General features: G+C 46.4%; 4 protein-coding genes across 4 annotated transcripts; all 4 read left to right on the top strand.

The window, feature by feature from the left end:
- Window positions 1-6,931: 6,931 nt before the first annotated feature.
- On the top strand, window positions 6,932-10,206 carry LOC143961876 (E3 ubiquitin-protein ligase TRIM39-like). The gene has a single exon (XM_077471212.1). It carries the CDS (start codon window positions 7,002-7,004, stop codon window positions 8,574-8,576), a length of 1,575 nt encoding a protein of 524 aa, XP_077327338.1. The 5' UTR covers window positions 6,932-7,001; the 3' UTR covers window positions 8,577-10,206.
- Window positions 10,207-23,623: 13,417 nt separating this feature from the next.
- Window positions 23,624-27,101, top strand: LOC143961875 (E3 ubiquitin-protein ligase TRIM39-like). The gene has a single exon (XM_077471211.1). It carries the CDS (start codon window positions 23,829-23,831, stop codon window positions 25,476-25,478), a length of 1,650 nt encoding a protein of 549 aa, XP_077327337.1. The 5' UTR covers window positions 23,624-23,828; the 3' UTR covers window positions 25,479-27,101.
- Window positions 27,102-41,289: 14,188 nt separating this feature from the next.
- On the top strand, window positions 41,290-44,222 carry LOC143961874 (E3 ubiquitin-protein ligase TRIM39-like). The gene has a single exon (XM_077471210.1). The coding sequence runs from the start codon at window positions 41,305-41,307 to the stop codon at window positions 42,976-42,978; it is 1,674 nt and encodes a 557-aa protein (XP_077327336.1). The 5' UTR covers window positions 41,290-41,304; the 3' UTR covers window positions 42,979-44,222.
- Window positions 44,223-60,474: 16,252 nt separating this feature from the next.
- On the top strand, window positions 60,475-67,623 carry LOC143961873 (E3 ubiquitin-protein ligase TRIM39-like). The gene is made up of 2 exons (XM_077471209.1): window positions 60,475-66,733; window positions 66,806-67,623. Exon 1 carries the CDS (start codon window positions 60,484-60,486, stop codon window positions 62,134-62,136), a length of 1,653 nt encoding a protein of 550 aa, XP_077327335.1. The 5' UTR covers window positions 60,475-60,483; the 3' UTR covers window positions 62,137-66,733; window positions 66,806-67,623.
- The last annotated feature ends 4,466 nt before the right edge of the window (window positions 67,624-72,089 follow it).

Below are 72,089 nucleotides of genomic sequence, written 5' to 3'. Positions count from 1 at the left end.
CACAGTTCCCCCAGCACAGTCCTCTCTTTCGTTTTCCATGTCTCCTGTAGTAGCTGCTACAAGAACTCCTCAGCTGGTTTCTGGGTTTTCTCTTTCACCCCAGCAGAGTGCTTGCTGGGGACTGTAGTCTGCTCCCTGCTAAGACCAATGGTGCCATGTATCTCTGGGACTACATTTCCCATGATGCCCCTCTAGTTGCTTCTGATTGGCCCTCTGTTTTGTCCAATGGGGAGGGAAAACGAACAGACAGGAAAGCCTCCTCTTCCCCTGCTGCCGACATGAGAAGGGGAGGGGGAGCGAGGGGGGAATATTGTGACAGCAGCCTGCAGCTCTCCCCACCGTGCAGACGCCCATGGCTGGAGGAGGAGAGCGGGACTGTCATCGCGGCTCTGAGGCTGAGCTGTGTGTGAGAGAGACACACAGCTCAGCCCATGCAGCCGCCAGTTCCGTATGACACCGGCACGGCCGCATGGCGGTAGGTGAGCGGCGGCCGTGGCCTGTGTTACCCATGATCAGGCCGCAGTCGCCGCTTACCTCCCGCTGTGAGGCCTGATCATCAACAGGCCATGGAGCGAGTGGCCCCCGGCCCACCGGGCAAATGCCTGGTCTGCCCTATGGCCAGTCCGGGCCTGAATGACAGTATATGGAGTTTCAAACAAACCAAGTTAAGAACAAAAATATATAAATAAGTGCAGCGCTTCTAGGCACCTAAGTGAATAAGTGTAAGTATAATGGAAGTGAAAATAATCAAATAACAATGACCAAGAGTCCACTAAAGTCCAAATGAGGTGAAGACAATCGTCATGAGCTTCAAAGTGATGTGTTTAGGACTTCTGGAGAAATCAGATGACATTCCTGGAAAAATGACTCTCAACCTTCTCAGACCTCAAAAACTTCTTGAGAACGGATTATAGGACAAAACAAAAAATTGGATACACTTACCAGATAAGTTGGACACATCCACCATATAGTAGTGTGTCGTAAGGGCTTGTAGGGGGCTCCAATGCCACCCAAGATGCAACACGCCAAATGGTGATTCCCCTTGGAATTCCTCGTAGTCTCCAATCGGAGGAAGGGGATGAGCCTTTCCGAGCCGTGGATAGCAGTAGTATAGGTAACATCCCGGTCCATGCCTGCTGGACCATGAGTCGGCGGTAATATGCACCTTACCACTGACTGCCCTGTCCAGCGAGGCAAGGACATTGCCTTCCACAAGCTGGTAGAGAGCCGGAATCGCCTTCCGTGAAAAAAAGTAGCGTTTGGGAAGCTGCCACTGATGTACCGCACATTCCACAAATTCACGGAAGGGAGCAGAGTCTACCAGCTGAAAAGGCAGCAGTTGGAGTGCTAGCAATTTTGCCAAGCTAGCATTCAGCCGCTGGGCATGTGGATGGCTGGGACCAAATTTCTTTTGCCAATTTAGCAACTGGGGTAGGGAAATTTGCCGGACGTTGGTGTAGCGATAGCAGATTGCCCGCAAGTACTTGGCAAACCTAATTCTACACCTTCATTACTCTCAGTGCAGGTTTTTGAGAGAACTGAAGGTATAGTGGAGTTGGAGATCCCAGCTGATGAGGAGCAAGGAGAGGTCCATTCTTTGGTTTGGGTCTTTTAACCACTACAATACCGGGCACTTTCACCCCTTTCCTTCCCAGACCAATTTTCAGCTTTCAGCACTGTCACACTTTCAATAAAAATTGCACAGTCATGCTACGCTGTACCCAAATTAAATTTTTATAATTTTGTTCACACAAATAGAGCTTTATTTTGGTGGTATTTATTCACGACTCAGTTTTTTTATTTTTTGCGATTTAAGCAAAAAAAGAGTGTAAATTTTGAAAAAATCCCCAATATTTTCTTCTTTCTATTTTAAAAGAAATCCAATAAAATTGAATTTTGTCATATATTTAAGCCAAAATGTATTCTACTACATGTTTTTGGGGAAAAAAATTCTGTTAAGTGTATAATAATTGGTTTGTTTGATCACGGACATATGTACGCAAATGATCATGTGCAGATGTGTGCAGGTGATCACGGACATATGTGTGCAGATAATCACTGGGACATGTGATTTTAGTGGGACATATGTGGGGTACATGTGTTTTTATTATTTGGGGACATGTGTTTTTATTATTTGTGGACATTTGTGTTATGGGGACATTGTGTGAGGACATGTGTGTTTTTCACTAGATTGGTGATCAGTGAGTAAAAAGCTGTAAAAAAACAGCTCATACTCACTGATCACCAGCTGGCGTTAGCGATCCGCTCTCCTCTCCTCAGCGACAACTTCCGTGTGAGGAGAGGAGAGCCGATTGCCTAGCAACCGGCTGATTGTTTACATCACATGACGGCTGTGACTGGAATGGCCTTCATGTGATCAGGAGGGCCAATCACAGAACCCTCCTTCCGATCAGTGTCCGGGTGACACCAGCGCATCGGGATCATGCTGCTGTGCAGGCACGCGCGATCCCTCTCCTTCTGAAGGACGTTCCTGAACGTCCAGTCAGAAGGAGAGAGCTCCCACTCAGCCGTATATATACATTAGCAGGGTGGGAAGTAGTTAAGTACGCTTGCCAACAGACTGCATGGGAGTTCGACATATGTCTGGTCAAGCTTGTGGTGCCCAAGCGGCTGCTGTTTTGGCCACGCTTGATACGCTTTAGACATATGTTGCAAACAGCAACAGTGCGATCTGCTGCACACGTCTCAAAAAAAGGCACACACCAAAGAACTTTTGGAAAACGCATTGGAGTCAGCAGCGCCCTGCACATGCAGAGCTCTGCAGTGTGTTGCAGTTGGTTGGCTACCCTTAAGCTGGCCCCTGGAGGGCATCCTGTCTCGTTGGAGATGTGCCTCCTCCTCCTCCTCTCTCCTATCAGGCACCCACGTAGAGTCAGTGACCTCATCATCCCCTCCCTCCTCGTCACTGGAGAAAACCTGGCAGTATGCTGCAGCTGGAGGAACATGACTGCCAGTTTGTTGTCCTTCTTGGGCACCCCATCTCTCTGCGCTCACGTTACTGCTTTGCTTAAGCTGGATACCATCATTGGAGCCTTCAAAACACTGTGCATCCGACTGCAGGTTGTACCCAACACTGTGGTCTGGGGGACTCCTCCGTGCATGATGGTGGGGCTAGGGAAGGAGTAACTGATGACCTGGAGCCAATGGAATAGGCCGATTTGGCAGCTGCATTGGCAGCCAAAGTACTCTGAGCCTGGTGACACAGGATGAGGAGGATGAGGACGGCTTGGTCATCCACTGAACTAACTCTTCTGCATGTTGTGGTTCAACACGGCCAGCTGCCAAAAAAAAGGACAAGCGGGCCCCACGGCCACGTGCTGAGGATGCACCGTGTCCTTTACTAGCAATGTTGGCTGTAGACACAGAGCCTGCTTGCCCTCTTTTAGTGGCCTGTGAGCGTCTGCCTCTCCTTGTTGGCCTTCCAGACATACTGTGTTTGATGTATTTGTAATGTATTTGAATAGGTGCACCAGGAATGGCCTGTAGTGAGATGTAGCGGCACAAAGCTGGGATGTATATATATATATATATATATATATATATATATATATATATATATATATATATTGTGTATATATATATATACTGAATATACTACAGCTAACTGAATCAACTGCATGCCTGTAGTATATCCCTTTCATGACTAAGCCTATTTTTGGAATTTGGTGTTTACAAGTTAAAATCCATATTTTTTGCTAGAAAATTACTTGGAACCCCCAAACATTATATATATTTTTTTAGCAGATGCTCTAGAGAATAAAACGGCGATTGTTGCAATATTTTATGTCACACGGTATTTGCGCAGTGGTGTTTTAAACGCAACTTTTTGGGAAAAGGGACACTTTCATGAATAAAAAAAAAACAAAATAGCCCAATTTTTTTGCGTAATGTGAAAGATAATGTTACGCCGAGTAAATAGATACCAAACATGTCACACTTTATAATTGCGCGCACTTGTAGATTGACGACAAAGTACGGTACCTAAAAATCTCAATAGGCGACGCTTTAAATTTTTTTTACGGTTACCAGGTTAGCGTTACAGAGGAGGTCTACTGCTAGAATTATTGCTCTCGCTCTGACGATCGCGGCGATACCTCACATGTGTGTTTTGAACACCGTTTACATACGCGGGCGCGACTTCTGTATGCGTTTTCTTTGCTTCGCGAGCTCGCGGGGACGGCAGGCGCTTTGAAAATTTTTTTTTTATTTTTTTATTTATTTTATTTATTTTAAAACGACTAAATTGTTTTAAAAAAATAAATAAAAATTTGATCACTTTTATTGCTGTCACAAGGAATGTAAACATCCCTTGTGACAGTAATAGGCGGTGACAGGTACTCTTTATGGAGGGATCGGGGGTCTAAAAGACCCCCCACCCCTCCTTTACACTTCAATGTATTCAGATCGCCGAAAACGGCAATTCTGAATACCGGATTTTTTTTAAAACCGGCGCCATTGGCAGCCGAGTAAACGGGAAGTGACGTCATGACGTCGCTTCCGTGTTTACGATGAGGAGACTGGAACGAAGCCGATTACGGCTTCGTTCCAGTTCCTCCGCAGCAGCCGGAGGCGTCGGACAGGGAATCGGTGCTCCCGATCGAGCGGGAGCACCGGTAACAGCGGCGAGAGGTGGCGGGAGGGGGGGACGTCCCCTCCCGCTCCTCCGGCATAACAGCCGAGCGGCTTTTAGCCGCATCGGTTGTTATGGCTGGAAAGCCAATCGCCCGCTGTAAAAAACGGTACCGGGATGATGCCTGCAGGTGCGGGCATCATCCCGGTATACCCCCCGGAAGCCGAGTACGCAGATCTGCGTACGCTCGGCGGGAAGGGGATATTAGGAACAGAACAACAGGAACGGTCTGCAGTGAGATCTAGCTAAACTGAATACAGTATACTGAATATACTGCAGATATCTGAATCATCTGCCAGCCTGTAGTAAATTAGGAACAGAATAACAGGAACAGTCTGCAGTGAGATCTAGCTGCAAAGGATACAGTACTGAATATACTGCAGCTAACTGAATCAACTGCCTGCCTGTAGTATATTAGGAAGAGAGCAACAAGAACGGTCTGCAATGAGATCTAGCTAAACTGGATACGGTATACTGAATATACTGCAGCTAACTGAGGTAAACCGCTTGCCTGTAGTATATTAGAAACTAGCTAAACTGTATACAGTATATATATATATATATATATATATATATATATATATATATATATATATATATATATATATATTGAATGTGTGTGTGTATATTAGGAACAGAACAACAGGAACGGTTGGATACTGGTCGGCGCAATTAGCACTGTTTTATAAGTACAGAGAAAAAAAAAAGGGTTTTAAAAGTTTTAAAGTTTAGAGGAGAGGGATCCATTGAGATTGGATGAAACAATGCCTTCTAATAGCCTTTGTACAGTGTATTGTTTGCATGTGTTCTTCTCTTTCAGGATTCACCAATGAGCATCTATCAAGCTGCCAGAGAATGGGTGGTTTAGATAGATAGGTTTGGGTGGTAATCTTTGCTGTATGATAATTCTGTTTTTAACAATGTCTTCACACATACTGGAAAGTTTATTATTTTCCTTCCTTTCTCCCTTTCCTACCCCCAACGTTCAGCTATGCGTTTTTCAAAGTTAAGGTCATACCTAAACTGCAATTTGGTTTGGATACAATTGTCTAAATTGGACTTCAGCATCAGTCTGATTAGACTGTGAGATGTTCAGTCTGGCCACAGGGGTCATTGTCTCTTCTGGCAGGCATGGAACTATGGTCTGGTTAGGTGCTTAAGTTACTCTCTCTCGGAGCCCGCCCAGTGGGAGTGGCGCTCTTGCTGTGCTTTCTGGGAGAAGGTATTTAAGATGCCGACATCACGTGGTTCGGGGTTCCGATCCAGAATGATGTACTGACTTCATGGTCCTGGTCCTCCTGACCAGCCCCCAGGAAGGCTATGGCCTGCGGTGCGGATCCATCCAATCTTGATGTCTCAAGGCTGGCTAGCCCGAGGCAAGGAAACTAAAGGAGGATTCTGAGGTGGTTGGGTGCCGTCTCCGGTTTGGGAGAGACCCAGTGACTTCAAGCATTTCAGTGGAGGACTCTTCAGGGGAGGACTCTTCAGAAGAAGACCACGTACGGGTTGGTTTCTTAGTAAGAGCCTGGGAGGGCTGAAGTACCCAAGAGAATCCAGTCTCGTAGATATCGCCAAGCTGGCTGAAAGATCCAGGTATCCTACGAGTGTTCTTCGAATTTAGTTTCCCTACGTGTTCTACAAAAACATCTGTGGCAGAGACATTATCTTGTATGTTCTACAACAACGTCTGTGGCAGAGACTTGTTCCTGAGTAAGCACCTTGTTGGCTGCTAGACCTTGTGAGAGAGGGACTGTCCAACCTGAGTGATCATCCAGTTGCGAATGGCTATTCTCTGGATGCAGTCAAAGTAAGCAAGTTCTTCAACATTGACTTTGACACTAAGAGAACCTGGACTTCCTTTCCAACCCTCTGATCCCAATTTAACAGACTGTTCATTGTCTATGTTTTGCAAATAAAATCCAGTCAAGTGGATCTGTTGTCAGTCTCTCGAGTTACTGGGCCATTTACCACGGGACACCCCTAGACGTGAAGCGATTGGAACAGAAGGTAACGGTAATCCAAGATCTAACCAGCGGCTCCTTCGGGGGTAGTGCTACATAACCAATTTCCTTTTCATCATGATGTAGTCATCTCCACTTTTCATGTCATTGCACTTAGTGCTCCGCATGTCTTCTCCACATCCGTCTTTCCCTCTTTCTCTCTTCTATTGTTGGGAGGTATAATTCTCATTACTACTGCAAAACGAATCTCCTCCCTTCTGTACTCTGATCTCCGTGACCTATAATATTCATCCAGCCTCACCCTGTGTAGGAGGACGTCACCCCTCCCCCATCCACATTCCTCTCCGGTGTCAGAGACTTTCAGTCTTGTTTCACTTCCCCTGTCAGCGATGGCGTCTGGTGATCTGAGAGCCGAGCTGAAATGTTCCGTCTGTCTGAACATTTATACCGATCCTGTAATGCTGGGATGTGGTCACAACTTCTGCCGGGTCTGTATTGATCGTGTGCTGGATACACAGGAGGGGTCTGGAGATTTCTTCTGTCCTGTATGCAGAAAAAGGTTCAGGAGTCGTCCTACACTGCAGAGGAACATAACACTACGTAACATAGCAGAGACTTTCCTGTCTGCTCATCAAGATCAAGAGGAGTCCGGGGTCTTCTGTACTCACTGTGTGGACTTTCCTGTACCTGCTGTTAGATCCTGTCTGCTCTGTGAGGTTTCTCTGTGTGATAAACACCTGAGAGTCCACAAAAAGTCCCCAGAACACGTCTTATGTAACCCCACCTTGTCCATGGAGAGCAGGAAATGCTCCGTCCATAAGGAGGTTTTGAAGTATTTCTGCACTGAGGATGAGACCTGTATCTGTATTTCTTGTTGTATGATTGGAGAACATAAAGGACATAATATGGAGTCACTGGATGAGGCTTCTGAGAAGAAGAAGGAGCCACTGAGGAATGTTCTGCAGAAACTTCTGACAAAGAGAGAGAAGACGGAGGAAAGAGTCCAGAGTCTGCAGGAACACCGGAGGAAAGTAGAAGAAGAAGCCGCTGGTGACACCGAGAGAGTCACTGCCCTGTTTAGAGATCTCAGGAGACGTCTGGAAGACCTGGAGAAGAGAGTCCTGAGGGAAATCTCCAGGAGGGCAAATCGGATCTCCATCTCCATCCGGGATCTGGAAATAAAGAAGGAGGAGCTGTCCAGGAAGTTGCGTCACATTGAGGAGCTGTGTAACGTGACGGATCCACTGACTGTCTTACAGGAATCAGACACAGGTGACTTGTGTGATACTGAGGATGGAGATAATGAGGACAGAGAGAGACATGAGGAGCTCCTCCATGATGGAGGGGGTCTGGATATGGCGGGGGTCTTACAGAAAGGTTTATCTGATATAATAACAGAGGTAAATGTATACTATATACAGGGGGCTGCAGACATATTACTGGATGGAAACACAGCTCATAATTATCTACAGCTATCAGATGACAGGAAAACTGTATCCAGGTCAGATATAAAGCAGAATTACCCAGAAACACCAGAGAGATTCCAGGATTTTTCTTCTCAGGTGTTGAGCAGTCGGAGTTTCTCCTCAGGGAGACATTACTGGGAAGTGGATGTCGGGGGGTCAGATGACTGGAGAGTCGGGATGTGTTACCCCAGTATAGAGAGGAGAGGGAAGGAGTCAGAGATTGGATGTAATAAGTCCTGGGCATTGGACAAGGATGATAATGATGAGGAGTATAAGGTGATACATGACAGTAAATGGACCTTCTTACCCCCCAATCCCTCCAGTAACAGAGTCAGGATATATCTGGATTATGAGGCCGGGCGGATCTCCTTTTATGATCTGTGTGACCCGATCCGACACCTCCACACCTTAACCACCACCTTCACTGAACCCCTCCATGCTTTGATAGGTGTATGGGGAGGTTGTATAAAGATATGTGGGGGGAGGCGGGAGATGTGAGAACTCCGCCCACAGTTTGGTGATGTCAAACGAAGGAGGGGAATTCATTTATCTATCTATCTATCTATCTATCTATCTATCTATCTATCTATCTATCTATCTATCTATCTATCTATCTATCTATCTATCTATCTATCTCTCCCATAACAATCTGACATAATAATTTCTGTGTTTTGTCACAGTATGTGACATCAGCCATCTCCTCCCCCTGCCCCTCCCCCACATGTGGTCCCTCTGTGGGGCGTGGGGCAGCCATGATCAGACATAGAGGGGGTGGGGTCACTGTGATGGGATAGGAAATAAATGGAACAATCTTAGAGGAAATCTATGAAGACGTCATCTAGAGATTTATTACTGAAAGAAAAAATGTGATCAGAGAGCCCAGGCTGTTTTTAGACAGAGTGGGTCAGGATTAGGTCCCCTGTCAGGTTTTTTCTTCTGTCCGGGGCTCCATTACAGAGATTTCCCCTCACTTCCTGTCCCGGTGACAACATTTATCTAGACAGGAAATGAGAGGAACTCTCCAACAGGAACACAGACTGAAATAAGAATGATATGTTTAGTATAATAAGGAAGGGGAAGGATTAGAGCCCCTGTCAGACTTTTATATGTCTGTGTCCCTGTACAGATTTCTCTCGCTCCTTGTATTGGTGTCACCAGGACAGGAAGTGAGAGGAAATCTCTCTAAGGCTGGGATCACATTGCTGTGCAGATCACATGTCATGTCTGTGTGCTGTGAATTCAGCCGTACAAACTGTGTGACTGAAATCACATTCACACCAGAATGGTGCCGGACCCTTTTTTTGGTCCTCACTGGAATCGGATCACATTGGGTGTCACATCTATACAATCCGATTCCTGTACCATTTCAGCGTTTGCACTGCGATCTGCGAAGCGATCTGGGGGTGTCATTAACTTTCCATTGACCCCCCCCCCCCCCCGCAGCGGTTCTCAGATGTCAGTGTGACCGTCCGGTGATTGAGGTGTGATGAGGGAACCCGCACAGGAATCGCACTGGTTCCCGCATCCCACAAGTCTCATCCCAGCCTAAGGCTCCTTTCACACCTATGCAGGGTGCTTTTCAGCCTTTCTTATGTGCTTTCCGCAGGTTTTAGTGCGATTTGCCGTTTGGAGGTTTTTATTGTATTTTTTGTTTCAGATAATTTGCTGTTTGGGCAAATTAAAAAATGCAAATTGCGGCAAAATCGCTGTAATAACGCACTACATGCTTTTCTGCACCTCCTCCATTGAAGTCTATTGAACCATAAAAAGCAAAAACCTTTTATGCGTTTAAGACTCCATTCACGCCAATGCGTTTTTTTTTTTTTTCGTTTTTTTAAACTATGGAACACGTTCACATCAATGCATTTACTAATGAAAGAAATAATGGGATTTATCACTAATATAATGATATCACTATAATAATGTATGATTACTAGAACTGGAATGTGTCCCCAATATAATGTGTCCCCATAGAATGGATCACCAATAGAATTCTATGGGATCTCTTTTATAATGGATCCTAATATAATGTATCATGTGATGGTGTATTATAATCACTAGATGTGTCCTGGTGATGGAGGAGGAATTTGGAAAGATGTTAATGTGAATAAAGTTTTTCTCGGTTGTAGATGTGAAGTGTTGGTGTTATGCTTACCTGCTCTGTGTAATGGTTTTGCACAGAGCATCCCTGATCCTCCTCTTCTTGGGTCCCTATTCTGTGCTCCTGGCCCCTCCCTCCTGTTGAGTGCCCCCACATTAAGCAGCTTGCTATGGGGGCACACGAGCCCAGTTACAGCATCTTGTGTCTATTCAGATACGGATGCCGAAGCCCATCCCTTTCTCTCCTTATTGGCTAATTTTAATTCACAGTAGCAGGAGCCAATGGCACCGCGCTGCTGTCTCAGCCAATGAGGAGGGGAGTTCCGGATGGGCAAGACACTCCTGCAACATTGCTGGATCTAGAGGGACCTCAGGTAAGTATTAGCGGAGCTGAGGCTGCACATGGAAGGTTCTTTATCGTAATGCGTAGAATGCAATTACATTTCTAAATAAAATAATGATAAATACTTTGCAACAATTTCCAAAGAGTGGCAAAGCATGTTTCATAGCATAACATGTGATCTTCATTTAATGCCTAACCACACTGTATTGTCTGCAGATCTTAATCAAATGTCATTACAGAGTGAACAAAGCACTTCAATAGATAGTCACACGTTCCATAGATGGAGCAATTGTTATGAAGAAATAAAAATGACACATCTGTATTTCAGAGACAGTAGTCAGACAAATAGCACAGTGGCTGGAGAGTATGTAAGCAGCTTGATTGGCAGCAATGTAAGATGGAGAGACAAGGCAGGTTTTTTAAAAATAAAAATGACAGTGATTATACCGAAATATTGTGGAGACATGCTGCAAATCATGTAGGCTTTTATGTGGGTCTAATTGGAAGAGAGAGAGAATCAAGGAGGTTTTATTTTTAGCAAGAAATAAATATTACACTGATTATGTTAAAGACACAAATAAGAAGTATTACAGGGACATGATGAACATCCTGTAAGCCTTGGTGGCAGGCCTCTTTTAAAGAAGGAGAAATTACAATTTTTTTTTATCCAGAAATAGAAAATGCATTGGATTAAACCAGAGACAAGAGGCAGAGACCCTACAGAGACACACTGCACACCATATAAGCTCTTCTAGTAGGCTGCATTTGAATATCGAGAGATCCTCAGAACAGAGGCAGGAAGAGGAGGACTTCCTTACCTTTGAAGGCCCCCTTTATCCAGACAGTGTTCCTGCGTGCCTGCCGATCACACAGGAAGAGGAGGAGGAGGATTGTGTCAGCATGGAGTTGGAGCCTATCACTCAGCATCACCAGCAGTCTTCAAGGGATCATTTAGAGTCCGAAGAAATGCATGGACTTGTACGTGGCTGGGAGGAGGTGGCTGTGGATCAGGTCGTCCTTAGTGACCCAGAGGACTCCAGACTGCATGCCTCAGCAAACCTACGCTGCATGGCCTCACTGATCCTGCAAAGCCCATGGAAGGATCCTTGTATTCGTGGTATCAAGTAGAGGGATCATTACTGGCTGGCAACCCTCCTTGATCCACGTTACAAGGCTAAGGTTGCGGACCTTATCTTGCCATCACAGAGGGAGCAGAGGATGAAACATCTTCGGGAGGCCTTGCAGAAAGGTTTGTGCAATGCGTTTCCAGAGCCTGGGAGGTTACAATTTCCTGGTCCTCCTGGACAACGTGTTGCTGAGGCTTCGGTCAGTCACAGAAGGAGCGGTGGAGAAGGTGGCCGTCTGACCGATGCGTTCAGACAATTTTTTAGTCCGCAGCCCCAAGGTATGATCGGTTCCAGCAACCATCACCAGCGTCTGATTTACATGGTGCAGGAATACCTAGGGGCAAGGTCAGACTTGGACACCTTTCGCACTGAAAATCCTCTGGGTTACTGGGTCTTGAGGATGGATCACTGGCCAGAGATTGCATCTGCAATTGAGCTACTGGCCTGTCCTGCATCCAGCGTTCTTTCGGAATGCACATTCAGTGCTGCTGGAGGCTTTGTAACCGATCACAGGGTGCGCTTGTCCACCGGATTGGTCAAATTGGTCGATTGGATGGCCTTCATAAAAATGAATCAGTCTTGGAACACCAGCTACCAAGCACCTGATGCTGATGTAACCAAATAATTTGTTTTTTGAATGTGAGATCCCTTCAATACTGCCTATGCTGAGTGACTATCCTCTTCCTCCTCAATGTTCATGCTGATAGCTTGGAAGAACATTTTTGGTTCTGGGAACCACCACCAGTGGCTAAGGCCCAATTTTTCTGTCCCTGTTTAAAAGAGGCGTGTAATTACAATTTTTGATGCAATACTTTGCAGCAGAGCTCATTCCTGCGCTCCAACTAGAGTATTTGTGAGAGGTTGCAGTGTTGTGGCACCAGTGCCTAAGGCCCAATTTTTTAGCCCCTGTTTAACAGGGGCATGTAATTACAATTCTTGATCTAATATTTCACAGCAGGGCCCATTCCAGTGCCCACCCAGAGTAACTGTGAGGACTTATAGTGTTCTGGTACCACCAACACCTAAGACCCAATTTTCTGCAGAGTATATAGGGCAGGCCCCTACTTTCAAACATCCAACTTACAAAGGACTCCTACTCACAAATGGAAGGAGACAACAGGAAGTGAGATGAAATCTACCCATAGGAAGGGAAATTCTCTCCTGTAAGAGTCAGTATGGTAAAGGGTGTCTCCTTCACTGATACTTTATCACCAATCCTTGTTTCCCTAAAAACCCCACATTTTCAAAATCCAATTTTTATTGGGACAGAAAGTGAGGTGAACTCTTCTAAAGAGGTGCACAGACAGCAAAACAAATGTTACAGGGGTGATAACCCTTCCCTATGTTTTCCAAAAAGCTTTAAAATAGTTTTTGTGACTGGAGATACACTTACAGAATGTACTTGTTCCAAATTACAAACAGATTCTACATAAGGACAAACCTACACAGTCCCTGTCTTGTTTACACTGCCTGTATACTGCTGTTCTGAGTAAATAGGGCCTGGGGGCCCCATGCCTTACCTTTTTTTAAATTTGGGTGCGGGGTTCCCCTTAATATCCATACAAGACCCAAAGGGGCTGGTAATGGACTGGGGGGGCTACCCATGCCATTTGTCTCAGTGATTTTCATCCATATTGCCGGAACCAGACATTACATTAAAGCCGCAAGCAGTTTTAAATGACTTTTATTCCTTTAAAAATGTAATACCGGCCACTTATACACCTTCCTGCCCAGATGAATTTTGAGCTTTCAGCTCTGTCGCACTTTGAATGACAATTGCACGGTCATGCTGCACTGTACCCAAACTAAACTTTTATCATTTTGTTCCCACAAATAGGGCTTTCTTTTGGTGGTATTTGATCACCCCTGGGATTTTTATTTTCTGCTAAACAAATAGACCGAAATTTTTGAAAAAAAAAATGTTTTTTTTTTGTTTCAGTTACAAAACTTTGTAAATAAATAAGTTTTCTCCTTCACTGATGGGCACTGATGGGGCTGTACTGACGGGCACTGATAAGGCATATGGGCACCTATGATGTGGCACCAATGAAGTGGCATTGATGGGCACTGATATGTGGCACTGATAGGTGGCACTGATATGCGACACAGATAGGCACTGATAGTTGGCACAGATGGGCATGGATAGGCGGCATGGATGGGTATGGATAGGCGGCATGGATGGGCACTGATAGGCGGAATGGATGGGCACTGATAGGTGGCACGGATGGGCACTGATAGGTGGCATTGTAGTGTAAAGTATTGTATGGATGCCAATCATTGTCAAACAAAAATACATGCCAATCAGTGATGCCCATTGTGGGCACTGACTAGCATCCCTGGTGGTCTAGGGTGGCATACCTGGTGCTGGGCATCCCTGGTGGTCTGGTGGCATCCCTGGTGGTCCAGTGTGGGCATCCTCGGGGGGGGGGGGGCTGCTCTGATAATCAATCAGCACAGACCCTCCCTGTCAGAAGAGCAGCCGATCGGCTCTCCTCTACTCAAGTCTGACAGATGCGAGTGAGGAAAAGCCGATCAATGGCTCTTCCTATTTACTCTGTGATCAGCCGTGATTGGACACGGCTGATCTCATGGTAAAGAGTCTCCATCGGAGACTTTTTACCGAGATCGTAGTTGCGGTGTGTCAGACTGACTCACACACCGCAACAACAATCGCCGCGATGCGCGCCCCCAGGGGTGCACCACGGCTCAATATCCCGATCACGTCACATGACACACAGTCAGGATATTGAAACCACTTTGCCATCCTCATTCCTCTATATGGCGGGCGGCAAGTGGTTAAATTACTTTTATTACTTTAGAAATTTTATTTTGTGCAGGGACAGTTCTAAGCACGGGAAACATGCGCCCCTTCACAGGCATACTATAGACACCCCCCAGGTACCACATTTAAAGGAATATTACACTTTTATTGTTTCACTTTAATCATTATTAAAATCACTGCTCCAAAAAAAAAAGCCGCTTTTAAAACTTTTTTTTGCATTGATCCATGTCCCCTGGGGCAGAATAGGTGGCACTGATATGCAACACAGATAGGCACTGATATGCGGCAGGACCCGGGTCCCCAAACACTTTTTAGGACAATAACTTGCATATTAGCCTTTAAAATTCACATTTTTGATTTCTCACATTCGAGTCCCATAGACTTTAACGGTGTTCGAAAGTTTGTGCGACTATCGGTCTGTTCGCAAGTTCTGGTGCGAACCGAACCCGGGGGGGGAGGGGGGTGTTTGGCTCATCCCTACCCTCTACCCAAAACTGTATTACAGTATAAACCTTCATTAAAATGATTTAGTCATCTTCCAAACACGAGTCCCTTTGTGTCAACATGCTTGTTTCTAAAGACCCCCAAGCTCCTCCCACCAACTTCCTGTTGCACACCTGAACAGGAAATGGGGGGGAGGGGAAGCATTGTTTGTACTGCAAGCTATTCAATCCAAACCTCAGCTCTACCAATACAAGTCTCACAACAATGAATTGCCCTCCGAGGAACTCCAAAATATTTCAAAACACACAGCGCTAGAAGTACAAAAAACCTCACAGTTAAAGCTAGTCTTGTCATCCGGTGAAATTCAGTGCAAAGTAGAGATTTCACTCAAAACCAAAATTCAATACGGAAAACGCCATAGCTCTACTGAAAAGTATGTAAAAAGTACAAAAGTAGAATTCACTCAAAAGGAAATGGCGCCTTAAACCACGTCTCTATAAACCAAAATAGCAATTCCACCCAAACACAGCGGATACAAAATGGCAGCAAAATCAAGACAACGGCCACATGGTGACTACAAGAAAAGCCAGGCCACGACAAAATGGTGGACGTGTGCGATTCTTTTTCGTATGAACCGAAAATGCGTATGAATTTCCAGAAATTTGTACATTCGTAAGAATCCGACGTATGAATTGTTATGCATACAAATTTTGTACGAAATTTCATATACAAACTTTGGATCCAAATTCCGTTACAACAGAATGGGACAGAATGTTCGATAACTACGATTATTTGTTATGATGAAGTTAAAAACCCCAGGAAGTCAGCACAGCACAGGGATGGTGAGAGCCCCTCATAATGGACACAAAGCGGGTCTACAGACCTGGGAACTCAGCACAGGGATGGTGGGAACCCCTCATAATGGGCACAGCGGGTGTACAGACCTGGGAACTCAGCACAGGGATAGTGGGAACCCCTCATAATGGGCACAGCGGGTGTACAAACCTGGGAACTCAGCACAGGGATGGTGGGAACCCCTCATAATGGGCAGAGCAGATGTACAGACCTGGGAACTCAGCATAGGGATGGTGGGAACCCCTCATAATGGACACAGCGGGTGTACAGACCCAGGAACTCAACACAGGGATGGTGGGAACCCCTCATAATGGGCACAGCGGGTGTACAGACCCGGGAACTCAGCACAGGGATGGTGGGAACCCCTCATAATGGGGATCTGGGAACTCAGCACAGGGATGGTGGGAACCCCTCATAATGAGGACCTGGGAACTCAGCACAGGGATGGTGGGAACTCCTCATAATGGGCACAGCGGGTGTACAGACCCGGGAACTCAGCACAGGGATGGTGGGAACCCCTCATAATGGGCACAGTGGGTGTACAGACCTGGGAACTCGGCACAGGGATGGTGGGACCCCTCATAATGGACACAGCGGGTGTACAGACCCGGGAACTCAGCACAGGGATGGTGGGAAGCCCTCATAATGGGCACAGCGGGTGTACAGACCTGGGAACTCAGCACAGGGATGGTGGGAACCCCTCATAATGGGTACAGCGGGTGTACAGACCTGGGAACTCAGCACAGGGATGGTGAGAACCCCTCATAATGATAAATTCATCACAACGAACATTCGTTGTTTAAAAAAAAAAAATTACGATTCTAACGAAAATTCGTATCTCGTACGAATCTGAATTGAATTTCTGACACGAATTACGAAGTACAATTTTTTTTTAATACGAAACGGAATGAAGCACAATTAATTTTTTGACGGCGCACATGTCTACAAAATGGCGCATTTTCCAGCCAAAACCCAAATTTCTTCGCTTAGCTACACAAACTACTGCTCACAAAACACATTTGAGATACCACATGAACATTTACAAACATTTTAGGAAACCGTGAGAAACCAGGATTTCTCCCTACAAAAACTGAGACATCCAAATGAACACTTATCTCTAGACACACTTTAGGCTTTATGTCAGTTAGGGCCCATACTAAAATATAGGCATATTTACCTAAACAATATCGGGTGGCACAGTGGTGTAGTGGGTAGCACTCTCACCTAGCAGTAAAAAAGGGTCGCTTTTTTGAATCCCAACCGTGACACTACCTGCCTGGTCTCTGCATGCTCTCCTTGTGCCTGCGTGGGTCTCCTCCCGGCACTCCGGTTTCCTCCCACACTCCAAAGACATGCTGGTAGGCCAACTGGCCTCCGTCCAAAATTGACCCTAGTATATGAAAGCAAGCCGGGGACCCCGGACTGTGGGCTCCCTGAGGGCAGGGACCGACGTGAGCGTGAGCAAACCGATGTTACTATATGGGCACCTTAAACAAATATGAGCATCTTAATGAGACACAATGCACAGGGATAGGGACAACCACAGACCCACACCCTGCACTCACTCAGGTCAAACTGGATGGACTGGTGTCTCCACTCAACCCCACCAACCATGTAACTATGTAATATATCCATAAATGCCAAAGTTACATAAAACATGAAATAAAACGTCTTAACCATACACTCCTGTCCCAAGTACCACACAATATTTGGCTCTGAGAGTTAGAAGGTCAACAGAGCTCCCCCCATGCTGGCTTCCTAGAACCACCAAGACCCCCCGCAGGGTATAAACAGCTCCTATTGTAATGGGACAACAATGCATGGAGAGCGAGGCGGAATCTTACATTTAGATTCTCTCTCTCCGCACGCTCTCCGTGGCTTGCCTCTCATCGGAAAATGCATCCGACAAACTGAGCATGCCCAGTCGATACGTCATGCCAGCTGATCGGGATATCAGCTGAAGTGATGTTCTGTGTATGCGTAGGATACATTTGCTGGGAGTTGCCTACCACCTGATCTATCCCATAGTTTGTAGATACTTTAACATTTCTGCAAACCAATCAATTCACAGTTATTGAGATTTTTTTTTTTTTTTACCAAAATCATGTAGCAGAATACATATTAGCCTAAATTGATGAAGAAATTAGATTTTTAAAATCTTTTTATTGGAAGTGTTTTATAACAAAAAGTAAAAATTACACAGCTTACCTGTAAAAACTTTTTCTTGGAGTACATCACGGGACACAGAGCACAGTAGTAATTACTATGTGGTGTGGGTATATAGGCACCTTCAGGTGATGGACACTGGTATACCCAATACAGGTAGTTCACACCCTGTATAACCCCCGGCACAGTTCCCCCAGCACAGTCCTCTCTTTCGGTTTCCATGTCTCCTGTAGTAGCTGCTACAAGCACTCCTCAGCTTGTTTCTGGGTTTTCTCTTTCACCCCAGCAGAGTGCTTGCTGGGGACTGTAGTCTGCTCCCTGCTAAGACCAATGGTGCCATGTATTTCTGGGACTACATTTCCCATGATGCCCCTCTAGTTGCTTCTGATTGGCCCTCTGTTTTGTCCAATGGGGAGGGAAAACTTACAGACAGGAAAGCCTCCTCTTCCCCTGCTGCCGACATGAGAAGGGGAGGGGGAGCGAGGGGGGAATATTGTGACAGCAGCCTGCAGCTCTCCCCACCGTGCAGACGCCCACGGCTGGAGGAGGAGAGCAGGACTGTCAGCGCGGCTCTGAGGCTGAGCTGTGTGTGAGAGAGACACACAGCTCAGCCCATGCAGCCGCCAGTTCCGCATGACACAGGCACGGCCGCATGGCGGTAGGTGAGCGGCGGCCGTGGCCTGTGTTACCCATGATCAGGCCGCAGTCGCCGCTTACCTCCCGCTGTGCGGCCTGATCATCAACAGGCCACGGAGCGGGCGGCCCCCGGCCCGCCGGGCAAATGCCCAGTCTGCCCTATGGCCAGTCCGGGCCTGAATGACAGTATATGGAGTTTCAAACAAACCAAGTTAAGAACAGAAATATATAAATAAGTGCAGCACTTCTAGGCACCTAAGTGAATAAGTGTAAGTATAATGGAAGTGAAAATAATCAAATAACAATGACCAAGAGTCCACTAAAGTCCAAATGAGGTGAAGACAATCGTCATGGGCTTCAAAGTGATGTGTTTAGGACTTCTGGAGAAATCAGATGACATTCCTGGAAAAATGACTCTCAACCTTCTCAGACCTCAAAAACTTCTTGAGAACGGATTATAGGACAAAACAAAAAATTGGATACACTTACCAGATAAGTTGGACACATCCACCATATAGTAGTGTGTCGTAAGGGCTTGTAGGGGGCTCCAATGCCACCCAAGATGCAACACGCCAAATGGTGATTCCCCTTGGAATTCCTTGTAGTCTCCATTTGGAGGAAGCGGATGAGCCTTCCGAGCCGTGGATAGCAGTAGTATAGGTAACATCCCGGTCCATGCCTGCTGGACCATGAGTCAGCGATAATATGCACCTTACCACTGACTGCCCTGTCCAGCGAGGCCAAAAGATTGCCTTCCACAAGCTGGTAGAGAGCCGGAATCGCCTTCTGTGAAAAAAAGTAGCGTTTGGGAAGCTGCCACTGAGGTACCGCACATTCCACAAATTCACGGAAGGGGGCAGAGTCTACCAGCTGAAAAGGCAGCAGTTGGAGTGCTAGCGATTTAGCCAAGCTAGCATTCAGCCGCTGGGCATGTGGATGTCTGGGACCAAATTTCTTTTGCCGATTTAGCAACTGGGGTAGGGAAATTTGCCTGGTACAATCGGACGTTGGTGTAGCGATAGCAGATTGCCCGCAAGTACTTGGCAAACCTAATTCTACACCTTCATTACTCTCAGTGCAGGTTTCTGAGAGAACTGAAGGTGTAGTGGAGTTGGAGATCCCAGCTGATGAGGAGCAAGGAGAGGTCCATTCTTTGGTTTGGGTCTTTTAACCACTACAATACCGGGCACTTTCACCCCTTTCCTTCCCAGACCAATTTTCAGCTTTCAGCACTGTCACACTTTCAATGACAATTGCGCGGTCATGCTACGCTGTACCCAAATTACATTTTTATCATTTTGTTCACACAAATCGAGCTTTATTTTGGTGGTATTTATTCACGACTCAGTTTTTTTATTTTTTGCGATATAAGCAAAAAAAGAGTGTAAATTTTGAAAAAATCCCCAATATTTTCTTCTTTCTATTTTAAAAGAAATCCAATAAAATTGAATTTTGTCATAAATTTAAGCCAAAATGTATTCTACTACATGTTTTTGGGGAAAAAAATTCTGTTAAGTGTATAATAATTGGTTTGTGTGATCACGAACATATGTACGCAAATGATCATGTGCAGATGTGTGCAGGTGATCACGGACATATGTGTGCAGATAATCACTGGGACATGTGATTTTAGTGGGACATATGTGGGGTACATGTGTTTTTATTATTTGGGGACATGTGTTTTTATTATTTGTGGACATGTGTGTTATGGGGACATTGTGTGAGGACATGTGTGTTTTTCACTAGATTGGTGATCAGTGAGTAAAAAGCTGTAAAAAAACAGCTCATACTCACTGATCACCAGCTGGCGTCAGCGATCCGCTCTCCTCTCCTCAGCGACAACTTCCGTGTGAGGAGAGGAGAGCCGATTGCCTAGCAACCGGCTGATTGTTTACATCACATGACGGCTGTGATTGGAATGGCCGTCATGTGATCAGGAGGGCCAATCACAGAACCCTCCTTCCGATCAGTGTCCGGGTGACACCAGCGCATCGGGATCATGCTGCTGTGCAGGCACGCGCGATCCCCCTCCTTCTGAAGGACGTTCCTGAACGTCCAGTCAGAAGGAGAGAGCTCCTACTCAGCCGTATATATACATTGGCAGGGTGGGAAGTAAAGTACGCTTGCCAACAGACTGCATGGGAGTTCGACATATGTCTGGTCAAGCTTGTGGTGCCCAAGCGGCTGCTGTTTTGGCCACGCTTGATACGCTTTAAACATATGTTGCAAACAGCAACAGTGCGATCTGCTGCACATGTCTCAAAAAAAGGCACACACCAAAGAACTTTTGGAAAACGCATGGAGTCAGCAGCGCCCTGCACATGCAGAGCTCTGCAGTGTGTTGCAGTTGGTTGGCTACCCTTAAGCTGGCCCCTGGAGGGCATCCTGTCTCGTTGGAGATGTGCCTCCTCCTCCTCCTCTCTCCTATCAGGCACCCACGTAGAGTCAGTGACCTCATCATCCCCTCCCTCCTCGTCACTGGAGAAAACCTGGCAGTATGCTGCAGCTGGAGGAACATGACTGCCAGTTTGTTGTCCTTCTTGGGCACCCCATCTCTCTGCGCTCACGTTACTGCTTTGCTTAAGCTGGATACCATCATTGGAGCCTTCAAAACACTGTGCATCCGACTGCAGGTTGTACCCAACACTATGGTCTGGGGGACTCCTCCGTGCATGATGGTAGGGCTAGGGAAGGAGTAACTGATGACCTGGAGCCAATGGAATAGGCCGATTTGGCAGCTGCATTGGCAGCCAAAGTACTCTGAGCCTGGTGACACAGGATGAGGAGGATGAGGATGGCTTGGTCATCCACTGAACTAACTCTTCGGCATGCTGTGGTTCAACACTGCCAGCTGCCAAAAAAAAGGACAAGCGGGCCCCACGGCCATGTGCTGAGGATGCACCGTGTCCTTTACTAGCAATGTTGGCTGTAGACACAGAGCCTGCTTGCCCTCTTTTAGTGGCCTGTGAGCGTCTGCCTCTCCTTGTTGGCCTTCCAGACATACTGTGTTTGATGTATTTGTAATGTATTTGAATAGGTGCACCAGGAATGGCCTGTAGTGAGATGTAGCGGCACAAAGCTGGGATGTGTATATATATATATATATATATATATATATATATATATATATATATATATATATATATATATATATATTGTGTGTATATATATATATATACTGAATATACTACAGCTAACTGAATCAACTGCATGCCTGTTGTATATTAGGAACAGAACAACAGGAACGGTCTGCAGTGAGATCTAGCTAAACTGAATACAGTATACTGAATATACTGCAGATATCTGAATCATCTGCCAGCCTGTAGTAAATTAGGAACAGAATAACAGGAACAGTCTGCAGTGAGATCTAGCTGCAAAGGATACAGTACTGAATATACTGCAGCTAACTGAATCAACTGCCTGCCTGTAGTATATTAGGAAGAGAGCAACAAGAACGGTCTGCAATGAGATCTAGCTAAACTGGATACGGTATACTGAATATACTGCAGCTAACTGAGGTAAACCGCTTGCCTGTAGTATATTAGAAACTAGCTAAACTGTATACAGTATATATATATATATATATATATATATATATATATATATAAAAATATATATATATATATATATGGAATGTGTGTGTGTATATTAGGAACAGAACAACAGGAACGGTTGGATACTGGTCGGCGCAATTAGCACTGTTTTATAAGTAGAGAGAAAAATAAAAGGGTTTTAAAAGTTTTAAAGTTTAGAGGAGAGGGATCCATTGAGATTGGATGGAACAATGCCTTCTAATAGCCTTTGTACAGTGTATTGTTTGCATGTGTTCTTCTCTTTCAGGATTCACCAATGAGCATCTATCAAGCTGCCAGAGAATGGGTGGTTTAGATAGATAGTTTTGGGTGGTAATCTTTGCTGTATGATAATTCTGTTTTTAACAATGTCTTCACACATACTGGAAAGTTTATTATTTTCCTTCCTTTCTCCCTTTCCTACCCCCAACGTTCAGCTATGCGTTTTTCAAAGTTAAGGTCATACCTAAACTGCAATTTGGTTTGGATACAATTGTCTAAATTTGGACTTCAGCATCAGTCTGATTAGACTGTGAGATGTTCAGCCTGGCCACAGGGGGCATTGTCTCTTCTGGTAGGCATGGAACTATGGTCTGGTTAGGTGCTTAAGTTACTCTCTCTCGGAGCCCGCCCAGTGGGAGTGGCGCTCTTGCTGTGCTTTCTGGGAGAAGGTATTTAAAATGCCGACATCACGTGGTTCGGGGTTCCGATCCAGAATGATGTACTGACTTCATGGTCCTGGTCCTCCTGACCAGCCCCCAGGAAGGCTATGGCCTGGGGTGCGGATCCATCCGATCTTGATGTCTCAAGGCTGGCTAGCCCGAGGCAAGGAAACTAAAGGAGGATTCTGAGGTGGTTGGGTGCCGTCTCCGGTTTGGGAGAGACCCAGTGACTTCAAGCATTCCAGTGGAGGACTCTTCAGTGGAGGACTCTTCAGAAGAAGACCACGTACGGGTTGGTTTCTTAGTAAGAGCCTGGGAGGGCTGAAGTACCCAAGAGAATCCAGTCTCGTAGATATCGCCAAGCTGGCTGAAAGATCCAGGTATCCTACGAGTGTTCTTCGAATTTAGTTTCCCTACGTGTTCTACAAAAACATCTGTGGCAGAGACATTATCTTGTATGTTCTACAACAACGTCTGTGGCAGAGACTTGTTCCTGAGTAAGCACCTTGTTGGCTGCTAGACCTTGTGAGAGAGGGACTGTCCAACTTGAGTGATCATGCAGTTGCGAATGGCTATTCTCTGGATGCAGTCAAAGTAAGCAAGTTCTTCAACATTGACTTTGACACTAAGAGAACCTGAACTTCCTTTCCAACCCTCTGATCCCAATTTAACAGACTGTTCATTGTCTATGTTTTGCAAATAAAATCCAGTCAAGTGGATCTGTTGTCAGTCTCTCAAGTTACTGGGCCATTTACCACGGGACATCCCCTAGACGTGAAGCGATTGGAACAGAAGGTAACGGTAATCCCAAATCTAACCAGCGGCTCCTTCGGGGGTAGTGCTACATAACCAATTTCCTTTTCATCATGATGTAGTCATCTCCACTTTTCATGTCATTGCACTTAGTGCTCCGCATGTCTTCTCCACATCCGTCTTTCCCTCTTTCTCTCTTCTAATGTTGGGAGGTATAATTCTCATTACTACTGCAAAACGAATCTCCTCCCTTCTGTACTCTGATCTCCGTGTCCTATAATATTCATCCAGCCTCACCCTGTGTAGGAGGATGTCACCCCTCCCCCATCCACATTCCTCTCCGGTGTCAGAGACTTTCAGTCTTGTTTCACTTCCCCTGTCAGCGATGGCGTCTGGTGATCTGAGAGCCGAGCTGAAATGTTCCGTCTGTCTGAACATTTATACCGATCCTGTAATGCTGAGATGTGGTCACAACTTCTGCCGGGTCTGTATTGATCGTGTGCTGGATACACAGGAGGGGTCTGGAGATTTCTTCTGTCCTGTATGCAGAAAAAGGTTCAGGAGTCGTCCTGCACTGCAGAGGAACATAACACTACGTAACATAGCAGAGACTTTCCTGTCTGCTCATCAAGATCAAGAGGAGTCCGGGGTCTTCTGTACTCACTGTGTGGACTTTCCTGTACCTGCTGTTAGATCCTGTCTGCTCTGTGAGGTTTCTCTGTGTGATAAACACCTGAGAGTCCACAAAAAGTCCCCAGAACACGTCTTATGTGACCCCACCTTGTCCATGGAGAGCAGGAAATGCTCCGTCCATAAGGAGGTTTTGAAGTATTTCTGCACTGAGGATGAGACCTGTATCTGTATTTCTTGTTGTATGATTGGAGAACATAAAGGACATAAGATGGAGTCACTGGATGAGGCTTCTGAGAAGAAGAAGGAGCCACTGAGGAATGTTCTCCAGAAACTTCTGACAAAGAGAGAGGAGACGGAGGAAAGAGTCCAGAGTCTGCAGGAACACCGGAGGAAAGTAGAAGAAGAAGCAGCCGGTGACACCGAGAGAGTCACTGCCCTGTTTAGAGATCTCAGGAGACGTCTGGAAGACCTGGAGAAGAGAGCCCTGAGGGATATCTCCGGGAGGGCAGAGCGGATCTCCATCTCCATCCGAGATCTGGAAATAAAGAAGGAGGAGCTGTCCAGGAAGTTGCGTCACATTGAGGAGCTGTGTAACGTGACGGATCCACTGACTGTCTTACAGGAATCAGACACAGGTGACTTGTGTGATACTGAGGATGGAGATAATGAGGACAGAGATAGACATGAGGAGCTCCTCCATGATGGAGGGGGTCTGGATGTGGCGGGGGTCTTACAGAAAGGTTTATCTGATATAATAACAGAGGTAAATGTATACTATATACAGGGGGCTGCAGACATATTACTGGATGGAAACACAGCTCATAATTATCTACAGCTATCAGATGACAGGAAAACTGTATCCAGGTCAGATATAAAGCAGAATTACCCAGAAACACCAGAGAGATTCCAGGATTTTTCTTCTCAGGTGTTGAGCAGTCGGAGTTTCTCCTCAGGGAGACATTACTGGGAAGTGGATGTCGGGGGGTCAGATGACTGGAGAGTCGGGATGTGTTACCCCAGTATAGAGAGGAGAGGGAAGGAGTCAGAGATTGGATGTAATAAGTCCTGGGCATTGGACAAGGATGATAATGATGAGGAGTATAAGGTGATACATGACAGTAAATGGACCTTCTTACCCCCCAATCCCTCCAGTAACAGAGTCAGGATATATCTGGATTATGAGGCCGGGCGGATCTCCTTTTATGATCTGTGTGACCCGATCCGACACCTCCACACCTTAACCACCACCTTCACTGAGCCCCTCCATGCTGTGATAGGTGTATGGAGAGGTTGTATAAAGATATGTGAGGGGAGTCGGGAGATGTGAGAACTCCGCCCACAGTTTGGTGATGTCAAACGAAGGAGGGGAATTCATTTTATCTATCTATCTATCTATCTATCTATCTATCTATCTATCTATCTATCTATCTATCTATCTATCTATCTATCTATCTATCTATCTATCTATCTATCTATCTATCTATCTCCCATAACAATCTGACATAATACTTTCTGTGTTTTGTCACAGTATGTGACATCAGCCATCTCCTCCCCCTGCCCCTCCCCCACATGTGGTCCCTCTGTGGGGCGTGGGGCAGCCATGATCAGACATAGAGGGGGTGGGGTCACTGTGATGGGATAGGAAATAAATGGAACAATCTTAGAGGAAATCTATGAAGACGTCATCTAGAGATTTATTACTGAAAGAAAAAATGTGATCAGAGAGCCCAGGCTGTTTTTAGACAGAGTCGGTCAGGATTAGATCCCCTGTCAGGTTTTTTCTTCTGTCCGGGGCTCCATTACAGAGATTTCCCCTCACTTCCTGTCCCGGTGACAACATTTATCTAGACAGGAAATGAGAGGAACACTCCAACAGGAACACAGACTGAAATAAGAATGATATGTTTAGTATAATAAGGAAGGGGAAGGATTAGAGCCCCTGTCAGATTTTTATATGTCTGTGTCCCTGTACAGATTTCTCTCGCTCCTTGTATTGGTGTCACCAGGACAGGAAGTGAGAGGAAATCTCTCTAAGGCTGGGATCACATTGCTGTGCAGATCACATGTCATGTCTGTGTTATGTGAATTCAGCCGTACAAACCGTGTGACTGAAATCACATTCACACCAGAAGGGTGCCGGACCCTTTTTTTGGTCCTCACTGGAATCGGATCACATTGGGTGTCACATCTATACAATCCGATTCCTGCACCATTTCAGCGTTTGCACTGGTTTGCACTTTCCATTGACCCCCCCCCCCCCTGCAGCGGTTCTCAGATGTCAGTGTGACCGTCCGGTGATTGAGGTGTGATGAGGGAACCCGCACAGGAATCGCACTGGTTCCCGCATCCCACAAGTCTCATCCCAGCCTAAGGCTCCTTTCACACCTATGCAGGGGGCTTTTCAGCCTTTCTGATGTGCTTTCCGCAGGTTTTAGTGCGATTTGCCGTTTGGAGGTTTTTATTGTATTTTTTGTTTCAGATAATTTGCTGTTTGGGCAAATTAAAAAATGCAAATTGCGGCAAAATCGCTGTAATAACGCACTACATGCTTTTCTGCACCTCCTCCATTGAAGTCTATTGAACCATAAAAAGCAAAAACCTTTTATGCGTTTAAGACTCCATTCACGCCAATGCGTTTTTTTTTTTTTTCGTTTTTTTTAACTATGGAACACGTTCACATCAATGCATTTACTAATGAAAGAAATAATGGGATTTATCACTAATACAATGATATCACTATAATAATGTATGATTACTAGAACTGGAATGTGTCCCCAATATAATGTGTCCCCATAGAATGGATCACCAATAGAATTCTATGGGATCACTTTTATAATGGATCCTAATATAATGTATCATGTGATGGTGTATTATAATCACTAGATGTGTCCCGGTGATGGAGGAGGAATTTGGAAAGATGTTAATGTGAATAAAGTTTTTCTTGGTTGTAGATGTGAAGTGTTGGTGTTATGCTTACCTGCTCTGTGTAATGGTTTTGCACAGAGCATCCCTGATCTTCCTCTTCTTGGGTCCCTATTCTGTGTTCCTGGCCCCTCCCTCCTGTTGAGTGCCCCCACATTAAGCAGCTTGCTATGGGGGCACACGAGCCAAGTTACAGCATCTTGTGTCTATTCAGATACGGATGCCGAAGCCCATCCCTTTCTCTCCTTATTGGCTAATTTTAATTCACAGTAGCAGGAGCCAATGGCACCGCGCTGCTGTCTCAGCCAATGAGGAGGGGAGTTCCGGATGGGCAAGACACTCCTGCAACATTGCTGGATCTAGAGGGACCTCAGGTAAGTATTAGCGGAGCTGAGGCTGCACATGGAAGGTTCTTTATCGTAATGCGTAGAATGCAATTACATTTCTAAATAAAATAATGATAAATACTTTGCAACAATTTCCAAAGAGTGGCAAAGCATGTTTCATAGCATAACATGTGATCTTCATTTAATGCCTAACCACACTGTATTGTCTGCAGATCTTAATCAAATGTCATTACAGAGTGAACAAAGCACTTCAATAGATAGTCAAACGTTCCATAGATGGAGCAATTGTTATGAAGAAATAAAAATGACACATCTGTATTTCAGAGACAGTAGTCAGACAAATAGCACAGTGGCTGGAGAGTATGTAAGCAGCTTGATTGGCAGCAATGTAAGATGGAGAGACAAGGCAAGTTTTTTTAAAAATGACAGTGATTATACCGAAATATTGTGGAGACATGCTGCAAATCATGTAAGCTTTTATGTGGGTCTAATTGGAAGAGGGAGAGAATCAAGGAGGTTTTATTTTTAGCAAGAAATAAATATTACACTGATTATGTTAAAAACAAAAATAAGAAGTATTACAGGGACATGATGAACATCCTGTAAGCCTTGGTGGCAGGCCTCTTTTAAAGAAGGAGAAATTACTAATTTTTTTTATCCAGAAATAGAAAATGCATTGGATTAAACCAGAGACAAGAGGCAGAGACCCTACAGAGACACACTGCACACCATATAAGCTCTTCTAGTAGGCTGCATTTGAATATCGAGAGATCCTCAGAACAGAGGCAGGAAGAGGAGAACTTCCTTACCTTTGAAGGCCCCCTTTATCCAGACAGTGTTCCTGCGTGCCTGCCGATCACACAGGAAGAGGAGGAGGAGGATTGTGTCAGCATGGAGTTGGAGCCTATCACTCAGCATCACCAGCAGTCTTCACGGGATCATTTACAGTCCGAAGAAACCCATGGACTTGTACATGGCTGGGAGGAGGTGGCTGTGGATCAGGTCATCCTTAGTGACCCAGGGGACTCCAGACTGCATGCCTCAGCAAACCTACGATGCATGGCCTCCCTGATCCTGCAAAGCCCGCGGAAGGATCCTTGTATTCGTGGTATCAAGGAGAGGGATCATTACTGGCTGGCAACCCACGTTACAAGGCTAAGGTTGTGGACCTTATCTTGCCATCACAGAGGGAGCAGAGGATGAAACATCTTCGGGAGGCCTTGCAGAAAGGTTTGTGCAATGCGTTTCCAGAGCCTGGGAGGTTACAATTTCCTGGTCCTCCTGGACAACGTGTTGCTGAGGCTTCGGTCAGTCACAGAAGGAGCGGTGGAGAAGGTGGCCGTCTGACCGATGCATTCAGACAATTTTTTAGTGCGCAGCCCCAAGGTATGATCGGTTCCAGCAACCGCTACAGCGTCTGATTTACATGGTGCAGGAATACCTAGGGGCAAGGTCAGACTTGGACACCTTTCGCACTGAAAATCCTCTGGGTTACTGGGTCTTGAGGATGGATCACTGGCCAGAGACTGCACAGTATGCAATTGAGCTACTGACCTGTCCTGCATCCAGCGTTCTTTCGGAATGCACATTCAGTGCTGCTAGAGGCTTTGTAACCGATCACAGGGTGCGCTTGTCCACCGAATTGGTCAAATTGGTCGATTGGATGACCTTCATAAAAATGAATCAGTCTTGGATCACCAGCTACCAAGCACCTGATGCTGATGTAACCAAATAATTTGTTTTTTGAATGTGAGATCCCTTCAATACTGCCTATGCTGATGCTGAGTGACTATCCTCTTCCTCCTCAATGTTCATGCAGTGGCTAAGGCCCAATTTTTCTGTCCCTGTTTAAAAGAGGCGTGTAATTACAATTTTTGATGCAATACTTTGCAGCAGAGCTCATTCCTGCGCTCCAACTAGAGTATTTGTGAGGGGTTGCAGTGTTGTGGCACCAGTGCCTAAGGCCCAATTTTTTAGCCCCTGTTTAACAGGGGCATGTAATTACAATTCTTGATCTAATATTTCACAGCAGGGCCCCTTCCAGTGCCCACCAAGAGTAACTGTGAGGGCTTACAGTGTTCTGGTACCACCAACACCTAAGACCCAATTTTCTGCAGAGTATATAGGGCAGGCCCCTACTTTCAAACATCCAACTTACAAAGGACTCCTACTCACAAATGGAAGGAGACAACAGGAAGTGAGATGAAATCTACCCCAAGGAAGGGAAATTCTCTCCTGTAAGAGTCAGTATGGGAAAGGGTGTCTCCTTCACTGATGCTTTATCACCAATCCTTGTTTCCCTAAAAACTCCACATTTTCAAAATCCAATTTTTATTGGGACAGAAAGTGAGGTGAACTCTTCTAAAGAGGTGCACAGACAGCTAAACAAATGTTACAGGGGTGATAACCCTTCCCTATGTTTTCCAAAAAGCTTTAAAATAGTTTTTTGTGACTGGAGATACACTTACAGAATGTACCTGTTCCAAATTACAAACAGATTCTACATAAGGAAAAACCTACACAGTCCCTGTCTTGTTTACACTGCCTGTATACTGCTGTTCTGAGTAAATAGGGCCTGGGGGCCCCATGCCTTTCCTTTTTTTAAATTTCGGTGCGGGGTTCCCCTTAATATCCATACAAGACCCAAAGGGGCTGGTAATGGACTGGGGGGGCTACCCATGCCATTTGTCTCACTGATTTTCATCCATATTGCCGGAACCAGACATTACATTAAAGCCGCAAGCAGTTTTAAATGACTTTTATTCCTTTAAAAATGTAATACCGGCCACTTATACACCTTCCTGCCCAGATGAATTTTGAGCTTTCAGCCCTGTCGCACTTTGAATGACAATTGCACGGTCATGCTGCACTGTACCTAAACTAAATTTTTATCATTTTGTTCCCACAAATAGGGCTTTCTTTTGGTGGTATTTGATCACCTCTGGGATTTTTATTTTCTGCTAAACAAATAGACCGAAATTTTTGAAAAAAAAATGTTTTTTTTTGTTTCAGTTACAAAACTTTGTAAATAAATAAGTTTTCTCCTTCACTGATGGGCACTGATGGGGCTGTACTGACGGGCACTGATAAGGCATATGGGCACCTATGATGTGGCATCAATAAAATGGCATTGATGGGCACTGATATGTGGCACTGATAGGTGGCACTGATATGCGACACAGATAGGCACTGATAGTTGGCACAGATGGGCATGGATAGGCGGCATGGATGGGTATGGATAGGCGGCATGGATGGGCACTGATAGGCGGAATGGATGGGCACTGATAGGCGGCACGGATGGGCACTGATAGGTGGCATTGTAGTGTAAAGTATTGTATGAATGCCAATCATTGTCAAACAAAAATACATGCCAATCAGTGATGCCCATTGTGGGCACTGACTAGCATCCCTGGTGGTCTAGGGTGGTATACCTGGTGCTGGGCATCCCTGGTGGTCTGGTGGCATCCCTGGTGGTCCAGTGTGGGCATCCTCGGGGGGGGGGGGGGGGGGCTGCTCTGATAATCAATCAGCACAGACCCTCCCTGTCAGAAGAGCAGCCGATCGGCTCTCCTCTACTCAAGTCTGACAGACGCGAGTGAGGAAAAGCCGATCAATGGCTCTTCCTATTTACTCTGTGATCAGCCGTGATTGGACACGGCTGATCTCATGGTAAAGAGTCTCCATCGGACTGACACACCGCAACAACGATCGCCGCGATGAGTGCCCTCCAGGGGCGCGCCACGGCTTAATATCCTGAGGACGTCACATGACGCCCAGTCAGGATATTGAAACCACTTTGCCATTGTCATTCTGCTATATGGTGGGCGGCAAGTGGTTAAATTACTTTTATTACTTTAGAAGTTTTATTTTGTGCAGGGACAGTTCTAAGCACGGGAAACATGCGCCCCTTCACAGGCATACTATAGACACCCCCCAGGTACAACATTTAAAGGAATATTACACTTTTATTGTTTCACGTTAATCATTATTAAAATCACTGCTCCAGAAAAAACAGCCGCTTTTAAAACTTTTTTTTGCATTGATCCATGTCCCCTGGGGCAGAATAGGTGGCACTGATATGCAACACAGATAGGCACTGATATGCGGCAGGACCCGGGTCCCCAAACACTTTTTAGGACAATAACTTGCATATTAGCCTTTAAAATTCACATTTTTGATTTCTCACATTCGAGTCCCATAGACTTTAACGGTGTTCGAAAGTTTGTGCGACTATCGGTCTGTTCTCAAGTTCTGGTGCGAACCGAACCGGGGGGGGGGGGGGGGTGTTTGGCTCATCCCTACCCTCTACCCAAAACTGTATTACAGTATAAACCTTCATTAAAATGATTTCGTCATCTTCCAAACACGAGTCCCTTTGTGTCAACATGCTTGTTTCTAAAGACCCCCAAGCTCCTCCCACCAACTTCCTGTTGCACACCTGAACAGGAAATGGGGGGGGGAGGGAAAGCATTGTTTGTACTGCAAGCTATTCAATCCAAACCTCAGCTCTACCAATACAAGTCTCACAACAATGAATTGCCCTCTGAGGAACTCCAAAATATTTCAAAACACACAGCGCTAGAAGTACAAAAAACCTCACAGTTAAAGCTAGTCTTGTCATCCGGTGAAATTCAGTGCAAAGTAGAGATTTCACTCCAAACCAAAATTCAATACGGAAAACGCCATAGCTCTACTGAAAAGTATGTAAAAAGTACAAAAATAGAATTCACTTAAAAGGAAATGGCGCCTTAAACTGCGTCTCTATAAACCAAAATAGCAATTCCACCCAAACACAGTGGATACAAAATGGCAGCAAAATCAAGACAATGGCCACATGGTGACTACAAGAAAAGCCAGGGCACGACAAAATGGTGGACGTGTGCGATTCTTTTTCGTATGAACCGAAAATGCGTATGAATTTCCAGAAATTTGTACATTCCTAAGAATCCGACATATGAATTGTTATGCATACAAATTTTGTACGAAATTTCATATGCAAACTTTGGATCCAAATTCCGTTACAACAGAATGGGACAGAACGTTCGATAACTACGATTATTCGTTATGATGAAGTTAAAAACCCCAGGAACTCAGCACAGCACAGGGATGGTGGGAACCCCTCATAATGGACACATAGCAGGTTTACAGACCTGGGAACTCAGCACAGGGATGGTGGGAACTCCTCATAATGGGCACAGCGGGTGTACAAACCTGGGAACTCAGCACAGGGATGGTGGGAAGCCCTCATAATGGGCACAGCGGGTGTACAGACCTGGGAACTCAGCACAGGGATGGTGGGAACCCCTCATAATGGGCACAGCGGGTGTACAAACCTGGGAACTCAGCACAGGGATGGTGGGAACCCCTCATAATGGGCAGAGCAGGTGTACAGACCTGGGAACTCAGCATAGGGATGGTGGGAACCCCTCATAATGGACACAGCAGGTGTACAGACCCAGGAACTCAACACAGGGATGGTGGGAACCCCTCATAATGGGCACAGCGGGTGTACAGACCCGGGAACTCAGCACAGGGATGGTGGGAACCCCTCATAATGGGGATCTGGGAACTCAGCACAGGGATGGTGGGAACCCCTCATAATGGGGACTTGGGAACTCAGCACAGGGATGGTGGGAACTCCTCATAATGGGCACAGCGGGTGTACAGACCCGGGAACTCAGCACAGGGATGGTGGGAACCCCTCATAATGGGCACAGTGGGTGTACAGACCTGGGAACTCGGCACAGGGATGGTGGGACCCCTCATAATGGACACAGCGGGTGTACAGACCCGGGAACTCAGCACAGGGATGGTGGGACCCCTCATAATGGACACAGCGGGTGTACAGACCTGGGAACTCAGCACAGGGATGGTGGGAAGCCCTCATAATGGGCACAGCGGGTGTACAGACCCGGGAACTCAGCAAAGGGATGGTGGAAAGCCCTCATAATGGGCACAGCGGGTGTACAGACCCGGAAACTCAGCAAAGGGATGGTGGGAAGCCCTCATAATGGGCACAGCGGGTGTACAGACCCGGGAACTCAGCACAGGGATGGTGGGAACCCCTCATAATGGGCACAGCAGGTGTACAGACCTGGGAACTCAACACAGCAATGGTGGGAAGCCCTCATAATGGGCACAGCGGGTGTACAGACCTGGGAACTCAGCACTGGGATGGTGGGAAGCCCTCATAATGGGCACAGCGGTTGTACAGACCTGGGAACTCAGCACAGGGATGGTGGGAAGCCCTCATAATGGGCACAGCGGGTGTACAGACCCAGGAACTCAGCACAGGGATGGTGGGAACCCCTCATAATGGGCACAGCAGGTGTACAGACCTGGGAACTCAACACAGCGATGGTGGGAAGCCCTCATAATGGGCACAGCGGGTGTACAGACCTGGGAACTCAGCACTGGGATGGTGGGAAGCCCTCATAATGGGCACAGCGGGTGTACAGACCTGGGAACTCAGCACAGGGATGGTGGGAACCCCTCATAATTGGCACGGCGGGTGTACAGACCTGGGAACTCAGCACAGGGATGGTGGGAACCCCTCATAATGATAAATTCATCACAACGAACATTCGTTATTTAAAAAAAAAAAATTACGATTCTAACGAAAATTCGTATCTCGTACGAATCCGAATTGAATTTCTGACACGAATTACGAAATACAATTTTTAATACAAAACGGAATGAAGCACAATTAATTTTTTGACGGCGCACATGTCTACAAAATGGCGCATTTTCCCGCCAAAACCCAAATTTCTTCGCTTAGCTACACAAACTACTGCTCACAAAACACATTTGAGATACCACATGAACATTTACAAACATTTTAGGAAACCGTGACAAACCAGGATTTCCCCCTACAAAAACAGAGACATCAAAATGAACACTTATCTCTAGACACACTTTAGGCTTTATGTCAGTTAGGGCCCATACTAAAATATAGGCATATTTACCTAAACAATATCGGGTGGCACAGTGGTGTAGTGGGTAGCACTCTCACCTAGCAGTAAAAAAGGGTCGCTGGTTTGAATCCCAACCGTGACACTACCTGCCTGGTCTCTGCATGCTCTCCTTGTGCCTGTGTGGGTCTCCTCCGGGTACTCCGGTTTCCTCCCACACTCCAAAGACATGCTGGTAGGCCAACTGGCCTCCATCCAAAATTGACCCTAGTATATGAAAGCAAGCCGGGGACCCCGGACTGTGGGCTCCCTGAGGGCAGGGACCGACGTGAGCGTGAGCAAACCGTTGTTACTATATGGGCACCTTAAACAAATATGAGCATCTTAATGAGACAGAATGCACAGGGATAGGGACAACCGCAGACCCACACCCTGCACTCACTAAGGTCAAACTGGATGGACTGGTGTCTCCACTCAACCCCACCAACCATGTAACTATGTAATATATCCATAAACGCCAAAGTTACATAAAACATGAAATAAAACGTCTTAACCATACACTCCTGTCCCAAGTACCACACAATATTTGGCTCTGAGAGTTAGAAGGTCAACAGAGCTCCCCCCATGCTGGCTTCCTAGAACCACCAAGACCCCCCGCAGGGTGTAAACAGCTCCTATTGTAATGGGACAACAATGCATGGAGAGCGAGGCGGAATCTTACATTTAGATTCTCTCTCTCCGCACGCTCTCCGTGGCTTGCCTCTCATCGGAAAATGCATCCGACAAACTGAGCATGCCCAGTCGATACGTCATGCCAGCTGATCGGGATATCAGCTGAAGTGATGTACTGTGTATGCGTAGGATACATTTGCTGGGAGTTGCCTACCACCTGATCTATCCCATAGTTTGTAGACACTTTAGCATTTCTGCAAACCAATCAATTAATACTTATTGAGATTTTTTTTTTTTTACCAAAATCATGTAGCAGAATACATATTAGCCTAAATTGATGAAGAAATTTGATTTTTAAAATCTTTTTATTGAAAGTGTTCTATAACAAAAAGTAAAAATTACACAGCTTGCCTGTAAAAAACTTTTTCTTGGAGTACATCATGGGACACAGAGCACAGTAGTAATTACTATGTGGTGTGGGTATATAGGCACCTTCAGGTGATGGACACTGGTATACCCAATACAGGAAGTTCACACCCTGTATAACCCCCGGCACAGTTCCCCCAGCACAGTCCTCTCTTTCGTTTTCCATGTCTCCTATAGTAGCTGCTACAAGAACTCCTCAGCTGGTTTCTGGGTTTTCTCTTTCACCCCAGCAGAGTGCTTGCTGGGGACTGTAGTCTGCTCCCTGCTAAGACCAATGGTGCCATGTATCTCTGGGACTACATTTCCCATGATGCCCCTCTAGTTGCTTCTGATTGGCCCTCTGTTTTGTCCAATGGGGAGGGAAAACGAACAGACAGGAAAGCCTCCTCTTCCCCTGCTGCCGACATGAGAAGGGGAGGGGGAGCGAGGGGGGAATATTGTGACAGCAGCCTGCAGCTCTCCCCACCGTGCGGACGCCCACGGCTGGAGGAGGAGAGCAGGACTGTCAGCGCGGCTCTGAGGCTGAGCTGTGTGTGAGAGAGACACACAGCTCAGCCCATGCAGCCGCCAGTTCCGCATGACACAGGCACGGCCGCATGGCGGTAGGTGAGCGGCGGCCATGGCCTGTGTTACCCATGATCAGGCCGCAGTCGCCGCTTACCTCCCGCTGTGCGGCCTGATCATCAACAGGCCACGGAGCGGGCGGCCCCCGGCCCGCCGGGCAAATGCCCAGTCTGCCCTATGGCCAGTCCGGGCCTGAATGACAGTATATGGAGTTTCAAACAAACCAAGTTAAGAACAAAAATATATAAATAAGTGCAGCACTTCTAGGCACCTAAGTGAATAAGTGTAAGTATAATGGAAGTGAAAATAATCAAATAACAATGACCAAGAGTCCACTAAAGTCCAAATGAGGTGAAGACAATCGTCATGGGCTTCAAAGTGATGTGTTTAGGACTTCTGGAGAAATCAGATGACATTCCTGGAAAAATGACTCTCAACCTTCTCAGACCTCAAAAACTTCTTGAGAACGGATTATAGGACAAAACAAAAAATTGGATACACTTACCAGATAAGTTGGACACATCCACCATATAGTAGTGTGTCGTAAGGGCTTGTAGGGGGCTCCAATGCCACCCAAGATGCAACACGCCAAATGGTGATTCCCCTTGGAATTCCTTGTAGTCTCCATTTGGAGGAAGCGGATGAGCCTTCCGAGCCGTGGATAGCAGTAGTATAGGTAACATCCCGGTCCATGCCTGCTGGACCATGAGTCAGCGATAATATGCACCTTACCACTGACTGCCCTGTCCAGCGAGGCCAAAACATTGCCTTCCACAAGCTGGTAGAGAGCCGGAATCGCCTTCTGTGAAAAAAAGTAGCGTTTGGGAAGCTGCCACTGAGGTACCGCACATTCCACAAATTCACGGAAGGGGGCAGAGTCTACCAGCTGAAAAGGCAGCAGTTGGAGTGCTAGCGATTTATCCAAGCTAGCATTCAGCCGCTGGGCATGTGGATGTCTGGGACCAAATTTCTTTTGCCGATTTAGCAACTGGGGTAGGGAAATTTGCCTGGTACAATCGGACGTTGGTGTAGCGATAGCAGATTGCCCGCAAGTACTTGGCAAACCTAATTCTACACCTTCATTACTCTCAGTGCAGGTTTCTGAGAGAACTGAAGGTATAGTGGAGTTGGAGATCCCAGCTGATGAGGAGCAAGGAGAGGTCCATTCTTTGGTTTGGGTCTTTTAACCACTACAATACCGGGCACTTTCACCCCTTTCCTTCCCAGACCAATTTTCAGCTTTCAGCACTGTCACACTTTTAATGACAATTGCGCGGTCATGCTACGCTGTACCCAAATTACATTTTTATCATTTTGTTCACACAAATCGAGCTTTATTTTGGTGGTATTTATTCACGACTCAGTTTTTTTATTTTTTGCGATATAAGCAAAAAAAGAGTGTAAATTTTGAAAAAATCCCCAATATTTTCTTCTTTCTATTTTAAAAGAAATCCAATAAAATTGAATTTTGTCATAAATTTAAGCCAAAATGTATTCTACTACATGTTTTTGGGGAAAAAATTCTGTTAAGTGTATAATAATTGGTTTGTGTGATCACGAACATATGTACGCAAATGATCATGTGCAGATGTGTGCAGGTGATCACGGACATATGTGTGCAGATAATCACTGGGACATGTGATTTTAGTGGGACATATGTGGGGTACATGTGTTTTTATTATTTGGGGACATGTGTTTTTATTATTTGTGGACATGTGTGTTATGGGGACATTGTGTGAGGACATGTGTGTTTTTCACTAGATTGGTGATCAGTGAGTAAAAAGCTGTAAAAAAACAGCTCATACTCACTGATCACCAGCTGGCGTCAGCGATCCGCTCTCCTCTCCTCAGCGACAACTTCCGTGTGAGGAGAGGAGAGCCGATTGCCTAGCAACCGGCTGATTGTTTACATCACATGACGGCTGTGATTGGAATGGCCGTCATGTGATCAGGAGGGCCAATCACAGAACCCTCCTTCCGATCAGTGTCCGGGTGACACCAGCGCATCGGGATCATGCTGCTGTGCAGGCACGCGCGATCCCCCTCCTTCTGAAGGACGTTCCTGAACGTCCAGTCAGAAGGAGAGAGCTCCCACTCAGCCGTATATATACATTGGCAGGGTGGGAAGTAAAGTACGCTTGCCAACAGACTGCATGGGAGTTCGACATATGTCTGGTCAAGCTTGTGGTGCCCAAGCGGCTGCTGTTTTGGCCACGCTTGATACGCTTTAAACATATGTTGCAAACAGCAACAGTGCGATCTGCTGCACATGTCTCAAAAAAAGGCACACACCAAAGAACTTTTGGAAAACGCATGGAGTCAGCAGCGCCCTGCACATGCAGAGCTCTGCAGTGTGTTGCAGTTGGTTGGCTACCCTTAAGCTGGCCCCTGGAGGGCATCCTGTCTCGTTGGAGATGTGCCTCCTCCTCCTCCTCTCTCCTATCAGGCACCCACGTAGAGTCAGTGACCTCATCATCCCCTCCCTCCTCGTCACTGGAGAAAACCTGGCAGTATGCTGCAGCTGGAGGAACATGACTGCCAGTTTGTTGTCCTTCTTGGGCACCCCATCTCTCTGCGCTCACGTTACTGCTTTGCTTAAGCTGGATACCATCATTGGAGCCTTCAAAACACTGTGCATCCGACTGCAGGTTGTACCCAACACTGTGGTCTGGGGGACTCCTCCGTGCATGATGGTAGGGCTAGGGAAGGAGTAACTGATGACCTGGAGCCAATGGAATAGGCCGATTTGGCAGCTGCATTGGCAGCCAAAGTACTCTGAGCCTGGTGACACAGGATGAGGAGGATGAGGACGGCTTGGTCATCCACTGAACTAACTCTTCGGCATGCTGTGGTTCAACACTGCCAGCTGCCAAAAAAAAGGACAAGCGGGCCCCACGGCCATGTGCTGAGGATGCACCGTGTCCTTTACTAGCAATGTTGGCTGTAGACACAGAGCCTGCTTGCCCTCTTTTAGTGGCCTGTGAGCGTCTGCCTCTCCTTGTTGGCCTTCCAGACATACTGTGTTTGATGTATTTGTAATGTATTTGAATAGGTGCACCAGGAATGGCCTGTAGTGAGATGTAGCGGCACAAAGCTGGGATGTGTGTATATATATATATATATATATATATATATATATATATATATATATATATATATTGTGTGTATATATATATACTGAATATGCTACAGCTAACTGAATCAACTGCATGCCTGTTGTATATTAGGAACAGAACAACAGGAACGGTCTGCAGTGAGATCTAGCTAAACTGAATACAGTATACTGAATATACTGCAGATATCTGAATCATCTGCCAGCCTGTAGTAAATTAGGAACAGAATAACAGGAACAGTCTGCAGTGAGATCTAGCTGCAAAGGATACAGTACTGAATATACTGCAGCTAACTGAATCAACTGCCTGCCTGTAGTATATTAGGAAGAGAGCAACAAGAACGGTCTGCAATGAGATCTAGCTAAACTGGATACGGTATACTGAATATACTGCAGCTAACTGAGGTAAACCGCTTGCCTGTAGTATATTAGAAACTAGCTAAACTGTATACAGTATATATATATATATATATATATATATATATATATATATATATATATATATATATATAAAAATATATATATATATATATGGAATGTGTGTGTGTATATTAGGAACAGAACAACAGGAACGGTTGGATACTGGTCGGCGCAATTAGCACTGTTTTATAAGTAGAGAGAAAAATAAAAGGGTTTTAAAAGTTTTAAAGTTTAGAGGAGAGGGATCCATTGAGATTGGATGGAACAATGCCTTCTAATAGCCTTTGTACAGTGTATTGTTTGCATGTGTTCTTCTCTTTCAGGATTCACCAATGAGCATCTATCAAGCTGCCAGAGAATGGGTGGTTTAGATAGATAGTTTTGGGTGGTAATCTTTGCTGTATGATAATTCTGTTTTTAACAATGTCTTCACACATACTGGAAAGTTTATTATTTTCCTTCCTTTCTCCCTTTCCTACCCCCAACGTTCAGCTATGCGTTTTTCAAAGTTAAGGTCATACCTAAACTGCAATTTGGTTTGGATACAATTGTCTAAATTTGGACTTCAGCATCAGTCTGATTAGACTGTGAGATGTTCAGCCTGGCCACAGGGGGCATTGTCTCTTCTGGTAGGCATGGAACTATGGTCTGGTTAGGTGCTTAAGTTACTCTCTCTCGGAGCCCGCCCAGTGGGAGTGGCGCTCTTGCTGTGCTTTCTGGGAGAAGGTATTTAAAATGCCGACATCACGTGGTTCGGGGTTCCGATCCAGAATGATGTACTGACTTCATGGTCCTGGTCCTCCTGACCAGCCCCCAGGAAGGCTATGGCCTGGGGTGCGGATCCATCCGATCTTGATGTCTCAAGGCTGGCTAGCCCGAGGCAAGGAAACTAAAGGAGGATTCTGAGGTGGTTGGGTGCCGTCTCCGGTTTGGGAGAGACCCAGTGACTTCAAGCATTCCAGTGGAGGACTCTTCAGTGGAGGACTCTTCAGAAGAAGACCACGTACGGGTTGGTTTCTTAGTAAGAGCCTGGGAGGGCTGAAGTACCCAAGAGAATCCAGTCTCGTAGATATCGCCAAGCTGGCTGAAAGATCCAGGTATCCTACGAGTGTTCTTCTAATTTAGTTTCCCTACGTGTTCTACAAAAACATCTGTGGCAGAGACATTATCTTGTATGTTCTACAACAACGTCTGTGGCAGAGACTTGTTCCTGAGTAAGCACCTTGTTGGCTGCTAGACCTTGTGAGAGAGGGACTGTCCAACCTGAGTGATCATCCAGTTGCGAATGGCTATTCTCTGGATTCAGTCAAAGTAAGCAAGTTCTTCAACATTGACTTTGACACTAAGAGAACCTGAACTTCCTTTCCAACCCTCTGATCCCAATTTAACAGACTGTTCATTGTCTATGTTTTGCAAATAAAATCCAGTCAAGTGGATCTGTTGTCAGTCTCTCAAGTTACTGGGCCATTTACCACGGGACACCCCTAGACGTGAAGCGATTGGAACAGAAGGTAACGGTAATCCCAAATCTAACCAGCGGCTCCTTCGGGGGTAGTGCTACATAACCAATTTCCTTTTCATCATGATGTAGTCATCTCCACTTTTCATGTCATTGCACTTAGTGCTCCGCATGTCTTCTCCACATCCGTCTTTCCCTCTTTCTCTCTTCTAATGTTGGGAGGTATAATTCTCATTACTACTGCAAAACGAATCTCCTCCCTTCTGTACTCTGATCTCCGTGACCTATAATATTCATCCAGCCTCACCCTGTGTAGGAGGATGTCACCCCTCCCCCATCCACATTCCTCTCCGGTGTCAGAGACTTTCAGTCTTGTTTCACTTCCCCTGTCAGCGATGGCGTCTGGTGATCTGAGAGCCGAGCTGAAATGTTCCGTCTGTCTGAACATTTATACCGATCCTGTAACCCTGAGATGTGGTCACAACTTCTGCCGGGTCTGTATTGATCGTGTGCTGGATACACAGGAGGGGTCTGGAGATTTCTTCTGTCCTGTATGCAGAAAAAGGTTCAGGAGTCGTCCTGCACTGCAGAGGAACATAACACTACGTAACATAGCAGAGACTTTCCTGTCTGCTCATCAAGATCAAGAGGAGTCCGGGGTCTTCTGTACTCACTGTGTGGACTTTCCTGTACCTGCTGTTAGATCCTGTCTCCTCTGTGAGGTTTCTCTGTGTGATAAACACCTGAGAGTCCACAAAAAGTCCCCAGAACACGTCTTATGTGACCCCACCTTGTCCATGGAGAGCAGGAAATGCTCCGTCCATAAGGAAGTTTTGAAGTATTTCTGCACTGAGGATGAGACCTGTATCTGTATATCTTGTTGTATGATTGGAGAACATAAAGGACATAAGATGGAGTCACTGGATGAGGCTTCTGAGAAGAAGAAGGAGCCACTGAGGAATGTTCTCCAGAAACTTCTGACAAAGAGAGAGGAGACGGAGGAAAGAGTCCAGAGTCTGCAGGAACACCGGAGGAAAGTAGAAGAAGAAGCCGCTGGTGACACCGAGAGAGTCACTGCCCTGTTTAGAGATCTCAGGAGACGTCTGGAAGACCTGGAGAAGAGAGTCCTGAGGGACATCTCCAGGAGGGCAAATCGGATCTCCATCTCCATCCGGGATCTGGAAATAAAGAAGGAGGAGCTGTCCAGGAAGTTGCGTCACATTGAGGAGCTGTGTAACGTGACGGATCCACTGACTGTCTTACAGGAATCAGACACAGGTGACTTGTGTGATACTGAGGATGGAGATAATGAGGACAGAGAGAGACATGAGGAGCTCCTCCATGATGGAGGGGGTCTGGATGTGGCCGGGGTCTTACAGAAAGGTTTATCTGATATAATAACAGAGGTAAATGTATACTATTTACAGGGGACTGCAGACATATTACTGGATGTAAACACAGCTCATAATGATCTACAGATATCAGATGACAGGAAAACTGTATCCAGGTCAGATATAAAACAGAATTACCCAGAAACACCAGAGAGATTCCAGGATTTTTCTTTTCAGGTGATGAGCAGTCGGAGTTTCTCCTCAGGGAGACATTACTGGGAAGTGGATGTCGGGGGGTCAGATGACTGGAGAGTCGGGATGTGTTACCCCAGTATAGAGAGGAGAGGGAAGGAGTCAGAGATTGGATGTAATAATAAGTCCTGGGCATTGGACAAGGATGATAATGATGAGGAGTATAAGTTGATACATGACAGTAAATGGACCTTCTTACCCCCCAATCCCAGTAACAGAGTCAGGATATATCTGGATTATGAGGCCGGGCGGATCTCCTTTTATGATCTGTGTGACCCGATCCGACACCTCCACACCTTAACCACCACCTTCACTGAGCCCCTCCATGCTGTGATAGGTGTATGGAGAGGTTGTATAAAGATATGTGGGGGGGAGGCGGGAGATGTGAGAACTCCGCCCACAGTCTGGTGATGTCAGACGAAGGAGGGGAATTCATTTAACATTCATCCAATAGTATATAGCAGTGGGCGGGGCTTCCTGCAAGTTTTTCTACTATAAATAAATGTGAGATTTCTTGATCGCTGTGATTGGGTAGAATATCTGTCCAATTATTGGAGTAACAATAACATGTTCCTATTGGTCAGTGAGAAATCTATCTATCTATCTATCTATCTATCTATCTATCTATCTATCTATCTATCTATCTCTCCCATAACAATCTGACATAATACTTTCTGTGTTTTGTCACAGTATGTGACATCAGCCATCTCCTCCCCCCTGCCCCTCCCCCACATGTGGTCCCTCTGTGGGGCGTGGGGCAGCCATGATCAGACATAGAGGGGGTGGGGTCACTGTGATGGCATAGGAAATAAATGGAACAATCTTAGAGGAAATCTATGAAGACGTCATCTAGAGATTTATTACTGAAAGAAAAAATGTGATCAGAGAGCCCAGGCTGTTTTTAGACAGAGTGGGTCAGGATTAGATCCCCTGTCAGGTTTTTTCTTCTGTCCGGGGCTCCATTACAGAGATTTCCCCTCACTTCCTGTCCCGGTGACAACATTTATCTAGACAGGAAATGAGGGGAACTCTCCAACAGGAACACAGACTGAAATAAGAATGATATGTTTAGTATAATAAGGAAGGGGAAGGATTAGAGCCCCTGTCAGATTTTTATATGTCTGTGTCCCTGTACAGATTTCTCTCGCTCCTTGTATTGGTGTCACCAGGACAGGAAGTGAGAGGAAATCTCTCTAAGGCTGGGATCACATTGCTGTGCAGATCACATGTCATGTCTGTGTGCTGTGAATTCAGCCGTACAAACTGTGTGACTGAAATCACATTCACACCAGAATGGTGCCGGACCCTTTTTTTGGTCCTCACTGGAATCGGATCACATTGGGTGTCACATCTATACAATCCGATTCCTGCACCATTTCAGCGTTTGCACTGCGATCTGCGAAGCGATCTGGGGGTGTCATTAACTTTCCATTGACCCCCCCCCCCCCCGCAACGGTTCTCAGATGTCAGTGTGAGCGTCCGGTGATTGAGGTGTGATGAGGGAACCCGCACAGGAATCGCACTGGTTCCCGCATCCCACAAGTCTCATCCCAGCCTAAGGCTCCATTCACACCTATGCAGGGGGCTTTTCAGCCTTTCTGATGTGCTTTCCGCAGGTTTTAGTGCGATTTGCCGTTTGGAGGTTTTTATTGTATTTTTTGTTTCAGATAATTTGCTGTTTGGGCAAATAAAAAAATGCAAATTGCGGCAAAATCGCTGTAATAATGCACTACATGCTTTTCTGTACCTCCTCCATTGAAGTCTATTGAACCATAAAAAGCAGGCTCCATTCACGCCAATGCGTTTTTTTTTTAACATAGATCCCTATGGAACACGTTCACATCAATGCATTTACTAATGACAGAAATAATGGGATTTATCACTAATATAATGATATCACTATAATAATGTATGATTACTAGAACTGGAATGTGTCCCCAATATAATGTGTCCCCATAGAATGGATCACCAATAGAATTCTATGGGATCTCTTTTATAATGGATCCTAATATAATGTATCATGTGATGGTGTATTATAATCACTAGATGTGTCCCGGTGATGGAGGAGGAATTTGGAAAGATGTTAATGTGAATAAAGTTTTTCTTGGTTGTAGATGTGAAGTGTTGGTGTTATGCTTACCTGCTCTGTGTAATGGTTTTGCACAGAGCATCCCTGATCTTCCTCTTCTTGGGTCCCTATTCTGTGTTCCTGGCCCCTCCCTCCTGTTGAGTGCCCCCACATTAAGCAGCTTGCTATGGGGGCACACGAGCCCAGTTACAGCATCTTGTGTCTATTCAGATACGGATGCCGAAGCCCATCCCTTTCTCTCCTTATTGGCTAATTTTAATTCACAGTAGCAGGAGCCAATGGCACCGCGCTGCTGTCTCAGCCAATGAGGAGGGGAGTTCCGGATGGGCAAGACACTCCTGCAACATTGCTGGATCTAGAGGGACCTCAGGTAAGTATTAGGGGAGCTGAGGCTGCACATTGAAGGTTCTTTATCGTAATGCGTAGAATGCAATTACATTTCTAAATAAAATAATGATAAATACTTTGCAACAATTTCCAAAGAGTGGCAAAGCATGTTTCATAGCATAACATGTGATCTTCATTTAATGCCTAACCACACTGTATTGTCTGCAGATCTTAATCAAATGTCATTACAGAGTGAACAAAGCACTTCAATAGATAGTCACACGTTCCATAGATGGAGCAATTGTTATGAAGAAATAAAAATGACACATCTGTATTTCAGAGACAGTAGTCAGACAAATAGCACAGTGGCTGGAGAGTATGTAAGTAGCTTGATTGGCAGCAATGTAAGATGGAGAGACAAGGCAGGTTTTTTAAAAATAAAAATGACAGTGATTATACCGAAATATTGTGGAGACATGCTGCAAATCATGTAGGCTTTTATGTGGGTCTAATTGGAAGAGGGAGAGAATCAAGGAGGTTTTATTTTTAGCAAGAAATAAATATTACACTGATTATGTTAAAGACACAAATAAGAAGTATTACAGGGACATGATGAACATCCTGTAAGCCTTGGTGGCAGGCCTCTTTTAAAGAAGGAGAAATTAAATTTTTTTTTTATCCAGAAATAGAAAATGCATTGGATTAAACCAGAGACAAGAGGCAGAGACCCTACAGAGACACACTGCACACCATATAAGCTCTTCTAGTAGGCTGCATTTGAATATCGAGAGATCCTCAGAACAGAGGCAGGAAGAGGAGGACTTCCTTACCTTTGAAGGCCCCCTTTATCCAGACAGTGTTCCTGCGTGCCTGCCGATCACACAGGAAGAGGAGGAGGAGGATTGTGTCAGCATGGAGTTGGAGCCTATCACTCAGCATCACCAGCAGTCTTCAAGGGATCATTTACAGTCCGAAGAAATGCATGGACTTGTACGTGGCTGGGAGGAGGTGGCTGTGGATCAGGTCGTCCTTAGTGACCCAGAGGACTCCAGACTAAATGCCTCAGCAAACCTACGCTGCATGGCCTCCCTGATCCTGCAAAGCCCGTGGAAGGATCCTTGTATTCGTGGTATCAAGGAGAGGGATCATTACTGGCTGGCAACCCTCCTTGATCCACGTTACAAGGCTAAGGTTGCGGAACTTATCTTGCCGTCACAGAGGGAGCAGAGGATGAAACATCTTCGGGAGGCCTTGCAGAAAGGTTTGTGCAATGCATTTCCAGAGCCTGGGAGGTTACAATTTCCTGGTCCTCCTGGACAACGTGTTGCTGAGGCTTCGGTCAGTCACAGAAGGAGCGGTGGAGAAGGTGGCCGTCTGACCGATGCGTTCAGACAATTTTTTAGTCCGCAGCCCCAAGGTATGATCGGTTCCAGCAACCGTCACCAGCGTCTGATTTACATGGTGCAGGAATACCTAGGGGCAAGGTCAGACTTGGACACCTTTCGCACTGAAAATCCTCTGGGTTACTGGGTCTTGAGGATGGATCACTGGCCAGAGATTGCATCTGCAATTGAGCTACTGGCCTGTCCTGCATCCAGCGTTCTTTCGGAATGCACATTCAGTGCTGCTGGAAGCTTTGTAACCGATCACAGGGTGCGCTTGTCCACCGGATTGGTCAAATTGGTCGATTGGATGACCTTCATAAAAATGAATCAGTCTTGGATCACCAGCTACCAAGCACCTGATGCTGATGTAACCAAATAATTTGTTTTTTGAATGTGAGATCCCTTCAATACTGCCTATGCTGAGTGACTATCCTCTTCCTCCTCAATGTTCATGCTGATAGCTTGGAAGAACATTTTTGGTTCTGGGAAACACCACCAGTGGCTAAGGCCCAATTTTTCTGTCCCTGTTTAAAAGAGGCGTGTAATTACAATTTTTGATGCAATACTTTGCAGCAGAGCTCATTCCTGCGCTCCAACTAGAGTATTTGTGAGGGGTTGCAGTGTTGTGGCACCAGTGCCTAAGGCCCAATTTTTTTGCCCCTGTTTAACAGGGGCATGTAATTACAATTCTTGATCTAATATTTCACAGCAGGGCCCATTCCAGTGCCCACCAAGAGTAACTGTGAGGGCTTACAGTGTTCTGGTACCACCAACACCTAAGACCCAATTTTCTGCAGAGTATATAGGGCTGGCCCCTACTTTCAAACATCCAACTTACAAAGGACTCCTACTCACAAATGGAAGGAGACAACAGGAAGTGAGATGAAATCTACCCATAGGAAGGGAAATTCTCTCCTGTAAGAGTCAGTATGGGAAAGGGTGTCTCCTTCACTGATACTTTATCACCAATCCTTGTTTCCCTAAAAACCCCACATTTTCAAAATCCAATTTTTATTGGGACAGAAAGTGAGGTGAACTCTTCTAAAGAGGTGCACAGACAGCAAAACAAATGTTACAGGGGTGATAACCCTTCCCTATGTTTTCCAAAAAGCTTTAAAATAGTTTTTGTGACTGGAGATACACTTACAGAATGTACTTGTTCCAAATTACAAACAGATTCTACATAAGGACAAACCTACACAGTCCCTGTCTTGTTTACACTGCCTGTATACTGCTGTTCTGAGTAAATAGGGCCTGGGGGCCCCATGCCTTACCTTTTTTTAAATTTGGGTGCGGGGTTCCCCTTAATATCCATACAAGACCCAAAGGGGCTGGTAATGGACTGGGGGGGCTACCCATGCCATTTGTCTCACTGATTTTCATCCATATTGCCGGAACCAGACATTACATTAAAGCCGCAAGCAGTTTTAAATGACTTTTATTCCTTTAAAAATGTAATACCGGCCACTTATACACCTTCCTGCCCAGATGAATTTTGAGCTTTCAGCTCTGTCGCACTTTGAATGACAATTGCACGGTCATGCTGCACTGTACCCAAACTAAATTTTTATCATTTTGTTCCCACAAATAGGGCTTTCTTTTGGTGGTATTTGATCACCCCTGGGATTTTTATTTTCTGCTAAACAAATAGACCGAAATTTTTGAAAAAAAAAATGTTTTTTTTTTGTTTCAGTTACAAAACTTTGTAAATAAATAAGTTTTCTCCTTCAGTGATGGGCACTGATGGGGCTGTACTGACGGGCACTGATAAGGCATATGGGCACCTATGATGTGGCACCAATGAAGTGGCATTGATGGGCACTGATATGTGGCACTGATAGGTGGCACTGATATGCGACACAGATAGGCACTGATAGTTGGCACAGATGGGCATGGATAGGCGGCATGGATGGGTATGGATAGGCGGCATGGATGGGCACTGATAGGCGGAATGGATGGGCACTGATAGGTGGCACGGATGGGCACTGATAGGTGGCATTGTAGTGTAAAGTATTGTATGGATGCCAATCATTGTCAAACAAAAATACATGCCAATCAGTGATGCCCATTGTGGGCACTGACTAGCATCCCTGGTGGTCTAGGGTGGCATACCTGGTGCTGGGCATCCCTGGTGGTCTGGTGGCATCCCTGGTGGTCCAGTGTGGGCATCCTCGGGGGGGGGGGGGCTGCTCTGATAATCAATCAGCACAGACCCTCCCTGTCAGAAGAGCAGCCGATCGGCTCTCCTCTACTCAAGTCTGACAGACGCGAGTGAGGAAAAGCCGATCAATGGCTCTTCCTATTTACTCTGTGATCAGCCGTGATTGGACACGGCTGATCTCATGGTAAAGAGTCTCCATCGGACTGACACACCGCAACAACGATCGCCGCGATGAGTGCCCTCCAGGGGCGCGCCACGGCTCAATATCCTGAGGACGTCACATGACGCCCAGTCAGGATATTGAAACCACTTTGCCATTGTCATTCTGCTATATGGCGGGCGGCAAGTGGTTAAATTACTTTTATTACTTTAGAAATTTTATTTTGTGCAGGGACAGTTCTAAGCACGGGAAACATGCGCCCCTTCACAGGCATACTATAGACACCCCCCAGGTACCACATTTAAAGGAATATTACACTTTTATTGTTTCACTTTAATCATTATTAAAATCACTGCTCCAGAAAAAACAGCCGCTTTTAAAACTTTTTTTTGCATTGATCCATGTCCCCTGGGGCAGAATAGGTGGCACTGATATGCAACACAGATAGGCACTGATATGCGGCAGGACCCGGGTCCCCAAACACTTTTTAGGACAATAACTTGCATATTAGCCTTTAAAATTCACATTTTTGATTTCTCACATTCGAGTCCCATAGACTTTAACGGTGTTCGAAAGTTTGTGCGACTATCGGTCTGTTCGCAAGTTCTGGTGCGAACCGAACCCGGGGGGGGGGGGGGGGGTGTTTGGCTCATCCCTACCCTCTACCCAAAACTGTATTACAGTATAAACCTTCATTAAAATGATTTCGTCATCTTCCAAACACGAGTCCCTTTGTGTCAACATGCTTGTTTCTAAAGACCCCCAAGCTCCTCCCACCAACTTCCTGTTGCACACCTGAACAGGAAATGGGGGGGGGGGGGGAGGGGAAGCATTGTTTGTACTGCAAGCTATTCAATCCAAACCTCAGCTCTACCAATACAAGTCTCACAACAATGAATTGCCCTCTGAGGAACTCCAAAATATTTCAAAACACACAGCGCTAGAAGTACAAAAAACCTCACATTTAAAGCTAGTCTTGTCATCCGGTGAAATTCAGTGCAAAGTAGAGATTTCACTCAAAACCAAAATTCAATACGGAAAACGCAATAGCTCTACTGAAAAGTATGTAAAAAGTACAAAAATAGAATTCACTCAAAAGGAAATGGCGCCTTAAACTACGTCTCTATAAACCAAAATAGCAATTCCACCCAAACACAGCGGATACAAAATGGCAGCAAAATCAAGACAATGGCCACATGGTGACTACAAGAAAAGCCAGTCCACGACAAAATGGTGGACGTGTGCGATTCTTTTTCGTATGAACCGAAAATGCGTATGAATTTCCAGAAATTTGTACATTCGTAAGAATCCGACATATGAATTGTTATGCATACAAATTTTGTACGAAATTTCATATGCAAACTTTGGATCCAAATTCCGTTACAACAGAATGGGACAGAACGTTCGATAACTACGATTATTCGTTATGATGAAGTTAAAAACCCCAGGAAGTCAGCACAGCACAGGGATGGTGAGAGCCCCTCATAATGGACACATAGCAGGTTTACAGACCTGGGAACTCAGCACAGGGATGGTGGGAACTCCTCATAATGGGCACAGCGGGTGTACAAACCTGGGAACTCAGCACAGGGATGGTGGGAACCCCTCATAATGGGCACAGCGGGTGTACAGACCTGGGAACTCAGCACAGGGATGGTGGGAACCCCTCATAATGGGCACAGCGGGTGTACAAACCTGGGAACTCAGCACAGGGATGGTGGGAACCCCTCATAATGGGCACAGCGGGTGTACAAACCTGGGAACTCAGCACAGGGATGGTGGGAACCCCTCATAATGGGCAGAGCAGGTGTACAGACCTGGGAACTCAGCACAGGGATGGTGGGAACCCCTCATAATGGGCACAGCAGGTGTACAGACCCAGGAACTCAACACAGGGATGGTGGGAACCCCTCATAATGGGCACAGCGGGTGTACAGACCCGGGAACTCAGCACAGGGATGGTGGGAACCCCTCATAATGGGGATCTGGGAACTCAGCACAGGGATGGTGGGAACCCCTCATAATGGGGACTTGGGAACTCAGCACAGGGATGGTGGGAACTCCTCATAATGGGCACAGCGGGTGTACAGACCCGGGAACTCAGCACAGGGATGGTGGGAACCCCTCATAATGGGCACAGTGGGTGTACAGACCTGGGAACTCGGCACAGGGATGGTGGGACCCCTCATAATGGACACAGCGGGTGTACAGACCCGGGAACTCAGCACAGGGATGGTGGGACCCCTCATAATGGACACAGCGGGTGTACAGACCTGGGAACTCAGCACAGGGATGGTGGGAACCCCTCATAATGGGCACAGCGGGTGTACAGACCCAGGAACTCAGCACAGGGATGGTGGGAAGCCCTCATAATGGGCACAGCGGGTGTACAGACCTGGGAACTCAGCAAAGGGATGGTGGAAAGCCCTCATAATGGGCACAGCGGGTGTACAGACCCGGAAACTCAGCAAAGGGATGGTGGGAAGCCCTCATAATGGGCACAGCGGGTGTACAGACCCGGGAACTCAGCACAGGGATGGTGGGAACCCCTCATAATGGGCACAGCAGGTGTACAGACCTGGGAACTCAACACAGCGATGGTGGGAAGCCCTCATAATGGGCACAGCGGGTGTACAGACCCGGGAACTCAGCACAGGGATGGTGGGAACCCCTCATAATGGGCACAGCGGGTGTACAGACCTGGGAACTCAGCACTGGGATGGTGGGAAGCCCTCATAATGGGCACAGCGGTTGTACAGACCTGGGAACTCAGCACAGGGATGGTGGGAAGCCCTCATAATGGGCACAGCGGGTGTACAGACCCGGGAACTCAGCACAGGGATGGTGGGAACCCCTCATAATGGGCACAGCAGGTGTACAGACCTGGGAACTCAACACAGCGATGGTGGGAAGCCCTCATAATGGGCACAGCCGGTGTACAGACCTGGGAACTCAGCACTGGGATGGTGGGAAGCCCTCATAATGGGCACAGCGGGTGTACAGACCTGGGAACTCAGCACAGGGATGGTGGGAACCCCTCATAATTGGCACAGCGGGTGTACAGACCTGGGAACTCAGCACAGGGATGGTGGGAACCCCTCATAATGATAAATTCATCACAACGAACATTCGTTGTTTAAAAAAAAAATAATTACGATTCTAACGAAAATTCGTATCTCGTACGAATCCGAATTGAATTTCTGACATGAATTACGAAGTACAATTTTTTTTAAATACGAAACGGAATGAAGCACAATTAATTTTTTGACGGCGCACATGTCTACAAAATGGCGCATTTTCCCGCCAAACCCCAAATTTCTTCGCTTAGCTACACAAACTTCTGCTCACAAAACTACACATTTGAGATACCACATGAACATTTACAAACATTTTAGGAAACCGTGACAAACCAGGATTTCTCCCTACAAAAACAGAGACATCAAAATGAACACTTATCTCTAGACACACTTTAGGCTTTATGTCAGTTAGGGCCCGTACTAAAATATAGGCATATTTACCTAAACAATATCGGGCGGCACAGTGGTGTAGTGGGTAGCACTCTCACCTAGCAGTAAAAAAGGGTCGCTGGTTTGAATCCCAACCGTGACACTACCTGCCTGGTCTTTGCATGCTCTCCTTGTGCCTGCGTGGGTCTCCTCCGGGTACTCCGGTTTCCTCCCACACTCCAAAGACATGCTGGTAGGCCAACTGGCCTCCGTCCAAAATTGACCCTAGTATATGAAAGCAAGCCGGGGACCCCGGACTGTGGGCTTCCTGAGGGCAGGGACCGATGTGAGCGTGAGCAAACCGTTGTTACTATATGGGCACCTTAAACAAATATGAGCATCTTAATGAGACACAATGCACAGGGATAGGGACAACCGCAGACCTGCACTCACTCAGGTCAAACTGGATGGACTGGTGTCTCCACTCAACCCCACCAACCATGTAACTATGTAATATATCCATAAACGCCAAAGTTACATAAAACATGAAATAAAACGTCTTAAGCATACACTCCTGTCCCAAGTACCACACAGTATTTGGCTCTGAGAGTTAGAAGGTCAACAGAGCTCCCCCCATGCTGGCTTCCTAGAACCACCAAGACCCCCCGCAGGGTGTAAACAGCTCCTATTGTAATAGGACAACAATGCATGGAGAGCGAGGCGGAATCTTACATTTAGATTCTCTATCTCCGCACGCTCTCCGTGGCTTGCCTCTCATCGGAAAATGCATCCGACAAACTGAGCATGCCCAGTCGATACGTCATGCCAGCTGATCGGGATATCAGCTGAAGTGACGTACTGTGTATGCGTATGATACATTTGCTGGGAGTTGCCTACAACCTGATCTATCCCATAGTTTGTAGACACTTTAACATTTCTGCAAACCAATCAATTCACACTTATTGAGATTTTTTTTTTTTTACCAAAATCATGTAGCAGAATACATATTAGCCTAAATTGATGAAGAAATTTGATTTTTAAAATCTTTTTTATTGGAAGTGTTTTATAACAAAAAGTAAAAATTACACAGCTTGCCTGTAAAAAACTTTTTCTTGGAGTACATCATGGGACACAGAGCACAGTAGTAATTACTATGTGGTGTGGGTATATAGGCACCTTCAGGTGATGGACACTGGTATACCCAATACAGGAAGTTCACACCCTGTATAACCCCCCGCACAGTTCCCCCAGCACAGTCCTCTCTTTCGTTTTCCATGTCTCCTGTAGTAGCTGCTACAAGCACTCCTCAGCTTGTTTCTGGGTTTTCTCTTTCACCCCAGCAGAGTGCTTGCTGGGGACTGTAGTCTGCTCCCTGCTAAGACCAATGGTGCCATGTATTTCTGGGACTACATTTCCCATGATGCCCCTCTAGTTGCTTCTGATTGGCCCTCTGTTTTGTCCAATGGGGAGGGAAAACGAACAGACAGGAAAGCCTCCTCTTCCCCTGCTGCCGACATGAGAAGGGGAGGGGGAGCGAGGGGGGAATATTGTGACAGCAGCCTGCAGCTCTCCCCACCGTGCGGACGCCCACGGCTGGAGGAGGAGAGCGGGACTGTCATCGCGGCTCTGAGGCTGAGCTGTGTGTGAGAGAGACACACAGCTCAGCCCATGCAGCCGCCAGTTCCGCATGACACAGGCACGGCCGCATGGCGGTAGGTGAGCGGCGGCCGTGGCCTCTGTTACCCATGATCAGGCCGCAGTCGCCGCTTACCTCCCGTTCTGCGGCCTGATCATCAGCAGGCCACGGAGCGGGTGGCCCCCGGCCCGCCGGGCAAATGCCCAGTCTGCCCTATGGCCAGTCCATGCCTGAATGACAGTATATGGAGTTTCAAACAAACCAAGTTAAGAACAAAAATATATAAATAAGTGCAGCGCTTCTAGGCACCTAAGTGAATAAGTGTAAGTATAATGGAAGTGAAAATAATCAAATAACAATGACCAAGAGTCCACTAAAGTCCAAATGAGGTGAAGACAATCGTCATGAGCTTCAAAGTGATGTGTTTAGGACTTCTGGAGAAATCAGATGACATTCCTGGAAAAATGACTCTCAACCTTCTCAGACCTCAAAAACTTCTTGAGAACGGATTATAGGACAAAACAAAAAATTGGATACACTTACCAGATAAGTTGGACACATCCACCATATAGTAGTGTGTCGTAAGGGCTTGTAGGGGGCTCCAATGCCACCCAAGTTGCAACACGCCAAATGGTGATTCCCCTTGGAATTCCTCGTAGTCTCCAATTGGAGGAAGCGGATGAGCCTTCCGAGCCGTGGATAGCAGTAGTATAAGTAACATCCCGGTCCATGCCTGCTGGACCATGAGTCAGCGATAATATGCACCTTACCACTGACTGCCCTGTCCAGCGAGGCCAAAACATTGCCTTCCACAAGCTGGTAGAGAGCCGGAATCGCCTTCTGTGAAAAAAATTAGCGTTTGGGAAGCTGCCACTGAGGTACCGCACATTCCACAAATTCACGGAAGGGGGCAGAGTCTACCAGCTGAAAATGAAGCAGTTGGAGTGCTAGCAATTTATCCAAGCTAGCATTCAGCCGCTGGGCATGTGGATGTCTGGGACCAAATTTCTTTTGCCGATTTAGCAACGGGGGTTAGGGAAATTTGCCTGGTACAATCGGACGTTGGTGTAGCGATAGCAGATTGCCCGCAAGTACTTGGCAAACCTAATTCTACACCTTCATTACTCTCAGTGCAGGTTTCTGAGAGAACTGAAGGTATAGTGGAGTTGGAGATCCCAGCTGATGAGGAGCAAGGAGAGGTCCATTCTTTGGTTTGGGTCTTTTAACCACTACAATACCGGGCACTTTCACCCCTTTCCTTCCCAGACCAATTTTCAGCTTTCAGCACTGTCACACTTTCAATGACAATTGCACGGTCATGCTACGCTGTACCCAAATTAAATTTTTATAATTTTGTTCACACAAATAGAGCTTTATTTTGGTGGTATTTATTCACGACTCAGTTTTTTTATTTTTTGCGATATAAGCAAAAAAAGAGTGTAAATTTTGAAAAAATCCCCAATATTTTCTTCTTTCTATTTTAAAAGAAATCCAATAAAATTGAATTTTGTCATAAATTTAAGCCAAAATGTATTCTACTACATGTTTTTGGGGAAAAAAATTCTGTTAAGTGTATAATAATTGGTTTGTGTGATCACGAACATATGTACGCAAATGATCATGTGCAGATGTGTGCAGGTGATCATGGACATATGTGTGCAGATAATCACTGGGACATGTGATTTTAGTGGGACATATGTGGGGTACATGTGTTTTTATTATTTGTGGACATGTGTGTTATGGGGACATTGTGTGAGGACATGTGTGTTTTTCACTAGATTGGTGATCAGTGAGTAAAAAGCTGTAAAAAAACAGCTCATACTCACTGATCACCAGCTGGCGTCAGCGATCCGCTCTCCTCTCCTCAGCGACAACTTCCGTGTGAGAAGAGGAGAGCCGATTGCCTAGCAACCGGCTGATTGTTTACATCACATGACGGCTGTGATTGGAATGGCCGTCATGTGATCAGGAGGGCCAATCACAGAACCCTCCTTCCGATCAGTGTCCGGGTGACACCAGCGCATCGAGATCATGCTGCTGTGCAGGCACGCGTGATCCCCCTCCTTCTGAAGGACGTTCCTGAACGTCCAGTCAGAAGGAGAGAGCTCCCACTCAGCTGTATATATACATTGGCAGGGTGGGAAGTAGTTAAGTACGCTTGTCAACAGACTGCATGGGAGTTCGACATATGTCTGGTCAAGCTTGTGGTGCCCAAGCGGCTGCTGTTTTGGCCACGCTTGATACGCTTTAGACATATGTTGCAAACAGCAACAGTGCAGAGCTCTGCAGTGTGTTGCAGTTGGTTGGCTACCCTTAAGCTGGCCCCTGGAGGGCATCCTGTCTCGTTGGAGATGTGCCTCCTCCTCCTCCTCTCTCCTATCAGGCACCCACGTAGAGTCAGTGACCTCATCATCCCCTCCCTCCTCGTCACTGGAGAAAACCTGGCAGTATGCTGCAGCTGGAGGAACATGACTGCCAGTTTGTTGTCCTTCTTGGGCACCCCATCTCTCTGCGCTCACGTTACTGCTTTGCTTATTATTATTATTATTATTATTATTATTCAGGATTTATATAGCGCCAACAGTTTGCGCAGCGCTTTACAATATGAGGGCAGACAGTACACTTACAATACGAATCGATACAGGAGGGATCAGAGGGCCCTGCTCGTTAGAGCTTACAATCTAGAAGGGAGGGTCAAGTTGAAACAAAAGGTTTTAACTGTGGGGGGATGAGCTGATGGAGAAAATGAAAATACAGTTAGGTGGGGGTAGGGTAGGCTTCTCTGAAGAGAAGTGTTTTCAGGGATCGTCTAAAAGCTAATAAAGTAGGAGATAAGCGGACAGATTGGGGTAGGGCATTCCATAGGATTGGGGAGGCTTTGGAAAAGTCCTGGAGGCGAGTATGGGAGGAGGTGATGAGGGAGCTAGAGAGCAGGAGGTCTTGAGAGGAACGAAGAGGACGAGTAGGTTGGTATTTAGAGACTAAGCCAGTGATGTAGCTGGGGGCAGAGTTGTGGATGGCTTTGTATGTAATTGTTAGTATTTTGAATTTAATTCTTTGGCTGAGCGGGAGCCAGTGGAGGGATTGACAGAGAGGGGTAGCAGACACCGAGCGATTGGTAAGGTGGATGAGTCTGGCAGCGGCATTCATAATGGATTGAAGAGGTGCTAGACTATGTAGAGGTAAGCCAGTGAGGAGGGAGTTGCAGTAGTCAAGGCGAGAGATGACCAGCGAGTGAATTAAGAGCTTTGTTGTCTCATTGGTTAGAAAGGGGCGTATTTTGGAGATGTTGCGGAGGTTGAGGCGGCAAGATTTGGACAGTGATTGGATGTGTTGCTTGAAGGAGAGTTCAGAGTCCAAGACTACACCTAGAATCTTGGCATGAGGGGATGGGCTTATGGTTGTGCCATCAATTTTGACAGTGAGATCAGGGGAAGGGGCATATGGGGGAGGAAAAATTATAAGTTCGGTTTTGGATAGATTGATTTTGAGGAAGTGGTGTGACATCCAGACTGATATTTCTGATAGTAAATTAGTGATACGTGAGGAGACAGAAGGAGTGAGCTGAGGGGTAGAGAGATAGATTTGGGTGTCGTCAGCATAGAGGTGGTATTGGAAGCCATGGGAGGCTATCAGTTGACCCAGAGAGGAGGTATAGATTGAAAATAGGAGTGGTCCAAGGACAGAACCTTGGGGGACCCCAACAGAGAAAGGAAGAGGAGAGGAGGAAGTAGAGTTGTAAGAAACGCTAAAGGTGCGGTTGGATAAGTAGGAAGAGAACCATTGTAGAGTACGGTCACAGAGACCAAAGGTGTGGAGTTTTTTGAGAAGGAGGGGGTGGTCAACTGTAAGCTGGATACCATCATTGGAGCCTTCAAAACACTGTGCATCCTCCTGCAGGTTGTACCCAACACTGTGGTCTGGGGGACTCCTCCGTGCATGATGGAGGGGATAGGGAAGGAGTAACTGATGACCTGGTGCCAATGGAATAGGCCGATTTGGCAGCTGCATTGGCAGCCAAAGTACTCTGAGCCTGGTGACACAGGATGAGGAGGATGAGGACGGCTTGGTCATCCACTGAACTAACTCTTCTGCATGTTGTGGTTCAACACGGCCAGCTGCCAAAAAAAAGGACAAGCGGGCCCCACGTCCACGTGATGAGGATGCACCGTGTCCTTTACTAGCAATGTTGGCTGTAGACACAGAGCCTGCTTGCCCTCTTTTAGTGGCCTGTGAGCATCTGCCTCTCCTTGTTGGCCTTCCAGACATACTGTGTTTGATGTATTTGTAATGTATTTGAATAGGTGCACCAGGAATGGCCTGTAGTGAGATGTAGCGGCACAAAGCTGGGATGTGTATATATATATATATATATATATATATATATATATATATATATATATATATATATACTGAATATACTACAGCTAACTGAATCAACTGCATGCCTGTAGTATATTAGGAACAGAACAACAGGAACGGTCTGCAGTGAGATCTAGCTAAACAGAATACAGTATACTGAATATACTGCAGATATCTGAATCATCTGCCAGCCTGTAGTAAATTAGGAACAGAACAACAGGAACAGTCTGCAGTGAGATCTAGCTGCAAAGGATACAGTACTGAATATACTGCAGCTAACTGAATCAACTGCCTGCCTGTAGTATATTAGGAAGAGAACAACAAGAACGGTCTGCAGTGAGATCTAGCTAAACTGGATACAGTATACTGAATATACTGCAGCTAACTGAGTAAACCGCTTGCCTGTAGTATATTAGAAACTAGCTAAACTGTATACAGTATATATATATATATATATATATATATATATATATATATATATGGAATGTGTGTGTGTATATTAGGAACAGAACAACAGGAACGGTTGGATACTGGATACAGTATACTGAATATACTGCAGATATCTGAAACAACTGCCTGCCTGTATCATATTAGGAAGAGAACCACAGGAACGGTCTGCATGAGTCGGCGCAATTAGCACTGTTTTATAAGTAGAGAGAAAAAAAAGGGTTTTAAAAGTTTTAAAGTTTAGAGGAGAGGGATCCATTGAGATTGGATGGAACAATGCCTTCTAATAGCCTTTGTACAGTGCATTGTTTGCATGTGTTCTTCTCTTTCAGGATTCACCAATGAGCATCTATCAAGCTGCCAGAGAATGGGTGGTTTAGATAGACAGGTTTGGGTGGTAATCTTTGCTGTATGATAATTCTGTGTTTAACAATGTCTTCACACATACTGGAAAGTTTATTATTTTCCTTCCTTTCTCCCTTTCCTACCCCCAACGTTCAGGTACTCTAAGGTTTTTGATAGAGTTAATTGTTATCTCTGGGTTTTGTTTTTTCCTGTCTTTCCCAGATGATGAGGACATCATCTAAATAAGCTGGGGGAGTGTGTAGCGGCGGCTCCTGAAGAGCACGCGCTATGCGTTTTTCAAAGTTAAGGTTATACCTAAACTGCAATTTGGTTTGGGTACAATTGTCTAAATTTGGACTTCAGCATCATTCTGACTGGACTGTGAGATGTTCAGCTTGGCCACAGGGGGCATTGTCTCTTCTGGCAGGCTTGGAACTATGGTCTGGTTAGGTGCTTAAGTTACTCTCCCTCGGAGCCCGCCTAGTGGGAGTGGCACTCTTGCTGTGCTTTCTGGGAGAGGGTATTTAAGATGCGGACATCACGTGGTTCGGGGTTCCGATCCAGAATGATGTACTGACTTCATGGTCCTGGTCCTCCTGACCAGCCCCCAGGAAGGCTATGGCCTGGGGTGCGGATCCATCCAATCTTGATGTCTCGGGGTTGGCTAGCGCGAGGCAAGGAAACTAAAGGAGGATTCTGAGATGGTTGGGTGCCGTCTCCAGTTTGGGAGAGACCAAGTGACCTCAAGCATTCCAGGGGAGGACTCTTCAGAAGAAGACCACGTACGGGTTGGTTTCTTAGTCAGAGCCTGGGAGGGCTGAAGTACCCAAGAGAATCCGGTCTCGTAGATATCGCCAAGCTGGCTGAAAGATCCAGGTATCCTACGAATGTTCTTCGAATTTAGTTTCCCTACGTGTTCTACAACAACGTCTGTGGCAGAGACATTATCTTGTATGTTCTACAACAACGTCTGTGGCAGAGACTTGTTCCTGAGTAAGCACCTTGTTGGCTGCTAGACCTTGTGAGAGAGGGACTCTCCAACTTGAGTGAACATCCAGTTGCGAATGGCTATTCTCTGGATGCAGTCAAAGTAAGCAAGTTCTTCAACATTGACTTTGACATTAAGAGTACCTGGACTTCCTTTCCAACCCTCTGATCCAAATTTAACAGACTGTTCAATGTTTACGTTTTGCAAATAAAATCCAGTCAAGTGGATCTGTTGTCAGTCTCTCGAGTTACTGGGCCATTTACCACGGGACACCCCTAGACGTGAAGCGATTGGAACAGAAGGTAACGGTAATCCCAAATCTAACCAGCGGCTCCTTCGGGGGTAGTGCTACATAAACAATTTCCTTTTCATCATGATGTAGTCATCTCCACTTTTCATGTCATTGCACTTAGTGCTCCGCATGTCTTCTCCACATCCGTCTTTCCCTCTTTCTCTCTTCTATTGTTGGGAGGTATAATTCTCATTACTACTGCAAAACGAATCTCCTCCCTTCTGTAATCTGATCTCCGTGTCCTATAATATTCATCCAGCCTCACCCTGTGTAGGAGGATGTCACCCCTCCCCCATCCACATTCCTCTCCGGTGTCAGAGACTTTCAGTCTTGTTTCACTTCCCCTGTCAGCGATGGCGTCTGGTGATCTGAGAGCCGAGCTGAAATGTTCCGTCTGTCTGAACATTTATACCGATCCTGTAATGCTGGGATGTGGTCACAACTTCTGCCGGGTCTGTATTGATCGTGTGCTGGATACACAGGAGGGGTCTGGAGATTTCTTCTGTCCTGTATGCAGAAAAAGGTTCAGGAGTCGTCCTGCACTGCAGAGGAACATAACACTACATAACATAGCAGAGACTTTCCTGTCTCCTCATCAAGATCGGGAGAAGTCCGGGGTCTTCTGTACTTACTGTGTGGACTTTCCTGTACCTGCTGTTAGATCCTGTCTGCACTGTGAGGTTTCTCTGTGTGATAAACACCTGAGTGTCCACAAAAAGTCCCCAGAACACGTCTTATGTGACCCCACCTTGTCCATGGAGAGCAGGAAATGCTCCGTCCATAAGGAAGTTTTGAAGTATTTCTGCACTCAGGATAAGATCTGTGTCTGTGTTTCTTGTTGTATGATTGGAGAACATAAAGGACATGAGATGATATCACTGGATGAGGCTTCTGAGAAGAAGAAGGAGCCACTGAGGAATGTTCTGCAGAAACTTCTGACAAAGAGAGAGGAGACGGAGGAAAAAGTCCAGAGTCTGCAGGAACACCGGAGGAAAGTAGAAGAAGAAACATCCGGTGACACCGAGAGAGTCACTGCCCTGTTTAGAGATCTCAGGAGACGTCTGGAAGACCTGGAGAAGAGAGTCCTGAGGGACATCTCCAGGAGGGCAAATCGGATCTCCATCTCCATCCGGGATCTGGAAATAAAGAAGGCAGAGCTGTCCAGGAAGTTGCGTCACATTGAGGAGCTGTGTAACGTGACGGATCCACTGACTGTCTTACAGGAATCAGACACAGGTGACTTGTGTGATACTGAGGATGGAGATGATGAGGACAGAGAGAGACATGAGGAGCTCCTCCATGATGGAGGGGGTCTGGATGTGGCGGGGGTCTTACACACAGGTTTATCTGATATAATAACAGAGGTAAATGTATACTATATACAGGGGGCTGCAGACATATTACTGGATAGAAACACAGCTCATAATGATCTACAGATATCAGATGACAGGAAAACTGTATCCTTGTCCGATATAGAGCAGAATCTCCCAGAAACACCAGAGAGATTCCAGGATTTTTCTTCTCAGGTGATGAGCAGTCGGAGTTTCTCCTCAGGGAGACATTACTGGGATGTGGATGTCGGGGGGTCAGATGACTGGAGAGTCGGGATGTGTTACCCCAGTATAGAGAGGAGAGGGAAGGAGTCAGAGATTGGATGTAATAATAAGTCCTGGGGATTGGACAAGGATGATAATGATGAGGAGTATTCGGAGATTCATGACAGTAAATGGACCTTCTTACCCCCCAATCCCTCCAGTAACAGAGTCAGGATATATCTGGATTATGAGGCCGGGCGGATCTCCTTTTATGATCTGTGTGACCCGATCCGACACCTCCACACCTTCACCACCACCTTCACTGAGCCCCTCCATGCTGTGATAGGTGTATGGAGAGGTTGTATAAAGATATGTGGGGGGAGGCGGGAGATATGAGAACTCCGCCCACAGTCTGGTGATGTCAGACGAAGGAGGGGAATTCATTTAACATTCATCCAATAGTATATAGCAGTAGTATTTACTATAAATAAATGTGAGATTTCTTATTGATCACTGTGATTGGGTAGAATATCTGTCCAATTATTGGAGTAACAATAAGGCCGCGTACACACGGGCGGACTGTCTGCCCAACTAAGTTCGTCAGACAATCCGACAAACAGTCCGTTCAAATTTTGAATGAACGGACTTGACCACACACGATGAGCAGACAGTCCGCTGAAAGCGTGCGCGATGACGTGTACAGCACGTACGACGGGACTAGAAAAACGACGTCCTATACACTGCAATGCAAACTTCGGCCGTGTAAATCCGTTCTGAGCATGCGCGATACTTAGTCCGTCCAACTTGCCTACACACAAGCGGACTGTCCGCTGAAACCAAGTTTGGACGGACAAAACCAAGTTTGAACGGACTGTCTTACGGAAATTCCGTAAGACTTTGTTCGTCAGACTGTCCGCTGAAACAGTCCGCTGAAGCCCACACACGAGCGGATTGTCCGCTGAAACACTGTTCAGTGGACTAAGTTGGGCAGACAGTCCGCCCGTGTGTACGCGGCCTTACATGTTCCTATTGGTCAGTGAGAAATCTATCTATCTATCTATCTATCTATCTATCTATCTATCTATCTATCTATCTATCTATCTATCTATCTATCTATCTATCTATCTATCTATCTATCTATCTATCTATCTATCTATCTATCTATCTATCTCTCCCATAACAATCTGACATAATACTTTCTGTGTTTTGTCACAGTATGTGACATCAGCCATCTCCTCCCCCTGCCCCTCCCCCACATGTGGTCCCTCTGTGGGGCGTGGGGCAGCCATGATCAGACATAGAGGGGGGGTGGGGTTACTGTGATGGTATGGAATGGGGTCACCTCTCCTCTCTGCCCCTCCCCCTCCATACAATCTATACTACAAAGAGATGGAAATAAATGGAGCAATCTGAGAGGAAATCTATGAAGACGTCATCTAGAGATTTATTACTGAAAGAAAAAATGTGATCAGAGAGCCCAGACTGTTTTTAGGCAGAGTAGCTCAGGATTAGTTCCCCTGTCAGGTTTTTTCTTCTGTCCGGTGCTCCATTACAGAGATTTCCCCTCACTTCCTGTCTCGGTGACAACATTTATCTAGACAAGAAATGAGGGGAACTCTCTGCCTTTCTGCTGTGCTTTCCATGGGTTTTTTACCGCAATTTGCCCTTTGATGTCGGTGGTATCTGTAGTGTTGGTGTCGGTGGTGTCGGTGTCGGTAGTGTTCGAGTCGGTGGTGGTAGTTTTGGTGTCAGTGCCAGAGTCGGTGGTGTCAGTGTAAGCAGCACTGAGATGTATGTTCCTGTGCAGCATGTTCTCCGGTCTCACCCTCCTCATCTTCCCCACCAAGAGCATGGGCGCCGCCCCCCCCCCCCCATCCATGCAGGGCACCGGACACATGGATTTCAATGGATTTTTTTTTTTTTTAGTGGCACGTGATTAGAGGCTCTAATTGGCTTCAAAAAAGGGTGGGCTCAAGGGGCAGAGCACTGCACCCTGAGCCCACACAGTTGTGTGACTTTAGCGAATGAATATTTGCTATTGTCTTCCCGATTCTCTTCCCGGCCAATCAGGGAATGGATCCTGAGACCCCATTGGCCGGGAGTCTTAAGACCCAATTGGCTGGGAGGAGAATAGACGACCGGGACACGGAGAAGATGCATGTGGGAAGCCACCACAGCCATGACCTCCATGGGGTAGGTGCAGGGCTGACCACGGGTGGCCTGGCGGGCGAGAGGTCGAGCAAGCGAGCTGGCGACAGAGGGGAGGTGGGGGTTAGTGTGGGGTGGAGGCCTGGAATGATGGAGGGGATGTCTGTGGCCAGGTCTGTCTGCCGCCCCCGACTGACGGAGCACCAGCCACCACCGATTAGTCTTTTAATATGTAGAATAGATGGCAAGGGGAAGAGGGTGAGATCGGGGAACATGCTGATCAGTAATATACATCACAGTGCTGCCTGCAGTCACACTTTCTGATTGGTTGCTCCGGGTCTCACATTCTGCACTGAATAAGATGAGATATATGAGGGGGAAGGGAGAGAGGAGAACACGGGGTTCATCTGTCACTTTATCTTTCTTAAAGTATCTGAGGAAAGCCGGGGCCACATATGTCACATGGCCTGGGGCCTTATAGTAGGTGACACTTTCTAGGGCCCACAAATAGGTCACTTTTACCAGGAATACTGGGTAATATAACATTGTCTGGGGGCCCTAAATATTTTGAAAGGTCTGGGGGACGGGGCCAAGCTAAGAGTTTTGTAAAAGAGAGGGCCACCTTGGGGGCTTCATCAGGAAGGGGGCAAAGAAATGGGTGGGACCTGCAATCTATGGTGCTAAAGTAGCTCACAGTTCATGAGGGGCACATGTTGGCCATTTTGTCTTGTCTGGGTCCCCAACTATGTCCCATTACTAAGGGATCCTTTATGTGTCATGCTACTTTAGGGTTCCAAATTACATTAATAAGTCTCTTTGTCATTTGCTGACCACTATCCACTTTCATAGCTTCTTCATCAATCCATGTCAGAGCCCTGAGTCCTCACCCATGTAAGATGCATGGTGGGTTATGTCAGAGCTTATGTAACTCAGTGCCGATCCTGACTACCCTGGGGCCCTAAGAAAAACTCTGCTAAGGGGCCCTCTACCTGAACCATGATGCCATGAGCTATGTAAACCATTTACCATTGCCACACAGTCACACCTGACACTTCAGTGCTCCCAATACAATCCTCCTTCCTTTAAACCAAACAGTCAAAGAATAAGTACAACAATATAGAACAGAATGAGGTTCAAACAAACAATATTTATTGAATAGAGTCTCCCCCTACATTAGGGTCCCCAGAGAGGCCCCCTTACATCAGGGTCCCCAGAGAGCCTTCCCTACATTAGGGTCCCCAGAGAGGCCCCCTTACATCAGGGTCACCAGAGAGCCTCCCCCTACATTAGGGTCACCAGAGAGCCTCCCCTTACATCAGGGTCACCAGAGAGCCTCCCCTTACATCAGGGTCACCAGAGAGCCTCCCCCTACATTAGGGTCCCTAGAGAGCCTCCCCTTACATCAGGGTCCCCAGAGAGCCACCCCTTACATCAGGGTCCCCAGAGAGCCTCCCCTTATATCAGGGTCCCCAGAGAGCCCCTCCTGACATCAGGGTCCCCAGAGAGCCCCTCCTGACATCAGGGTCCCCAGAGAGCCTCCCCTTACATCAGTATCCCAAGAGATCCTCCCCTTACATTAGGGTCCACAGAGAGCCCCTCCTTACATCAAGGTCCTCAGAGAGCCCCCCTTAAATCGGGGTCCCCAGAGAGCCCCCCTACACCAGGGTCCCCAGAGAGCCTCCCCTTACACCAGGGTCCCCAAAGAGCCTCCCCTTACACCAGGGTCCCAAGAGAGCCTCCCCTTACATTAGTGTCCCCAGAGAGCCTTCCCTCTTACATTAGTGTCCCCAGAGAGCCCCTCCTTACACAGGGTCCCCAGAGAGCCCCTCCTTACACAGGGTCCCCAGAGAGCCCCTCCTTACACAGGGTCCCCAGAGAGCCCCTCCTTACACAGGGTCCCTAGAGAGCCCCCCTCTTACATTAGTGTCCCCAGAGGGCCTCCTCTTACATCAGTGTCCCCAGAGGGCCCCGTCCTTACATTAGTGTCCCCAGAGGCCCCCCTCTTACATCAGTGTCCCCAGAAGGCCCCATCCTTACATTAGTGTCCCTAGAGGCCCCCCTCTTACATTAGTGTCCCCAGAAAGCCCCCCCTCTTATATCAGGGTCCCCAAACAGCTGACTCTCCCTCTTGCAGAGGTTCCTCTGTACCTGGCTGGTGGAGGTGGGAGGTGGCAATCAGCAGCTCTATGGTGTCCACAGGCAGGGGACTTTCCCTGGGGTTAGTAGTTCTATCTCCGAATGTATACAGCGGAGAGGGGAGGGGCCTCTGACCCGGGGATCAGCAAATGCAACTGCAGCGACCCAAAGTTCCGCCACTGGATGTTGTAAATATTAATTGATGGGCTATGACACGAGGGGGAGACGGGGCCTCGAGTTATTTGCGGGGGCCCAACGTAGTGAGCGTATAGGGCGGATCGGCTCTGATGTCACCCCTCCATTATGTGACAGCATGTAAGTCCTGTGATTGGACGCTCAGGCCTGGACACTGTATGCTGGGAGAAGACCACATGATCCCTCAATACCCAGGAAACTGGGGACTTAGTGAGGACTTTGATGGAGGAACAGTAATGGAAAGTATAAGTGGGTGTGTACGGCTCTTGGGTCTCCTACAGAAGGGGGCGGAGGCATTAGTTCTAATGGCTCCTCCCAGTACATGAGCACTGTGTATAGTGAGGACGGTGAAGAATTGCACAGAGTGCCGAAGCTGAGAGAGAGCACAGAGTGCAATATGACTTATTGTCTGTGTCCAAGCTGTGATGTCATAGTAGGGAAATGGCTACCGAGGGACCCAATGTGGAAAGTACAGATAGAGGCGTACTGGCCCTTTAAGAACAAATCTATGTATGTATGTATGTATCTATCTATCTATCTATCTATCTATCTATCTATCTATCTATCTATCTATCTATCTATCTAGCTATAGGATTATAATGTGTAGACGGTCTCATTCCTTATTATTAATACATTTACAATGATATTATTTTATTGATTATTTGATTCTTTTATTGTGTGAAGAAATAGAAATGAATAATAGATCTACAAAAAGAAAGAGATGAAAATCTCAGAGGAAATATATGAAGAAATGATATAGAGTTTTGCTAATTAATGGGATTTATCACTAATGTAATGATATCACTATAAGGCCGGGTTCACATTGCTGCGATGCGGGAACGCCGCGAATCCGCGGCGTTTTCCCGCATCGCACGACTCCCGCCGGCAGTTCACACTGCCCTATGCGGACGGCTGGGGGTGTCAATGTTATGTTAATGACACCCCCAGATCCGTCGGCATATCGCAGTGCGATCTGCCGACTCGCACAGGAATCGGATCGCATGGTGTGAACCCCCATGCGATCCGATTCCGTTGCGGACCCAAAAAAGGGTCCTGTGCGAGTTTGCTGCGGGACCGCTGCGAGTTCAGCCATACTATCTGTATGGCTGAACTCGCAGCACTACGGAGATCGGATGTGATTTGCTGTGCGAATCACATCCGGATCTCCCCCCGCAGCGGTGTGAACCCAGCCTCATAATGTATGATAACTAGAACTGGAATGTGTCCCCAAAATAATGTGTCCCCATAGAATGGATCACCAATAGAATTCTATGGGATCTCTTTTATAATGGATCCTAATATAATGTATCATGTGATGGTGTATTATAATCACTAGATGTGTCCTGGTGATGGGGGAGAATTAGGAAATGAAATGTTAATGTGAAATAAAGATTCTTTATGAAATCATTATTATTATTAAACAGGGTTTATATAGAGCCAACAGTTTACACAGCGCTTTACAACAAAGGGGCAGACATTACAATTAGAGTGTAATACAAGAGGAATCAGAGAGCCCTGCTCCTTTAGAGCTTACAATCTAGAAGGGAGGGTCAAGAGATACAAAAGGTAAAAACTGTGGGGGATGGGCTGATGGAGAAAATAAATGTCCAGTTGTTAGGTGGGGGGGGGGGGGGGGGGGTAGGATAGGTCTCTCTGAAGAGATGAGTTTTCAGGGATCGTCTGAAAGAGGACAGAGTAGGAGATAGTTGGACAGATTTGGGGCAGGGTGTTCCAGAGGATGGGAGAGGCTCAGGAGAAGTCCTGGAGGTGAGCATGGGAGGAGGTGACAAGGGAACTAGAGATCTGGAGGTCTTGGGAGGAAGGAAGAGTGTGGTTTGGTTGGTATTTTGATACGAGGTTAGTGATGTAGCTGGGGGGCAGAGTTGTGTACGGCTTTGTAAGTCGTTGTCAGTATTTTGAATTTAAGGTGGATGAGTCTGGCGGCAGCCTTCATGGTGGATTGAAGGGGGATATCTTATGTAAAGGTAAGCCAATGAGGAGTCGGGGCGAGAGATGACCAGGGAGTGGATTAGAAGCTTTGGTGTGGTGTCATTGGTTAGAAAGGGACATTTTTTGGAGATGTTGAGGGGGTCGAGGCGGCAAGATTTGGACAGTGATTGGATGTGGGGCCGAAAGGAGAGTTCAGAACTACACCTAGAACCTTGGCATGTGGGGACGGGTTGATAGTCGAGCCATTGATATTGATGGAGAAGTCAGGGAAGAGGCACGTCGGGGAGGAGAAATTATGAGCTTTGTTTTGGACAAGTTAAAGGGTTTGTTAACCCACATTGTGTGTGTACTTTATATAATCCGCTCTGCCTTATAATAATATGTCCCCCCGTGTGTGTGTCGTATAAAAAAAAAGCTGTATATACCTTTTATTAATGCTACTAATAGTAAAACTAGAATAATGTACCGTCGTCCTATAGATTTAGGAAAAAACTAAAAAAGCAGAAGATCTGAGGCAACTGTGGAGTTTCATGGTACGGTAAGGACTTGCATACACATTTATATAGAAAAATAGAAATATATTGAAAAAAATACATGATTAACCAGTTCCCGACCAGCGCACGCCGATGTACCTCGACAGAATGGCACGGGCAGGCATATTGGCGTACAGGTACGTCCAATCTTCAATGCCACCCTGCCATCGGGAGCGCGCCGCCGGCGGTGCGCTCCCGCGCTGGTCGGGAACCCTGTGAGTTGGGTCGCGGGACCCGCGGACTCGATCGCTGCGGGCATACCCGCGATCGTCTCACGGGACAGTTGAATGGAGGAAATGCCGTGTAAACAGCATTTCTCCATTCTGCCTAGCAACTAGTGACGCTGATCTCTGCTCCATGTGATTGGAGCAGAGATCAGTGTTCACTAAATGAAAGCCCAACCCCCCCACAGTTAGTAACACACCCCTAGGAACACTTAACCCCTACACTGCCACCCACTGGTTAACCCCTTCACTGCCAGTGTCAATTACACAGGAATCACTGCATTTATTACTGTATAAATGACAATGGTCCCAAAAATGTGTCAAAAATGTCCGATGTGTCCGCCATAATGTCGCAGTCACAATAAAAATCGCAGATCACCGCCATTTCTAGTAAAAAAAAAAATAATAAAAAATTATCAATAAAAATGCTATAAAACTATCCCTATTTTGTAAACGCTATAACTTTTGCACAAACCAATCAATAATCGCTTATTGCGATTTTTTTTTTTACCAAAAATATGTAGAAGATTAAGTATCAGCCTAAACTGAGGGAAAAAAAATGTTTTTTTATATATTTTTGGGGGATATTTATTATAGCAAAAAGTAAAAAATAATGCGTTTTTTTCAAAATTGTCGCTCTATTTTTGTTTATAGCGCAAAAAATAAAAACCGCAGGGGTGATCAAATACCACCAAAAGAAAGCTCTATTTGTGGGAAAAAAAGGACGTCAATTTTGTTTGGGAGCCACGTCGTACGACCGCGCAATTGTCAGTTAAAGCGCCGCAGTGCCGAATCGCAAAAAGTGGTCTGGTCTTTGACCAACAAAATGGTCCGGTCTGTAAGTGGTTAAAAAGGTCTTAAAAAAAAAAACAGGGTATATAATGCATATAAATTGGTCCTCTGAATAGGAACTAAGCAGTAGGACGTGCATCCATCCAGAAAGGAATCGGAATGTCGTCCAGGTCAGTTCAGACTCGACATGTTTCGCAGGTATGATCGCTTCTTCAGGAATATATTTCCACAGTCATTATATGCACCAATGTCTACAAAGAACAAACAACATATAAATAATCAAGCTCATAAACAAATCAATCAAATATATATACAATACTGATTGTGAAGAGTGGAACATATATATATATATGTATATACCTTATCTGTGAGCGCTGATCAGCGGTCATGTGACATGCCGCATCTCTCCTCTCCCTGTCTGACAGATGCTGATCAGCGCTCATAGATAAGGTATATATGACTTTTTTTTGTACAACACCCACACAGGGGGACATATCATTATAAGGTAGAGCAGATTATATAAAGTACATGATGTTATTACAGCAGTAGCGTGGGGGGGGGGAGAACAAGGGGGTGGGTCTGGACCCTAACTAACACAGTAGCCGACACACAGAGAGAGGAGGGGGAGGAGGACAGAAGAGCAGAGAGGAAAGACAGCAGGGCTGCAGATGACTGAGGCACACAAACTGACCGCAGTGTCAGGGCTCAGCAGCCATGATTACCGTGGTCAATTTTCAGAGGGGAGGGGAGAAACTGGCATGATTAGCCAGGTTTTTTTTTTAGGTGTTACTGGGGTGCAAATGACACAGGACAAGCACTGTGTCATATAACATGTTTTAAAGGAGCAGAATCCATTTATTTTCTTTGGATTAATAAACGCTTTAAGTTTGAGGAAGTGGTGTGACATCCGGACTGATATGTTGCTCAGTAAATTAGTGTTACATAAGGAGACTGATGTTGTGAGCTGAGGGGTAGAGGGATAGATTTGGGTGTCATCAGTATAGAAATGGTATTGGAAGCCATGAGAGGCAACAACTGACCCAGGTAGAAGGTATATGTAGCACCCTCTACCTAGTGTAAGTGTTAAAGTGAGTTTTTTTTTTTTTTTTTTTTGAGAGCAGGTACATTTTAGCAGGCCTAGCTAAAAGCTAGGCCTGTTTGTTTTGATCTGTGGTGCTGGGAGTGACCCAGGGTAGGCTAGTGACTCACAGACAGCATCACTCCTTGGTTACCTCCATCTGGCTTCTAGAGGATTCTAGAAGCAGAGGAGGGGAAGAGAGGTGGAGCTGTTTGGGGTAATTCAGAGAGCTCTGACCAATCCCCAACTGGGATTGGCAGGGGGCAGGCCTCCTTGAAGGGGCTGCCCAGCTGGAAAGGAGTTGTTGGATGGAAAAACTGGGAGATGGAGTATTAGGCTGCCAGGGCCTTGGAGGAAGCTCCCCAGTCTGGGGGGGGGGGGTGTAACCTTGGGCCTGGGGCTCGGAGCTGAACAGGAACCCCAAACAAACCAAAGGGGTGTCCTGAACAGGAGCAGGAGAGGACAGTGAAGAATATTGCTGGGCAAATCTCCAGAAGGGATCCACCTGTAGTCAGTGAGTGACACACAGCCAGGAACGCTGGGGAGGCATGCCTGAGCAGATTGGGGCGATACAATCTGAAATGGGTGTAGAGCCAGTGAGGACTGTGGTGTCATGGCCGAGTAAGTCAGGCAGCTGCAGCCAGGAGGGTTGGCAGGGCCTGAAAAGGACTGACCGGGAGCAGTAGTGCACCAAAGAGGGCAGCTCCAGAACTTTCAATTGTCACACTATAGGGGCCCGCCGTCCCTGCCTGTAATAAGGCATTTCTACGGAGGCCTGGCTGAAACCAATGTAAGGCCTAACCATGTGCTAGCTGCACCTGAAGAATTGTGCTGGCGAGAGAAGGAGGCATAGTCTGCAGCAAGAGTTGTGCAGGAGGAGTGTGTCTAAGTTGTCTCAAGTTAAACCTATCTTTCTAGGCATCCCATAAATTCCTTAACCCAATCCAAATTCTAATCCCTCAATAAAAACACAAGAACAAAGCTAACAGACTTTTCATTGTCTTGGAGTGTCTGGAAGTGAATGTCGGGTTGGGCAGGGTAACAGGTGGGCCACATCACTTAGAAGCCCCTACGAGGGTACCGCTACATTTGAGGGCTTGTTACCGGATCACCTGTTAACGGGTAACCTGCTAGTCGTTGCCCCTAGCAAACAAGATTGACCGAGCTGGGGAACTGTGCTTTGTTCCATCACCATTGAGGATTGAACTCAGGGGAAGGACTTGTGTGCTCTGCCTGCTATAACAAGTGTTGTTGTCCATATCAACCAGCAAGAGCTGCAGTCACTTATTGCTC

The sequence above is a fragment of the Lithobates pipiens genome, unplaced genomic scaffold (assembly GCF_037356315.1).
Source record: "Lithobates pipiens isolate NorthernLeopardFrog02 unplaced genomic scaffold, aLitPip1_a1.2 Scaffold_8, whole genome shotgun sequence".
Taxonomy (NCBI): domain Eukaryota; kingdom Metazoa; phylum Chordata; class Amphibia; order Anura; family Ranidae; genus Lithobates; species Lithobates pipiens.
This window is presented reverse-complemented; position numbering and strand designations above follow the sequence as displayed.

What these genes read in the sequence shown, in the direction of transcription:
- LOC143961876 (XM_077471212.1), top strand. Translation starts at nt 7,002, where the DNA reads ATGGCGTCTGGTGATCTGAGAGCCGAGCTGAAATGTTCCGTCTGTCTG.
- LOC143961875 (XM_077471211.1), top strand. Translation starts at nt 23,829, where the DNA reads ATGTCACCCCTCCCCCATCCACATTCCTCTCCGGTGTCAGAGACTTTC.
- LOC143961874 (XM_077471210.1), top strand. Translation starts at nt 41,305, where the DNA reads ATGTCACCCCTCCCCCATCCACATTCCTCTCCGGTGTCAGAGACTTTC.
- LOC143961873 (XM_077471209.1), top strand. Translation starts at nt 60,484, where the DNA reads ATGTCACCCCTCCCCCATCCACATTCCTCTCCGGTGTCAGAGACTTTC.